Source organism: Aphis gossypii, chromosome X (genome assembly GCF_020184175.1).
Source record: "Aphis gossypii isolate Hap1 chromosome X, ASM2018417v2, whole genome shotgun sequence".
NCBI lineage: Eukaryota > Metazoa > Arthropoda > Insecta > Hemiptera > Aphididae > Aphis > Aphis gossypii.
In genome coordinates, this window is record NC_065533.1 from 5,612,236 (window position 1) to 5,684,324 (window position 72,089).

General features: G+C 25.7%; 2 protein-coding genes and 2 long non-coding RNA genes across 8 annotated transcripts; 3 read left to right on the top strand and 1 right to left on the bottom strand.

Moving 5' to 3' along the window:
• Positions 1-15,058: 15,058 nt before the first annotated feature.
• LOC114129519 (innexin inx2-like) lies at positions 15,059-16,617 on the top strand. Its single transcript, XM_027994280.2, has one exon. It carries the CDS (start codon positions 15,238-15,240, stop codon positions 16,324-16,326), a length of 1,089 nt encoding a protein of 362 aa, XP_027850081.1. The 5' UTR covers positions 15,059-15,237; the 3' UTR covers positions 16,327-16,617.
• Positions 16,618-39,185: 22,568 nt separating this feature from the next.
• Positions 39,186-47,346, bottom strand: LOC114129520 (dynamin-1-like protein). Of its 2 annotated transcripts, XM_050207478.1 has the most exons (4): positions 47,054-47,346; positions 46,872-46,973; positions 41,005-42,429; positions 39,186-40,516 (listed from the first exon to the last, which is right to left on the bottom strand). In XM_050207478.1, the coding sequence occupies exons 3-4, from the start codon at positions 42,391-42,393 to the stop codon at positions 39,911-39,913; spliced, it is 1,995 nt and encodes a 664-aa protein (XP_050063435.1). In that variant the 5' UTR covers positions 42,394-42,429; positions 46,872-46,973; positions 47,054-47,346; the 3' UTR covers positions 39,186-39,910. The 2 variants fall into 2 exon arrangements, with proteins under 2 accessions (XP_050063435.1, XP_050063434.1); XM_050207477.1 differs by having other exon boundaries at positions 46,872-47,346.
• An 11,570-nt stretch (positions 47,347-58,916) lies between these two features.
• On the top strand, positions 58,917-64,218 carry LOC114126454 (uncharacterized). Of its 3 annotated transcripts, none has more exons than XR_003592590.2 (5): positions 58,917-59,052; positions 59,632-59,732; positions 61,179-61,375; positions 61,422-61,525; positions 61,759-64,218. It is a non-coding gene; the product is annotated as an uncharacterized LOC114126454 (long non-coding RNA). The 3 variants fall into 3 exon arrangements; XR_003592588.2 differs by having other exon boundaries at positions 61,447-61,525; XR_003592589.2 differs by lacking the exon at positions 61,422-61,525 and having other exon boundaries at positions 58,918-59,052.
• Positions 64,219-66,735: 2,517 nt separating this feature from the next.
• Positions 66,736-68,433, top strand: LOC126551645 (uncharacterized). 2 transcript variants are annotated; one of them, XR_007605549.1, is made up of 4 exons: positions 66,736-67,169; positions 67,359-67,490; positions 67,616-67,661; positions 67,730-68,433. It is a non-coding gene; the product is annotated as an uncharacterized LOC126551645 (long non-coding RNA). The 2 variants fall into 2 exon arrangements; XR_007605548.1 differs by having other exon boundaries at positions 66,740-67,169; positions 67,359-67,486.
• The last annotated feature ends 3,656 nt before the right edge of the window (positions 68,434-72,089 follow it).

The window sequence follows — 72,089 nt, forward strand, 5'->3', positions numbered from 1 at the left end:
ATGGATAGCTATATTATACGCCTTTGCAACGCTGCAGTTTGTGCGACATTGTGAATCGCACATAAAAATACTGGTTTCTCGTTTAAATTGTATAGGTTCAATAATAATAATATACGAGTATAATATCGTCACGACGGCGCAGCGGCCATCATAGAAGCTATTATTATGTGCGGTGAATTTTGTCGCACAAATCGGACAGTAACGACGTGTTTAATTTTGTATTTATTATATATCGTAATAATATTATATACAGGTTAATGTCTATAAGCGTAATAATATGAAAATTAGATTTAGATTGTGCTACGATTCCTATTATATAATTTATGTTTCCTCTTGATCCTAAAAAAATATATTATGTTATTATTTTATCATTTTAATTTGTTGTATGATGTATTATAGTTCTTTAATTTTTTCATCGCACTCCTGTGCTAACTTACTATGAACCGGCACTGATTATCAGATAGGAAATCCACCTGTGTGGTTACAAAACTACTGTCCAAATTTCATACTCATAGCTTCAGCGGTAACGGCTCTGCGTTGATTATTACTAAAATACACTTTCCTTCATATATAATACATCTATATATATATATATATATATAGATAATAAATATGTATAATATGAATAATCGTCATAATGTTTAACGAAATCTTATCTCACAAAATCCAAGTAGCTACATCACTATATTACATCTACACTTTTAATTTCCTAGTACTTATTCAAATTTTAATAGACAATTAATGTGGAGTATATTTGTAAAAACAAAGGTACTCTGTGTTAACTCGACCTATAGGTTACCTACACATTTTTAATATTTAACAACCACATGGAATATGGATATGTAATCTATTATTAAAAATGTTTTATTTATTTTAAAAAGTACTGGTACATGTACCTATATAGAGTGGAGCATCGATAAACGAAATAAAATCCCAAGAGAAAAATATTACAGTGTAGTATGGGTCTTTGATACCTAATAATTAATATTATAATATAAGGTAATATAAACATCCATCTTATCCGTAGTGTGCTTACATACACAATATTTATTTTATTTTTTATTTTTTAATCTTTCGTACAGTGTTGGAACCTACCTATAAAGTAAAAATGCTAAAAGTACCTAACTCCTAATAATTATATTTATTATAATTGATAAAAATAACAAAACTACTACCTACCTACCAAACCATATATTTAGGTGTTTATATTTTTTTTATACACATTTATATTTCGTTTAATCAATTTTATTTATTGAGCTCTAATACTCAAACAATTAGCAAGGTTATAGACTAGTAATTTATAGATATATCTGAAAACCCGATTCAATAAAGGAATTTCTTTAACTATTCAAAAAAATATTTAAAATACCTACGAGCTCAGTACACGTGATCGATTAACTTTGGGCGTTGTCTCGTGTAATCAAACACATTTAATAAATAGAAATTAGTAATTATAAATGCACTATCTCGTTATACTTTTTACTTTTATTTGTGAACTTGAAATTAATTGATTTATATACATGAAACTAGAGACCGTATACGAAATGCAAATAAAATATGATCAAATATCCAAATCAAATATTAACCGTACCTATATCAGTAAATTGAAATTGCAGTCATAGAATTGTTTTTAGAAACGATATATCAATGAGTTAGAGACCAAAATTATATTCTCTAAGTCTTAATTAATATAATATAATGCATACGACGTTTTATATTATTAAAAGCAGGCATAGTATTCTCTAAAAACACATGAGATATGTGCAATATTGTATTATTGAAATTTAATTATTTATTTTAGTATTACTTTTTAACCACTTTTAATTTTATAATTATATCTTGAGATGAATATGTTTCTTTCTAAAACAATCATTTACCACCAGAAATCACCATTTAAGTGTTGGTATTAAAACATTTTTTCTACCATAAAATATATACACAAATAAAAAATACATTATATACGATATTATTGTAATACCAATACGTTTATCACTCTTCCCAGATTCTACATAATAAAAACTATGTGATACAAAGCTGATGCGGTCTATGATTACGTGTGTACAACACATTAAAACTAACATTAAAACTGTATGATTTTATCTACCAGCTCCTCTTATTATGAATGAATATTCGAGACGAAAAATGAACACCACCGTGGCCGTTGTAAATACGTCACTATTACAAGGCAACATCTGTTTATAACTCGGACGGTGCAGATAATATATTATTATAAAATATGTAATATTTATTATACAGCGTGATTATAAAGATAACATTATTCGATTTTACCGTGACAACTATTCCGTTAGTATAAACATTCATAAATAATTAACTATATAAATTACCACATTAATAACTATAACTCTTCAATTAGTTGGTTACTTGTGACGACTAAAGGCACGAATAACAACATTTTTGTATATTTGACAAGTATAATTTGATATTTTATACTTAATTCAAGTGTGTTAATGTTGAATATTATTAATTATAAATAGATAAAATACACACAATAATTGTGTATAATAATAATAATTATTATATTGTTATAAATATGGGATATTTTACTATTTATTAGTACTATTTTTTAGTAGTACGTTACTATAGTCATAACGGCTTATACATACACAGTGGCGTACCCCCCCCCCCCTTGGCTTTAAAAAAAATTGTTATAATGTATATAAATTTATAGTTTTGTTAACTGTTATACTCATATATGAAATGTATTATTCAATTAGCTTACAACTCGGTACATTTTACAGCTCCTAAACAATATATTTTAGAGGTGAGAAAAAAAAAGGTCATTAAACCCCCCCCCTTCGGGTAATTCCTTGCTACGCCGCTGTACATGCGTCCATTTTAACTATATATTCGGCTTGGAATATTATTCTGAGAATTTCAATACATAAAACCAAATTTCAAAACAGTTATAGATTAGTATTATGAGTAGTTCAAATAAGCATACGTATGATCCATCATTACAACAATAGTAACGATAAGAAGTAATCTCCAATACCTATAATTTTTAATGAAAATTCATTTAGGTAAGTCTAAATATATTCAAACTTGAAGTAAGCTGTCTGTCTAATGAAACTAAGAATTATAATAAACCAGATTTGTTATTGGGGAAAAAAGATAAATAATTATATACATACCATATAGCTTTAGAATAGGCCATCAGTTTATAACTTAATGTATTTAGTATTCTTTACAATATTCAACAACAGTTATTACATATTATAATATGATAGATTATTTTTTTGTTCGGCACTGTATAAATTAAGATCAATAAGTTCATGAAGATAGTAAGTATTTACAATCTACATATTACATACTATTATATTGTACATATTATATTATAAATTATTCCGTCTCCGTTAGGACAATACACATTGTCCGCAATAGAGACGTGTTCGAGTTCCAATACCCCTATAAAATAAAGATACCATCATTGTCGGTTTAAAAGAAGATTTTGATGGGCATCATATTTTATCTTATACGCAGCCCTCGGCGGCATACAGTTGACATTTCTGGGAAAGCATTACGAAATACTAATTTACTCGATCCGATATTCGCCATCTGCCTGCCACGACTGAGCCCCATCAACAACGTTGTTATCGCATTTTGATCACTCGCGACCGTAATATTATTTTAAAAACGTTATTTTTCAATACCTATATAATGTATATTATATTATAATATTAATATAATATGTTATAATGTATATTAAATTTATAACACAGGTGGCCAAACTAATGCTCGCGTCATAGACTTATGTAGCTTACATCTAATCGTAAGATACAAAACATTTTTACAAAATAAAAAAAATTTTAATATGAATTGATGTGTGTTAAAAAGTTGAGGTAATATTTTATTAAATTACAATTTATAGAAAAAAAAAAATATAGTGTTCTAATGTCATATTTAAATATGTATTTTTTTTATTATTTATTATTGTCTTATTTGTTACGTGTTCATTTTTATTTTTAAGTTTTTAGAAATTAGGATTAATTGTTGTGAAAGCAGCCCTTAACAATTTAATTAATGTTGTTCGATGTTTAGATTTAATCGTTTTCACGGTCAGTATAATGGCTTTCCACTTGCAAGAATTTGTTATTCCGAAAATCAATATAAATTTTTAAGCACAAAGAGTACTTTTTGGATATTTAATAACGGGCACAACAGGGCACAGGTTTCCAAAACCCCAACAGAGAATGACAACTGTATTTGAACTCCTTCAGTCCTTCATCTTCCAATAATTCTATAAGAGTTAAATTTCTAAAGCTGCTACAATTTTGTAATAAAATGATTATCTATAGTTTAAAACATCTATGTTAACACTATATGGTTTTATATTACGGAAATATATTACTTCTTAACTAGTAACTAGGTATAGGTATCAATAGTTTGTTCAAGTCTTTTAGACTCTATATGACTTAAAATGAATAATTACATTATTACATGTCGAATTTAGCGCATATTTGTATGATATTCCTTAAAAAAGTTCGTTTTTTAAAAAGAGTATATCGTGGAAATGCTAGGTATATGATGTCAATAGAATTTAAAAACAAAAACGAAATAATGATAAGTACTCATAAAAATTTTATTTTCAGAACTCTTGTAATATTTATAATTTTAAATTAATCATCATTTGTCAACTAGTTAAATAAAATTGAAGTACTTATGTCCAAAATAAATAAATACAAAATAATATAGTGACAATCAAAATTATAATTAGTAAAATAAGTATTACAATTTATTTAATATTATCATGGGCCATGGTACAATACCGTATATATTCAATAATTTATGTAACATTGTAAGTAGTTTTTAACATCAATATCAAATTTAATATATAAATAATAAATATATAATATTGTAATATTGTATGGTATTTTATAAACTTTTAAAATTTGAGTAAATCACTATAACGATAGTGTTAAATACTCAAAAATCATTGTGCATGAAAAACAATATAATACGTAGAGATACACCGTTAGACTTTTTGTCTAAGAATATTTTATATGTAAACATTGTTTTTCATTAAATATTTTTTTTTTATTAGAAATACGATAAAATAAAATCATTTTTGGCCAAAACATTGTATATATTAAATTATTAATCATAAACATTCTAAATTATAAGTTAATATTGACGGAACATAATAATATAGAGTCTTATGTTTGTAGTATAAAATAGCTTTAAGTTATTTAAAATATTTAAAAATTGCTAGATTAACAAAAAAATAATACAATGTATATAAAGTTGTACTATTTAATTAGTTCAAAATAAACAGCGAAATACAGAGTTTATATTATAGGATGCTACAATCTAATAATGTTTATAGCTATGTGTATATAAAATTAATATTATGGAAAAACAGAGTATGCATTCAATGCTTAATGAGTATTTACATTATGACTAATGCTATATTCTTAATGTTATACTCTAAAATCCAAATAAGTATATCTAATTATTATATAGCTATAAAGTATAAATTCCAATTTAGTATACATTTACATTCTACATATTTTCGATTAGTCCAAAACCTTTTATAGATAACAACTTATCGTTGGTAAAACATACGCTTGTCTTAGTCCAAAGATCGTTTTATAATGTTATTTCAAATCATTAAATATAATGATTAATGATTAATTTTATGAACAAATAATTTGATAATGTACAGGGAGATATGTTTTTTTAGTAAATGTAATATTGTTACAACGTTTTAAATTTGTATTATATTAATAGTTGAAACGATAGAGAAAAATACAAAGTTCACCATAAAATCAAATGATTGCTATGAATTTTAACTTGTAGTACATCCTATAATACATTTTATATTTTTTTAATTATAAAAAAAAGAGACTCTAATCAGTTAAGCATTATGTTTAAAGAACGATTGTAAACAGTATGTATATGCAATCAATATTGATTGTAATATTTTATACCTATGTAAGTTACATGAATGTTACGGTATACTTAAGTAGGTACGCTTAAAAACAGAATATTATGTATAATTATTATAGCTATAAAATATGCATCCAGATATTATACGCATATATACGTATTGTTGTTTGAGCTATAAACCATTTATAAATAATGACTTAAATAAAATTAGTAGTAATATCAAAATTAATAATTCGAAACTATTCAAATTTTATATAATTATAAATGTATCGTATGCATTTTCTTTTATGTTAGTTTTTACATCAGTAATAATATGTTCAATAATTTGTTTAGTTAATACGAAAACAATAGGTATCAGTAACATAAGCTCTGTTTCATCTTTTGTTAATACAATAACATTTTCAACTATAGAAGTTTTTAGGTTGGTTTATTTTTATTTTGTTCTAAGGAGTAAGGACACATACCTGTTTTATTTTATATAGCAATTAAGAAGTTTAATTAAAAAACAGCATATTTTTACTTGAGAATTAATTATTATTAATTAAAATTGAAATTTTTCTTTAGGATACCTACTTACAAATATCATAAAATTATAATTTTTAACTAGGTTAGTTTTTTAACTCCACTGGGTACCTATTAAATTTATAATACAGCCGATATAGTAGGTAAATATTATTTGTCAATAAGGATAAAAAAACCAGAGATAGCATGTTAACTTCACTAATATTGTTCGTCTTATGTTGTACTACATTGTCTATATTTACAGCTTATTAGAAGCTAAAACACATTTTTTGAATAAAATTATAATTATTTACACATACCTTATATAAATGTTCTGTAATTATATTTACATATAAAATAACTGGCATAGTGAGTCAATATTTTGTAAGCATATTACTATAATATTATATACTATTACTCGCATTTAATTGTTCAAATTAAAAAACCATGTTATAAATTATAATAATTTATAATTTAATTTATATATAAAAATTAATAAAATGTATACAAAAATCAATAACATCAGACCAGTAGAATTTTCTTTACCTATTTTTAATACCAATGAATATTGCATCCGGTGAGATTAGCAAATATTGAAATTTATCAGTAGAACTATGGACTTTACAATCAAACCACATTATATCATTATATCAACAATATAATCAGTTGGTATGTGGACATTAATATACGACATACGTACATGCAGTAGGTATGACTCATTTTTAAATAGCCATTTAGTTATTGAACAAAAGTTTTTTTCCTTGGAATCATATTAGTTGTCACAAAATGAATAACTTGATATAAAATATTGAGATAAAATAATTTAAAACTTATATTAGTTATATCTTTGTTGAATTATTATGAATTTATAAATTATAAGCTCATTTTTGTTATTGTGGTTCAGTTTTTTTTTCGTTTTTTCGTCATTTTTTCTTACGTTTTCCTACATATTAAGAAAACCTCATTCTAATAAAAATGTACCATAAAAAAAAACAAACATTACGTTATTGTAAAACCATAAATTATTACAAGTATATCATAAAATTTGAAAACAAAATATGATCTTAGGTTTCTTATATGAGTATAATATGGTTTCACTTATTGGATCATTAAAAATCATTTAAAGCCGAAACAATTTCTAATCATACATATAACATGCAATGCATTTATATTAATTATTAACGCATAGAAATAAATAGGATACCTTTGCAAAATTATGTATTATAATATATAGGTATTAAATATAAAAAATATAAATGTAATATACATATATATATATTTAATATGTATGTATCAAATTAGTACAAATGCATATAATATCTATTAATATATCAAAGAATGCAAATGCACAGACATACAGTGGCATGTTATATCTCAAAAATGAAGTCAATTGATATACATATATCTAATAACGATAAATATCCGATTTTGGGTGAAGGTATAGCTAGATACTTTTAATAAATATATAAATTATACATATATATATTAATATATCAAATTATACGAAATAAGTATTTTAAATATTATAATAATATAATATACCTAACTTAATTAAAAACTGGACATTTTTTACACATATGAATTTATTAATCGATTTTTTTCACAAGTCAAATTAAGTCAAACACTTGTAGGGTTTTTATAGACTGGTAAAATTCCTTTACATGCCCTTGGTTTATTGTAGTCGTATCTTCTGCAGCGGTAGCAATATTTTTTTGATCCACGACCTTCAAATTTACTTATAGATAATAATTCACAATAATAAGCGAATAGCTTATATTATCATGAAATTTAAAACTAAAACCTATTTGGGATAAATCAGCTATTTTAAACGAACAATTTGCTTTAGACATGATTACATATTGATTTAACATTTGACCAATATTATATTTATAAATTGTATTATTGACATAGAGTGATACCCTGGGTAAATATCAATATATATTAAATATATTAGCAACATTATTTATTTATCAATGTTTTTTAAATATGTATAATGTGTACATACATTATTTGCGTTACTTGTACTTAAATCTTAAAAAGTAATTAACAATTCGACTAACAATTTTGTTAAATTCAGCTATAATAATGATTAAGAACCGTATTTATCGACAGAGATAAAAACTGATAATTAGGTATTTTAATAATCGTATTCATCGTAAACATCGTTAAAAATAAAATGGGACGTATACAGTTAACATATATATTTTTACGATATTTAAAAATGAAAAGATATCCAAATTAGAAGCACTCAGACTATCACTTAAATATAATTAATTCTTTGTATAGCTACACTTATTTTAATTATACATAATAATACTTAGCAAAGAATACCAATATTAACTAAGCTAATGATGCATGTACTACTGCAGGCTGCAGCTGAAAATTGAAAAAAATCATAAAATAATATTTGTAAAAACATTTAATTGGTTGATTTATTTAGTTATAAGAAAGAAAAAACATATTGTTAAATTATTTCGACGACATTCACCATTACAGTCATAATGGTTATTTATATGACAATTATTTTCGTAAAAAAAAAATATTAGTTTTTATGTACAGATTTTTAGTACTATAAACAATTAATGTAAGAATAATTTTAATGCTTATCATTAAAATGTCAAGCAAGCAGTAGCGTGTAGTCGGAGCAAGCGAGGTAAGACGTGATGCATGCCCATTCAAAAAGGAAGAAAAATGAATATATTTTATTCATTATATCAATTAGTAATACAAGTTTTTAATTGTAGGTATAATATTTAGGTATACTCATCAGTATACTAATTTTATCTACTTCAATATCTATAGTATAATTTTATAGCAATTGGTATGAAAATGAATAAATTAAGGTCATATAGGTATGTAAATATATAATATATTGACAGAAGCGCTTTGGATTTCGATTACCTGTCTCATACAGTAGGTATTTTTGAGTGCGGTGGAGAGGGGTGACTACAATTTTACGCAGCATTTGGAAGCACTACATCGAACGTTTTTAAATACTTTTACTGAAACCAAACTTTTGATAATTAGTTTTTTTTATTTTTATTAATCACAATATAATAATCCTAGTATTATTTTATAATATTTTATAAATAAAAACAAAAACATAATTAGATTTTTATGATAAAGTTACCAATGAATTTATAAAAAAAGATAGACGATTAGGTAAAGAAATACTATACATTATAAATAAAATATTTTTTTATTTACCTAAATAATAAATAATTTACCTTTATAAGAAAAGGCTTTTTTTGGGGGGGGGGGGGCTTACCCCGAAACTTCCAATAATACCGCATACCGCTGTAAGCAAGAAATTAAACTAAAATAATAATCAGGATAAAAGGGCGCGAAACGAAATAATTATTTTAGTATTCTTAGATTAAAAAGCGAGAATTTTTAATATAAAGTTCATCAAAAGTTCTTAAAATCAATTAAATTTTAAATTTTGACAAAATTCAAAAATGTAAAAATACTATTTTTCTTTTTCATATCAAAGGTTTGAAAGTTTAATATTAGATTTCTCATAAATTTTCATCACAAGAAAAAAAGATTATAAAAAAAGGTAACGTAAAAACACATTAAATTGTATTTATGATGATTAATTAAATACTAATTAATTCGGATATGCAAACGTACAATAACAAATCATCCTTAAATTATTTTTGTTCTAGATTTTCTAATTAATTTTTGTAATTTAATAATTTGTTTTTTTTTTAGTTGATTTAAAAATTATCTAATTTTCTTAAGTAAAAATTAAAAACGTTTTTGAAATTGTTGGTCTGTTTATATACATTAATACTACTAAACAAAGTTATAAATAAAAATAATAGTAATAAGTTATACTGTATATAGTATATTATACATAGGTGAAATTTGATCGGTTCGTTAGCAGGTCAGTGGGGCGACGGTGGGGGCGACATGGAAGGGGCAATTGGGGCGGTCACTTCTACGCAACCACTACCGTACAGCGGACCTCGCCCACCGTAAAAAAATTACCTACTCATCTTTTGCTCTTTTTACCCTTTAAAATGCGAATTTCGAAAAATCCTCTCTTAGTGTGCCTATACGTTGTAATAAGCACATTTACTGATAAATTTCAAATAAATCGGTTCAGTAGTTTTGGTTGCACGTTGATTCCACCCTTCATTTATATATAAGGATTAAGATTTTATTATATATTATACAGATTATACGCTATAAACTATACGCTATATTATGTATTAAAAGATATAAAATACTTTTTATATGATCCACGTGCTAATTAAGTAAGTATAAAATTAGATTAGGTAACTTTGTTTAAACTGAGTAATTTCATTTTTTTACCATATAAACTTTATACTTGAAGAATTAAGTTTATTATTTGTTAACTATACATTTTCAACTTAACGATTTTGTGTTCGTTTAACTTAACTTAACCTAATATTACTAAGACCTACTACATACACGCTCGACTGTTGACACTTATTATACAAAAGTACAACTTTGGACTACCAGGTTTTTTTCTATTCTATTCATTTTTATGATTAGTTTTTATTTTTATAATTAAATGATGTTAATACGATATTATATTAAATGATATAGCGTGTACACTTTAAGAATTCACATTAAATACCTAGTTATAACAATAAGAAATACTAATCTGGTTTTAAGAACATTCTTGCATTAGTCATAAAGTATTTAGTAATAAATGATCACATTATTACCTACATTCTGTCTGTGTATAATATACATTTAATGATAAATGATAATAGTGTCTAGATCACTTTTTAATAGCAGAGAACTATTAAAAAAAATTAACGATACCAATGAACGAAAAACGAAAAAATTCGACAACCATTTTAAAATCGTAATTGTATTAATTTTTTTTTAATGTTTCAAGTATCTATTACCATGTTGGCTAACTTTTATTACTACTTTATATTAACCTACATTAGAAACAAAAAATTAAAATATCGCTTAAAAATATAATAATAGTCAATGAAAAAATTAAATAATATTTAAAAATACAATAACGTCTAACATTAGTTTTTAATAACGATTATATAAATACCCGAAATACCCGAAATGTAAAAATGATATAGATATTACATTTCTTAAGATTTAAGTCCTGGTCTTAACACTGTTATCGGATGCGGTCTACCTGCGACCGGCCGATTTTTACACAGTCCCAAGTTTATCTATAATAGATATAATTTAAAATTTTTCTTCAGTAAACACTGAAATAGTATCTTTACAGCCTTTTACTTGGTGACTTTCGATAACAATACTTCAACATTTTGTAAAGTATGGGCTCAAATATTCAGTAGGTACATCACTTATTGCGAGACATAACAATTTATATGCTGCAGTCGTACATTCAATACGTTGGCAAAGCTTTTTATTTAATTATAAGTAGTGGCGGATTATTGAATCAACCACAAATTATTATAAGTTATGTATAATTTAACGTAATACATAATCATGATACAATGATACATATTGCAGGTATCTCATGGAATCACGGCGGCGAAGAATAAATAAATTGGATTTATTTAATGCGTTTTTGAGAGATATGAAAGATTTTGTTATTTGAATTGTTGCTATAACTACTCCGAATGGACATTAAACAACCCAATATTCATCATTCTTAACAACAATTTTTTTGACAAACAAATTTTTAATTCTTAATTTTTTTTTAATTTATTTAAAATAAATTTTAGTAAATATACTATATGATATATAAATTTTAATTTATTTATTTGCGGAAGATCACATACTATATTTGTAAATTGCTAGTAGACCGCATACCTACTATATAACAACCCTTGTTAAGACTGTATGTCGTATGTAGCAATTACCATATAAATTATTATCATAGTTATTCAATGACTCATTTTTTGGTAATATATTTTATAATCATGAACCACAAATAACAAATAAACCAATACTTTTAACCATACCAATACTAATACAATTCTAAGTATAAAAATATTAATTATGCAACAATATCCCTGAAGGTAATTTACAAATGAATAAAAAATATGTCGTCCGCAATTTATAAAAATACCTATACTTGCAGTCATAAATTACATGGTAGATTTAAAATATAGGAATTTATAGCACAAAAAACATTGACAAAAAGCAATGGATCAAAAAAAAACTCGATAAAAAAGTCATAAATTTATAAAAAAATGCTTTAGACACTGATTTATTTTTGAGCTAAAACTTCTATATAATGTATAATTATTTGTTTTAAAATGTATGATCATTATTAAATACAACTTACAGAAATGTAAAAAAATAATAATAATTAATCAAAACAAACAATTTATAAAACAAATCAGTTTTTAGTCAACAAAATTCAATATTATATTACATACCTAATTAGTTTGGTATCTATAACAATATCATAAATAAAAATAATTTCAACTTAAATTAGAAGTCAATTAGGATATTACATTATAATTTGTCATCAACCAGGTTTTAATTCAAATTGTATAATGTACCTATCTACAATAATATATAGGTGCATACAAATAATCAGCAATGTTATACTCGTATTACTCGCTTGTACTTCATATCAAACAATTAATAAGTGAAAATAGTAATAATATTATAATATTAGATATTATAAGTATTTATTAAGATTTAGGCAATACATGAAGATACACCACGATATTATATTTTATCTACATTGAACACAAGTCAAGTTCACTCAATAATTAAATAATAAAAATTATTATCATATAAAATAATAAAAATAATTTGGAAAATATAAGAAATGAACATAAAATGAGATTGAAAATGGGAATAAATGTCAGCGAAACAGAATAGGTACAACCATTTTAAATAAAATAATCATCTCAGGCCGAACATCGTTTGAGAACCACTAATTTTCATTTCAACATATTTTTTAAGACAGTTGTGTGCCAACGTTTGCGTATTGCCCTTTAACCCTGCGGTTGTGTCAAATTATAATATACCTCAGAATATTAATAATTAATAGATCTACATAATATTAAGTGTATCCAATAGCACAAATTGTTTGCTAGATGTCTCGCACTATACAATAAACTAAATAATATTGATTTATAATGTTCCGATATTAGTTATTCTATTTCAATTATAATATGTATATGTTAATAATATGTAATATGTATACTATAATATTATGATGTATTATTTTTAATTTAATAGATAAAGCTATTTGTATATGTATATATTATGCATTTTAATAATGACTTATTATTTAAAATTTTTATCATTACAACTATAATTTGTTCGAATTAAACCAGTTTTTATTAAATTGTTAAAATATTCATTTATCAGTTATTAAATTATGACAATTATATTGAATTTTCAACCTGAATTTGTTAGTGAAAATTATTTTGATTATTTTTTTTATATTCTGTATTATAATTATATTTTCAGTATGTAAACATGTTGATGCGCGAATGTACCTTGTACCATTGAGTATAGATAGTGTAGATAGTATCTATACTCAATGCTTGTACGCTTATTTATTAAAGGTAAACACTAAATAGACAATACTCAAGTGATATAGTATAGTATTTATAATATTTAGGACAGGTCGATGATGAACAATCGATATCCGGTGAAACTTATTTGAGCACAATGTATAGGAAAACACCGGGTAAACATATATTTTCTATATTTAAATTTGGACTCACCTAAAATAATTTAACTATTGATCAAATTATTAGTAAAACTTACCATCAATATAAATTTATCATAATAAAAATAAAAATACTAATAGTGTATTGAATATATAGATTTTAGTAGATACAATTAGTTTAAAAAATTTAAACAATAAAGTTGTTTGCAAGTCATGTGGTACTATAACTAGGTACTAAATATGGGTATCCATTATCTAAGTTTGTAATGTTTTTGAAACGTATCGATATATAAGTGTATTAATGGAGATAGTTATAAACTTAGAGAATATCGAACTTTAATATATGGTGGTACAAATTTTAGGTGTACAAATAAAATTTGTTCATGAGTGTATTGCGTAGGTGGTCAATAAATCAAATAAATTTTTTAAAATAATAAAGGTAATAATGGTATCTATTGTAGTATATTACTTACAGAGGCGATAATTTTTTTTTTGTTATTAATGACGAAAATCTATTTACTTTAATTTTAACTACCTATCAAAGTTGAGTATAGAAAAATTTACATTTTATCGAAATGAACATAAAAAAACCATGCCCTGCCCTACGGCTTATAGATTACCCAGTTGTTTAAATTTATAGGTATTATTATATTTATATTTATTTTATTTATAATAATATATTAATATTTCTCATAAATCATAATAACTATATTCGATAATCACAATAGGATTTTTAATGATTTATTCTATCGGTCGACGGTCATTAATGTTTTCATATAGGTACCTACTCTCATTTACAAATGCTTATCATATTATATTTCTGAAGTATACATAATGTAATCTATTGTTGAAAGATAAATAATAACTATAAACATAATTTCAATATTGTTCCTTTCTCAATGTAACCTTTGATCAGGTCGCTGGCCCCTTCTCCCGAAACATCTCCCAACACTTGCGGTGTCCTGTTGATAAGGTGTATTGCTCTTCAATGACGCAATCGCTGTACTACCTGCTCATCACTAGTTTGAGCAACAACACGGGACGATGTAGACACATCATTAACATTTAACAACCACCATTTCGTATGTGCGCGTATATATTATCTATATTACCTATATATTTACTCGACACCGTGCTAGCAGTGTTTTCGATTGTTTTCTCATAATATCTCCGAGAATCGACTCAATTAAATATTTCGGCTGTCGACAACCATCACTATGTTGAACGTTTTTGGTGCCGTGAAAGATCTGCTAAAGCTGGATGCCGTGTGCATTGACAACAACGTGTTCCGGCTGCACTACAAAGCAACTGTTATCATGCTAGTCGGATTCTCTTTGATCGTCACCGCCCGGCAATATGTCGGTGAACCGATTAACTGCCTGGTAGACGGTGTGCCAAATAAAATAATGGAATCGTATTGTTGGATACACTCAACGTTCACTGTGGTCAAAAAGGTCAGCGGTCGTGTCGGAAAAGACGTCGTTCAACCCGGCGTCGCGCCTTTTCGGCAAGGCGAAGACATAGTCAAGTACCACAGGTACTACCAATGGGTGTGTTTCGTTCTATTCTTTCAGGCTGTGTGCTTCTACGTTCCCAGGTACTTGTGGAAATTTCTGGAGGGCGGCCGTATACGGGCATTGGTCAAAGGTCTCAACAACGTTATGATCACCGAAGAGCAAAAGGCCAACGCTATAAAATTGCTAGCAGACTACTTTGTCGTAAATTTACACTCGCACAACTTTTATGCCATTCAGTTTTTTTTCTGTGAATGTCTGAACTTTGTTAACGTCGTCGTCCAGATACTGTTCCTCCACTACTTCTTTGAAGGCGAGTTTGCGAGTTACGGTCTCGACGTTTTTCGGTTCACCACCATGGAACCCAGCGAACGAGAAGATCCCATGTCTCGGATTTTCCCCAAAGTCGCCAAGTGCACGTTTGAGAAATACGGATTTTCCGGTACCATACAGACGTTTGATGGGTTATGCTTGTTGCCACTGAACATGGTTAACGAGAAAATCTACGCGTTCCTATGGTTTTGGTTCTTGTTGGTTGCCGTATTCAGTGGTATCATCTTGGTATACCGTGCAATTTTAATAATGTCGATCAAGTTCCGCCTGATGATGTTAAAAATGAAATCTCGTCTGTCTCCTCGGGACGAATTAATCATAATAATCGAAAATTTCCAGATGGGCGATTGGTTTATTTTACATCAGATAAGTAAGAATTGTGAACCCAGAGTATTCAAGGAACTTGTATCAAATTTGGCTACCATACAATTTAACGGCAGAGAGAACGTTGAAATTTAATTTGGTAAAATTTAAAATGCATACCTAAAATATACTAAACTTAATTTATTATCATATTAAATTTTAATAAGCTATTAGTTCGAGAAAACGTAATTCACACAATATTATAGGTAATTAGAAATAATTTAAATGATACCAATATACCTAAATGTATTATACGAGTACACATGGCTAATCTTAAAATTGTTTTATATTATTGTACATTGATAAGAAAATAAAATAAAAACTATTTCGAAAACATTATCTATATTGTACACACTACCTACTTATGCTTAAAATTAATTATTTGATATTCCATATTATTTGTAACGTAATATCCATTGTGTACTAGTTTAAAAATAATTATTATAATATGTGTGTGTATTTTCTGTTTAATAAAATAAAACAGTTTGTTTTTATGAATTACCTATTTTGTATTATTATTTATTTAAATATGACGTTTCAGATATTATTGATGATAGTAACTAGGATTTATAAATTTGTTAATAACATAGTGGAACATATTAATAATGTACGTTTTTAAATCTCTTACAAGAAAAAGAATCAATTAAATTTTATATTATCGTCGGTCTAAACATTTATTTCTACGAAAACTAGAATAACTGATAACTATAGGTAAACGTCCAAAATATTTATGTAATAAATATATTAATATTATACACTTGGTTTAAAATTAATACCTAATTATAATCATTATTTACACATTGAATGCATTACAAAATGTATTAAGAAATGTCCACACCATAGCTACGCCGATATAATAATTATAGATATACCTATTTTATTATTATTATTACTATTATTATTGTCTCTTTGAAAAGATAATGGGAGTATATTATATATTATTATGTATAATAAGTAAAATGTATTACGTTATAATAGTAGGCTATATAGTATCTTCCGTTTTTCTAACGGAAATAAAATATTTGTTTGTGAAGTACAAGTATAATACAGATAAACTAAATATATAGAAACAGTGAGTCAATTAAATTCTTAGAAATATAGTTGATTGTATAGTATATCGTTTAAAAACGTGTATACTGAATAAAGTATGAACAAGAAAAATTGTGATTTTTTGTTTAATTGAAGTAAAATGTTGTTTTACTCAAATGTTCAATCACGATTGTTCAAAAAACACACAAACAGTGTTTACTTTAAATAAACAAAGTTTTATTTAAAAAAAAAATAATTGATTAATTTATTTTTTATTTTAACTATTTAGTATAATATTATATTTTAGTATACAATAATAAGATATGGACAAGTGAATATACTGGGGAGTATATCGATTGCGCCGAAATGATCTTTTTACCTGTGAAAAATCTATCGATTCCGCCGGCTATCGACTCCGCCGAAGTTTTCTTTTTATTGATTCCGCCGGTTAATATTTGTAAATTATTTATTTAAAAAAAAAACAAAATATAAAAGGCTTAAATTAATATACAATTAATTTTCAATTCACTCGTAAAAACACTCGTACTAAATAATTTTTGCTTTTTTGGCGTTTTTAAAATAAATTTTAGAACATTTTATTATTATTTACTATTACCTATTTATTTTATTTGTACTAAATTATATTATTTTTGCTATTTTGGTTTTTTTTAAATAAATTGTAGAATATTATATTATTATTTACTATTATTTATTTTATCTGTACTATATTATTTTTGCTTTTTCGGCGTTAACTAAATAAATTGTATAATATTATTTTACTATTTTAATACGTTTTACTTACAAAAATGTTTGAATTATTTTTTGAAATGTTTATATTTAAACTTTAAAAAAATTGATAAACTATGGATTTAAAAATATATAGTCAGAGGAATCAACATAAACAAATTTCCAGCAAAATTAATAGTCGGCGGAATCAATAAATAAAAAACTTCGGCGGAATCGATAGCCGGCGGAATCAATAAATTAAAAAGCTCGGCGGAGTCGATAGCCGGCGGAATTGATATTAAAACGGCGGAATCGATAAAACCCCAATATACTGTTGTGCTATACAGAAGGTGTATAATGGGTCATTACACGATGTGATGATTCTGAATTAAATTATATCATTATTAATATTACATTGTATACGAAGAATGATGTTCCGCCAAAAGTCCGTCAGCATTTATTACTAAATATATTTTATTGAATATATTTTAGAATAAAATAATATGTTAGTAAGTATAACTAATTACAATTTATTAAATTATTATATTAGTATTTTATACCTAGGTATTTATATCTTTTGTTTATATGACAATTGTTATTAACTTTTGAGTCAATGCCAATTTATCATAGGTGCTCACACAATTAATTTGTAATATAAATAAGTAATTAATCAGACATTAATCTAAATGTTTTTAAAAAGTCATTCTGTACCTATTTAAAATATATTAACATATTATGTAAAAGTTCCCACGAGAAGTATTTTTGAAATATAAAAAAAAATTAAAAAAATAACTAACTAAAATCATTGTTCTTTGTTTAATATTTAAGTATATAATTTCAAAAATGCTAACTAAATATTTATTAAAAATGATTCACTATATATTTTTCATATTATTTGGTTCGGCAGTATGAACACTTACAAAAAATTTTTTATAATATTTTCAATCATTAGCTATAAAAATGAAATATTTTATAAGTAACCAAGTATTAAAATTTGTAAATTTTTGTGATTTTGACGAAATTTGAACTTTAAATGCTTATAAAAAAACTACCTAAAATTTTTAATAATTTAAAATAGTTTTAATAACAACTTTTAACAAACCTAGTGAAAATGTATTTACCGACATTAATACTAGTATAGATAAAATACGAAAACAAAAATCAAAATAATTTATTTTTACAAAACTAATACCACGTATAAAAAATGCTAATACAAACATTTGGTGAATATTTTAAGTATGTACAGTTATTTTTTTTTTGTATTCCTTAATTTTTTTCTCTTTACTCAATTATTATGAAAGTACAGTCAAATTCGCTTATTACGATGCCGTATATAACATTATTCTGGGTAAAACGATTTTTATTTGGTTGGTTTTACATGTAGTTATGTCTAGTATTTTTATATGTATATTCGTATATTTTTATCCTAATATTCGTACATCGGTTATACCTACTAGTTGTAGCGATAATCCGGATACAGCGATGTTAATTTAAAACGAACATTGGTTTTTATAATCGCCTATAGCAATAACTAAGAATATGTACACGCATATTTTGTAGTACATTTGATTTCGTTCGAAGCAATAATAATTCTTAATCTTATCTGTAACAAATATGTCATATTATGTGTCTTGTACGGCCGTATTGTAGGTAGGTATTTACGGCATACGTTTTTTACTTATCATTTGTATTACTATAATCCGTCTATTTCGGAAATTCATTTTTATATTGATCATGTGCATATAATTTTGTTTCGTTAAACAGTGATATAAATACGCAAAAAGTATCAATACCTAGCATTAAACAATATTTATAATTTTGTTAAAAAATCTTATTCAAATTATAAACTGCAAATCACAATAATAGATTATTTTTAAAACAAATCGTTAACATATACCTTTTTTTTTTCCGTGTTGAATCGACGACCGGGAGGGAACCGCTTTCGCATTACTTCCTCCAAACATATACCTACTATATACAATAGGTATGTACTTTTATTAAAAATTATAAATACCTTGAATGTTAAAATATTTAAATCTTAAATAAAATTATACCTACAGTAAAAAAGGGTAAAACACGATTCCGTACGTTTTGAACCCAAGAGTTTGCCAGATTTCCATATGGTGTTGGTCTATTTTTGACTTAGGCCGGGGCTAGACACGTCGTTTTCCGCCGCGTTTCGTACGCTGCGTATTCCGTGCCGTTTTCCGTCGAATTGAAAGTTTATACATCGGAGTAGCTAATATAGTTATACACGACACGGACGTATTACGCGCCACGTAGTAATCCGCGGTGGAAAACGCCGTGCTTAGCCCCGGCCTTTATTAGAGCGTTTTACATACGTTTCGCTTATACTTAACTATAAGTAAGGGTTCAAACAAACGATTATATTTTGCCGGCCGGTCACCCTGTTCCTCAAAGTACAGTATGCCGGAGCCGGCGTCCGACGTACTGGATGGACTTGCTGATTCCAGCGAAAAACGGCACTGTCAACTTACCACAATCACAAACTATATATATATAAAAAATCGGACTGTAAATTCGGTCGTCTGTTTAGTAACATTTATATATACTTGACGTACAACAGTGATGTATACCTACCTATCAGATAAGTTTTTGTTGTATATCATAAGTATATATAAGTATTTCTCGAGTATTATATATAATTATTATTTTACAATTCTACAATTTTTTTTATATTTTAAACGAATCGATTATAAATATTAAATAACGACGTATAAAATATTTGTCAAAAATTTGTAACAAATATCAAGGTATTAAATTATAATTATTTTTTTACATTTTTAAAATTTTAAAATTGTTTATATATTTTTTATAATTTAAACAAATTGACAATATATATTAAATGGCAGCATTCCACAGACAATCGTACGTAATCGTGTTGTTTTTGAGGTGTTTTTGATAATCTATTGTTTGATCAAAATCGTACGGAATCGTGTTCCTAAAAAAGTAAAACGTACAGAATCGTGCTCCACCGGTAAAAGATTGGTTTAAAGAATCAATTTTTCGAAAATATCAAATTACTTTTTATAATCCAGGTATATTATAAATTTAAAATTTAACAAAACCTGATCACATTAAAATATTGCTTTAAATTTGTTTTATAAAATGAAAAATTATTGAATAATGTGTAACCCGTTAAGTTGGGCGTATCTATGCAGAGGCGTCTTTACTATTGGTGTTCGGGAGTCAGCAATCCGCCTAGTGTGTAATCAGATTTTAATACGCCCGCTTTAGAACGATGCAATATGCAAATATACAATACACAACAACAACAATTTTTGCTGTATACGCGCGAATAAATTAATAGAACATAGAAATAAATTTTAAATGTTCTTTATGTAGTAGGTACAGGTGTACAACGTTAGTATAATATGCAGTTTTAAAAGTTTTGTAATACAGCAGTATAAATAAAAACTGATATCAAATTTCAAATTTATGGCTATTATTTTAAAGAAATATTTAATTTAATATTTTTCCCTATTTATAGATAGATAGTTAAATAAATTTAAAAGCTGTAAATTAAAATATATATTAATATATTTTAATAAATAATGTATACAAATTAAAAAATAAGATAAATTTAATATTAATAAGATACTTTTATTTATTGGTTTATATTATATTTTATTTTAAACATTTTATTACACCATTTCTAGATTATAGTTCATCTGTAAACAATACCAATGATGGATATGATATACTTAACGGCGTGTGGTAGTATTGGATATTGGAAAGTAGGTAAGCGCCAAAAAAACCTAACCTTTACTTATAAAGTTAAATTATTAATTATTTAGGTAAATACAAAAAAAGGGTTTTTTATAATGTATAGTATTTATTTACCAATTTATAAATAAAATCGTCTATTTTTTTTTTATAAATTCATTGGTAACTTTATTATAGAAATCTAAACCTTTTTTGTTTTTATTAATAAAATATTACAAAACAATATAAGGATTATTATATTTTGATGAACTAAAAAAAAAAACCAATCAACGATAGTTTGATATTAAAAAAAGTAGGTATTTAAAGCCCTTGATGTAGCGCTTCCAATTGCTGCGTAAAAATGTGGTCACCCCGCCCTACCCGCACCCGGAAATATAACTACTATACTATAGTCCAGCGGTTACCAACCCGTTATAGGCCGTGGCCCACAAGTACTGTATTACCAGTATATTTTTGTTACATACTGTTACATACTTACATATTTGGTACTTAATATTATTTCTGGTTGTAATAATATTAAATCAATATTAACGACAGTGTACAATAAGTGTACAATTAGCGGTATCGAACGTTTGAATGTAGTTTTATCTCATATAATATGTATTTAGGTGTGCTATTAGTAAGTATCAAAGATTTTTTTACAAAATTGGTGATCTGCACAAATAAAAAGGTTGGGAACCGCTGTACTATATACTAATAGGAACCAGGTAATCGAAATCCGAAGCGCTTCTGTCAATATATTGCCATATACGCCCATACTTATATGGCTTTAATTTATTCATTTTTTTACCAATTATTATAAAATTATAATATAGATAATGAAGTAGGTAAAATTTATACTTTATACCAGAGTTTCTCAACCGGTGTGCCACGGTACATAGGTGCGTGGCGTGAGACCTTTATAGGTGTGCCGCGAAATTTCACGATTATTAATAAACGTTTACGTAAAATTTACATAAAATTGGTTAAAATATAATAATAATATTTTTTTTCTATTCTAAGTAAATACACCATTTTAAACTGTTTGCTAGTAATATACTGATATACAACTACTTTGGTATTAATAATAATTAACATGATGAAACTCCCGATCCCCCCTCCCCCCCCCGTATGTACGCCACTGCCTATATATTTATATATATATATATATATATAATAATATATTTAATATATAAATAAAAAATATGTAAAATATTTAAAAATGTTTAGTAAAAATATTTTTAGTTTGTACTATAATATGTACCTACGATGTATATATTTGAACGCGCGAATACTCCCTTGCAGACTTTGCTCTGGTCATAAGGTTATATTGGAGTGGAATCTATACATGTTTGTATAATATTAAATAAATGAAAATAAAACCTTGGTATGTTATCTTTAGTATATACATTTTAATTATTTTATAGGTACCTTGATAAATAATAATATAATTAAAATTCAAAATAATTATACGTCAGTTGATTACTTCACCGATGTTTTAATGAGGTTTTCCAAACATAATATAGGTACAATACACATATAGATACCTAATAAATTTAATTTGTTGGTAGGTATGTATTTCTAAAAAAAATTAATTATGCTAATTGTATTGTGCGTATAATTATAGGTAGCTGAGTAGCCCGGCGCGCGTGCAGATTCAGGTAAACGATACTTCGGCATGAACTAATCGGCGAAATTACAATAGGTATTATTATAAATAATTTGTATAGATATAAATATTAGGTATATATTATATTAAATTGGTACAAGTGACCATTTTGGTGCTAAAAAATTAAATTGAAATTTCAAATACAATATTAAATTTAGATTATTGAAAAAACCAAATGAATAAAATAAAATATGTGTTTATCATATTAAACATAAAGTATTCTTAATAAAATATATCACAGAATTTCGTTGTCATATTCTTCAGATATTAACATTATCTATAATAGCGTGTGGTTTGCAGGCGTAGCGCTGTGCATGCGGATTAATATCACGCAGCGTGATGAACCATTAGTTCCCGGATGGATGACCACCCGGGAATTATAGTAGGTAGTAAAAACCTTGCCACACAGCATACACGTGTCTTTACCAACAGTACCCTCCTTCATAATAAAAGAAAAATCTATACATACAACACTATAGCGGATGTCGTAGTACATATATGTCACATCTGGCTTAAATTGTTATTGAAATTTACAATAATGGTCCAAATTTTTATTAAATAGGTACCAACTCATTTTCAAACATACACGTCGGTTCAAAATCGTCTGGTGTTATCTTTATCTGGTGTTATATTATCGAGCGAATATTGACGTTTTTTCCTACTGACGACATGCTGTTTTTTTTTTTTTTAATATAAGATTTTTCAAACTAGGTATACTTAATAATGGCATATGCTTATTTAGAAGTATACTGTATGTTAGTACTATTATACTACAATTTACAGTGTCTACAATACATGTATACTTTGTTGTTATAGCAGAATTAGTATACTTCAAGTCAATAGAAAATATTTTAATTTCTGGTATATAACATTTTATTAAAATACAATCTAACATTTACAGTTATAAAAAAGAAGACAAGAAATTAAAAAATGACAAACAAATCATGGAACATATAAATTATTAATTGAAATATTACCTATTTAATCAAAATTGGATGGTTACAACTTATAAATTTATCGTAATTAAAATAAATAATTATATAAGTTTAGTATCAACTTCGCCAACTAAAAACATTATTAACCGACATTTTATGTCGATATTTTCATAAACTCGCTTATATTAATGAATAGGTACCTACCTACTTCATTATCATTATTAAAAATTTTTAAGATGAAATATCGATTGCCGCAATGACAGTGTTCAGATAATACACTATGCATATAAATATAATATGGTACAAAAATAATCATTAATATTTTGATATAATATAAAAATCATGATCCACTAATTATTATTTATAATAATTTAAACAATGTCGATATCTATTTTTTATTACTTATTATCTGATCTCAAAGTGTCATCAATTCGAATACCTACTTTATTAATTATTATATACCTAGGTACATTCTACATTGATAAGTAAATAAAATACCTAGCTACATGATAATTTTTAAACTGCTGCAATAAAATTTAAATTAAATAATTTCATTTTCGTAATGATAATTATATTATTTTCATAAAAATATATTTTGTTGTGTACCTACCTAAATAAATTAAGATAAGATTAAATTAAATATTATAGTTTATGATTTTTTTCTTCTATCTAATGCAATTTAATAATTTGTTTACATTAATTGTGATGAATCAACTCCAATATTTGATATTATTGATAAATTAAAAATCAAATACATATAACATACCAACAAATGATTATAATAATTATGCGAAACCAATAAAAATTAAATATTAACATAAATAACACGAAAAAAAAAATTAAAAATAATAGGTATAATTTTTAGTAAATACCTACAGCATTTTCAGAAAAATTATTTTAACCTATTATGCTGTATTAATTATACTAAAATAAATTACTATAATGTTAATACAAATATATCATAAGACTAAAATATACTTACTTGGTAATGACGACCGTAATCGCTCAAAATTGTTATTTCTAATGCACTAATGTATCATTGAATTCAAATTTAATACTAACATATTATATTAGCGACTTACTCTTTTATGAAATACCTACACTTGGGCATTTGGCACATATTGTACAGCGGATTACTCTCTTTTTTATATTTTTTTCATTCAATTTAGTCATTTTTCAAATCTAATTTTTTAATCATTCAATTTTTGAATTATTCTAGCTGGAGGTGATATTTCATTTTAACATCAAATAATAATATTACATATTATTTTCACAATAAATTGATTTTATTAAAAAATGTTTTTATCTGTATGATAGTAGGTATCCTACATGATAATATTATATCCTACTTACGAAGGACTAAAATATTAATTTATATTTACTTAAGACGTGGGAAACCTCATATCATAAAATATATAAATTTTAGGTAAATACTTAATAACGTTTTCATGGCTATACAATTTTAATGTGAGTATAATATTCGAATAAGCAATTATACCTACGTTGTGTTCAATCACTTCTAAAGAAATAATTTAAATAGATTTTTTTTTTTTGTGCTAAATTAGACTATTTAAATACGGAAACTTACTTACCTGTTATAGAAAATACTTTTATATTGTAATGTACCTACTACAAAGGGAATACAACTACAAAAATAAAAATTCCACATTACCGTACATTAAATACTAATAAATAACATATTATAATTAGGTAAATACAAACTTATTTTGTTGTGTGATTAAGCATCATCTATCGTGAGAAATTGACGACGCAGAACAATATCAATTAATTACAATGCAAACAGGATGTTAAAATTAAATAAATGACATAGGTCATAGCTGTTGATAAGTAAAGCAAAATGTGTATTATGGTGGAAAAAATAATAAACCGAATAGAATGGCGTATATATAATGATATATATATATGTATAATATATACAATGTGCATAATTGTCTTGGGCGTTTTGAGAATGTACCTTTTATCGACTACCTACCTACACGTCTACATTGGAATCGGCTATTGTTGTCACCGAGGACTACAGCTGTGTTATAGCTCGAATCGAACAGTACGTAAATATTTTTAAACACGTACAATATACAGAGTGATTTCTTAAGCATGCTCATTTTCCACTCTGTATTTTATTCAAATTCTGGTTATTGTAATTAAAGACGAAATTTTCGTATACTTAGATTTTCCACAACATTTTAAGAAGTATTCTAGTTATACGATAAATGTTGTAAAAACTCTAAATATTCGAAAATATCGTCTTTAATTATAATAATCAGAATTCGAATATAATATTATAGAGTAGCAAATATAATAATATATAATATGCTTTATTAAATTTAAAAAAATCAAAATTTGAATATAACTATAATTTAAACATACAAATGAAGTGATTCTGCTTAAAAAATTACCCTGTATACATGCAGCCGATATAATTTCGTCTGCAGTTTAAACTGTATAATATAATAACACATTAAGTCCACATCCACACAAACAAGCATTATCATTACTTAACTGCGTACGCGAGATGTAAAACAACGCGGTCTAGTGATGAATTTTTGTACTAGTGCAGGGTTTTATTAAAATTTTAAAATAAAATATTTTTAAGCAGCCTAATCTATGTATTTAACATAGACTACTCTATGGTATTTAATTCGCTTCTTAACTACCCATAAACTAAGGTACAACCGGTCAGACAATATTACGGCTCTCCTTTAAGTGGATTTAAGGCAACTTATGAGAATAACATTGCAACCTGGTTTATCGATTAACAAATGACTAAAAGTTGAAACATCTAAAACACGAGATGTAAATGACGTGCTCGTTATTCGTTATTTAGTATAACTAAGTAATAAAATGAGTAAACTAATTCATCACCAGATAGCGTAGATGACGATTAGAGGAGTAATGCGTAACGCGTAACAGGATGGGATGAATCAAAGTTATTCTCATAGGTTGCGCCAGGTCCACTTAAAGAAGAGCCGCGTAACATTGACTGACCGTACCTCCCATACCCGCCCACCTAACAGTGTCCAGTCCTATATATCTTAGTTCATGCAATTACTTAAACAATTTTTTTCTTGTAAAATTAAATCTGATAATAGAAAGTTCAAACTTCAAAGGTTCTTAATAAATTATATTCAAAAATTAAAATAAATTATGAGTAACTTAATAATTAAGTATGACTTTCAAAGCATAATTTCACATTTTGAATTTCCTAATAATAAAGGTTTAAAGTTGTATGAAAGCAATCATGTTCTGAATGCACAGGAGATTAGACCTATTGAAGGATTTAGTTTTATAACTGGTTTGTTATCAGACAGACAAGTGTTTCTTTAGACCCATATAAAGTACAGCTCGAGGTGAAATGAATAATATTTATAATTTATATTTAATATTTATGTATAACACACACATATTATGTACCTATGTATTATTTCCTACAATAACTATTTAGATAGTACTAGCACCATAAAAAATGCTGTGTGTCAATGTCCAGCTGGGGCTGGATCCAAATGTAAACATATAGATGATCTTATTAAATATATTAATTCTGAAGAAGGAACTTCAACAACTGATGAGCCACAGCAATGAGGACGACCCGCAAAGTATTATGAAACCTTGTATAAAAAAGGCAAAAAAATATCAGATCTTTTCCCTCAAAAACAGTTAAGTAATGACATTCCTATTCCAAGCCATAATGATTTCATTAAAAACCACAATATACTTTCATTGCCATGTAGTTTAAGTTATAATTTGTGTTCAGAGCAACTTTCTGAAGTTGATAAGACAATTCTCTAATATCTTAAATAATATCATAGATAACATTGAGCAAAGCTTAAAATATGAAAGTAACAATGGTTTTTTGTCCAATATTATCATTAAGCAAGTTAAATCTGATTTACCAAAATTCTATTCTGCATTTCCACTAACATTAACTGAGCATACTTACTTCTATGAGAATATTTATATTAATGAAGCAATGATAAAATTAATTTTTAACCGAACACTACATCAGTCCCTTAATTTATCTTGGAATCAAAACCGAAAAATACGCATATCAGCAAGTTTAAAAGCACACAAAATAAAACACTGAGGAATAAGTCAGAGAAATGTCAAAAGAAATTAACAATATCTTTATTAAATGAAACTATAATAGTAGGAAAAGGAGCCAGTAATATACAATACGGATTACAAACTGAAGACAAGGCATTTAATGCGTTCTATGATATGTACAACATTTATGTTATTAAAAGTGGGTTGGTTCTCCATATTTGTAGACCATGGATTAGTGCCAGCCCTGATGGTTTAATATTAATAAATGGAAAATATCTTCAGTTTTAGAAATTAAATGTCCCAGCTCATGCAATCAGAAATCTATAGTTGACCAACAGACAAGAAAATCAAACTTAAGTTATATAGAAATTAAAAATGGTGAAGTTGGGTTAAAATATAGTCATAAATATTATACACAATTATAAATATTACTGTACTGCATAGGTTTAAATGATTGCCACTTATTTATCGTTAATGAAATTAAGCCTTTGTTATTAATAATTAAAAGAGATCTAACTTTTTTAGAAAATATTATTCCAAAATTGGATAAATTTTACTTTTCTTTTTATTTACAAATTTATGTAACCAACCAAATAAATTATAGCATTTAATTAATAATAAGTAATAATAATAATCTGCATAATGTATAGGTAATACATGTTATGTTTATAATATTTTATCAAAATTAATTCTACTGTTATATAATTGATGAACTTAAATTTAGCAATACACAACAAATGAATAATAAATTGTCAATGTATTGTAAAAGATCAGTTGTTATTTTATTCAAAACATTAAAAGATTTTAATCTTGCAAAAAGTCGTTCTATTTGTATTCTGACACTAGCAACATTATATTATGTTTTCATTACTTCTTCTTCAGAAAATCTACCATTATGAAGCATTGGGGGCATAACTAGTATACTATTTTGAACTTTAACACCTGGTTTTATTCCTAGAAAACCTTTATCGGCAAGTACTTGGTCCCCTGGTTCAAGTTTATTTAAAAATCCTGAATCATTAGTGATAAAACTGTCACTAAACCTACCTTTGTATGCTTTAATTTTGTATGTATTTAAAAATATTATATAGTATATATTAATAAAATGATAATAATTGTACAATTCAAGACTAAAATGTATAATTTAATTAAGTAATACGTGTATGTGAATAGGTCATCAAATTTATAGTCTAAAATTATATTCTCGTTTTATTTTTATTTTTTAATACCTAGTTAAAATAAAATATAGTTTAAATTGTTTTCAAAATAGTCAATTTATAAATCTAATTTTTAGAAAACTTTTTGTTGTAAAAATATTTATTTAGCGAAGTTAAATTATTTTATGCAATTTACACTATACACATACATTTTATAATATATTAACATACACGTATAAATTAAATTATACATTTTTGTTTTGAATTATACAATTATTATCATTTTATAAGTTTTATTAATATGTCTATTGCCTATACTATATACTCGTATTATATAGGACTATATATTTTATATTTTTAAGAGAGGAGATAAACAATATCCGACGAAATAGATATGTTGATATTTATAGTAACCGGCAGAATCAATAATCAGCAGAATCAATACAAATCCTTTTCCTAAACTGGAATTTTTGGCAGAATCAATAATTCACTCCTATCTTTTGAGTGTTCGATGAACATTTCCAGGAAGTGAGATAGAGATTGTTCGATTAAAAGGCTACTGTGATAGTTTAAGTTAGAATGAAATATAAAGAGTAGTATAATTTGACTAATTTTGTAGGTCGTCAAAGAGATTTTTTATTGTAAAATACCATGAAGAGGACATAAAAAAATCAACCTTTTCAATCATAAGCAGATGGATTGATAAACCTGAAGCGTTTTAATATTAAAAGGCTTTGGAGAACTCCATAGCTGACTGATGTATATCCAGGCTGATCTAATTATTGACTTGTGTACCTATGGTAAGTTTATTGGATAATGTTAGGATTTCTATAGTGGTCTTAAGAAGTGTATAGTCTTGATTTACCTGTTTTACAATTAAATTGTATGTGTTTTTGTGTTGTTGGTTTAAGATTAGACGATTTTATCTGTTTACTCATTCTTTTAAAACATCAACAATTAATATATATTTTTATTTTAGAATCAAAATAATTTTAACAACACTAATTATTAAGTCTTTAATAATTATACTTACACAGGTTTATATTCTTTTATTTTAGAATCTAAATTAATTTAAATACCAAGTTTTATTTGTCATAGAAATGTTATATTATTTTGAGTTTTGATTTTTGATCCTGGAATTTCTTATAATTTGTTGGATATAGTTCTTTTCCTATTCGTATTTGAAACATTCTGTTAATTTTAATATTGTACTTAGTTTCCACATATAGGTAATGTAAGGAGTTTTTATTTGATCATAAAATGGCCACCACAATGTGTAGGTTTAGTTTTACTTGCATGTGTAAGACGTAAGTACATGTTCAATTCTTAGTATATTAATACAAATTGGTATTCTCTGGTGTTTTAGTTGATATAATAGGTAATATTTTTAGGATTATACTTTTTAGCATTTTGCATTGTTGTTCAACCTTTAATATTGATAATGATAAGGGCAATGTTTATCTCTTTCAAATAGAATATGCCACATAGTACGTTTTTTATTTTGTTTTTTAAATGCAAAGCTAAAATATTTTTAGTCAATATTATATATTTTTAGTTTAAGATGATATAACTTTTTTAATTAATTTGAAAAATATAGGTACAACTAAAAATGATTAAATAATTTGGCCATTAATAAATACCTAATCAATTATTGTTAACTTAAGTAAATTATATTGATAAAGGTAACTATTATTAATTAAATTTAAATTTTAAATCGATATTTAATAGTATAACATCATAACTATACTAGTAACTACATCAATTCTTGTTTTTTAATATAATTATTTAGTATACTTAATCCTATGATAACAAACATGGAAGAAATAAGAAAAGACATTCAAAAACTAAATTTATAAACATACCTAATATGAAATAGTTATTAAACATGACTGTTTAGTGAAATATACTAATATACGAGTATATCTTATAGCTCTAGTGTTATATTTATATATATATATATATAACATTGAACATTACAACACATAATGAAATTGATCTATTTAGACAAAATTTCGAAGAATCATCAAACTCTTCTACTCAAAATTTATAATATTATACTGTATGATATGCAATCATGCAACAATAATTTAAATGCTACACGTTAATATATATTATTTGTGTTTACGGTCTACCAGAAAGTGTAATAGGTTTATATCATTTTATCTACAGACTAAACGGTTGTATACTTAATACTTGTCTACATAATATTTTTCTACCAAATTAAACCTTATTATTATGCCATTATACTATACTTACTAATATAATATACCTACATAATATTAACATATACCTTAAAGGTACTAAAACTTAAAATTGTTTACCATTAAACTTTAACAAACAATATATAACAAGTAAATAAGTAGATTTATAACTTATAAGTTTGATGCACAAATATTCTGAATACAATATTATTATTTCCCTTAGTTAACACTTAATTATTCAATCTATTCTGATGACAGCACAATGGAATGGAACTAATACTATTTTAAAAATATTTTATAAATAACCAATAAATTTGTATACATTAATTATTATATATTTATTAGAACGTACATGCAAATTACAAGGATTTTCAAGATAAAACTTCTTTAAAATTATTATATTGTTCATTAGTTTGTTCACATTTAGAATATCAGTCTTTGTATCTTATAAATTCATGAATCAATCCTATCTTATAGTACCTACCTTAAGATTAAGTTATCTACAGTTGGTTGAAATTTTAAAATTTTAATTCAACTCTTTTTTTAATTTCAATTTACGAATAACTTATGTGGAATCTTCTATTAGTTGTATTAGTACAGTACCTAGTTAAAGTACTAAGGTATCTATTTTCATGTTTTTTAACAGAGGCCTGAGCACAAAAAACAAAACATTTATGAAAAAAAAAAAAAATAGAAAAATTCAAATGTCTATTTATATTGTCTTATATCTATATATAACAGGGGTGGCCAAACTTTTTTTAGTCACGATCTACTAAAAATATACTTCCCATTTGAGGATTGACTTCCATAGAAAATTGTTTTTTATTATTGAATAACTATAATTATTAAGTAACATATAGGGTGTGTGCTCCTAAAAATAAATTCTAACGTGATCGACTTTGAAATTGACTGTGATTGACTGTTTGGCTACCCCTGCTGTATAACATCGGTTCTTAAACTATGGTAAGAAAAAGGCCCAACGGAAATAAGAGGTATCAGGTACTCACATTCAGATGCTCTTACACACAGGGTAAGATGGTCATCTCGAGGAATAATACTTAGCTGGTTATTTGAACTAAATTCTGAAGTTCATTTGTTTCTAGGAAAGACTTATTTTGAACTCTTTGATAAATTGATAAATATAAAGTGTAGACAACATGGCTTAGTGTTTATATCACTTATCAGACATTTTCTATCGTCTCAATATATTAAATTTAAGTTTACTGCAGCTCTGCAAGGTAAATCAATAAACCGATTTACGATGAATGATAAAATTAAGAAAATTATTAAATTAATTGAAATGATAATTAATAAGTAATAATTTTTCAAATAAAAGAAGTCTTTTCCTAATTTAGAACAATTTATAATGACAGACTGACAGAGCATGAACATCAAGTGAAAGTTTGGAATCTCGTCAAAAACATAAAGGCATAATTGCCGAATACTTAAAATAACGTCTGAAGAATATCTTAAAGAAAACTATTAATTTTTGTGGATAAGAAAACCTTTTATTTTAGATTTTGATACACTTCTTAGTAACCTATAACTTACATAACTAACAATAAAATAGAATTTTTCATTGAATTATCATGCGATGAAAACTTGAAAATAGAATTTAATAAATTATAGTTGGATGATTTTTGGATAATAATATGAAAACGAATATCTATCACTGTTTAGAAAAGTAGTATTATTTTTAACATAATTCACAAGTTCACAACTAATTAGTTTGTGAAATTGGGTTTCCTTCGATGCTGTTAATTATAACCAAGTATCGAAATAAATTAAATATTGACCCAAATTTATAATTAAAATTGAATATACCTAGTCTACTTAACACTAAATCACATATTTCATCACTGATGTCAGGCTTATTAATACATGATTTACTTTGAAAAATTGTAATTAATAAAATTTGTTTATTCATACATACCTATTTAATTTAATTTTAAAAAAACGAATACATTTTTGTTAATTAATACAAAATAATTATATTGTAGTATTTTACTGACATTATTTGTAAATCAATGTATATTGACATTTTGGATAGTTCTATTAGTAGTCATTATAGTGGTATGCAACTGATTAATAATACCATTGATAATAGAATAGTTAAATAGTTTATTCTATAATAATAATACACATGAGTGGTACGTGAAAAAAAAGTTTGGGAACCGCTGATCTATAAAATATAATTAACAAAAAAAGAGCCAAAACACCCAAAAATGAAAAAAATTTAAAAATGTTACTATACCTATCAAAACAAACAAAATTGATAGTTAAATAAAAATAATGTTGCGTAAATATTCCCGATAATAGAAACAATTACGACTTATGAGGAATTTTTAATTTTAAACTTTATATCCTCTTTATAACCTAAAATTCGCTATAAGAAATTATCCTCAAGGTAAAAAAAAATTGATTCAATTTACTATTTCAATAAAAATGTGAAGATAGATGTCATAAAAATACACATATATATAAATAATACCTTTATAAAACCAATACAGTCATTGCTCCGCTCAGAATCTAAAAATTATATTTTTTATCAATATTATTTAAAAAAAATTAATTATCAACATAAATTTTTAATTTCATGATGTTAATAATATTCATAAAATGTTATGATCATTTTGAAAGGAATGATAATTATTTATATACATTATATACATACTATAACTATAACAATTAATAATAAAATAATAATAATAATAATAATATGTGTAATATACTTACACTAATCATTATATTTATAACAATTATAATAAAATAACTACCTACTTCAAAATTCAATTTTTATAACATATTGAAAATTGGAAAAAATATTTCTCCTTCAGAAAATAAAAATTATGTTGATATTCAAAAAAGTAAAAGAAAAAAAAATATTTTCACAAATATTCATATTTTTGAGATAGTGTGTGTTTGTTTTTAAATTAATTACGCATATTGTTAATTATTACTTATATTTTAATATTTTAATTAAACAGACCTCACTACAACTAATTTATTATAGTATTTGTACATCCTAAAATATTGTTGAGTAATAATTAAAATAAAATACTTATTTTGAAATTTAATTACAATAGGTATGCAATATATTTTATTTATCTTATTTCTTGATTATTCTTAAATCTTTTAATTTTTATTTTTGAAAATGTAACTAGGTAATTTTACACTCAGCAAAAATTTGGTCAACATATTGCTCAAATCCAAATTGATTCACATTCACTGCATACAGCTCACAAGTAATTTTCAAAATTAATTTCTAGCTTTTTTTAAAATTCTAGTAGGGACCACTGGTCAATAAATTATTATAGTAGTATAGTCTATAATAATATGGCCTATAGCCTATAATACCAAATTTAATATGGTATACTGCATAATGGGAACATTCACATAGCGTGAAGGTAATGTATGTTATGTACAATATTATAAATAAGGTATATAGGTACCTACTTGAAAAAAAAAATTTAATAAATTTAATTAGGGATTTAATTGCACTAATTTTATTTGAAAATTTCTGATGGAAGTATAAATAATATTCTATTATAAGTAATTCCTACTAATTTACAAAACTATAAAGGAATATAATATATTAAAAGTTCTAAAATATACTTACATACCTATGTTAGTATATGAAATAGATAAAATAAATTTAAAATATGACTATTTGTGTTATTGACTATAATATGTCTATATATAACCATAAATAATTTCATAACTAAATATTAAAATAAATAAAATTTAAAAATAAAACATAATATAATTCTCTTAAAAATGTAGAGGTTTACCTAAGTATTTAGTATACCTAGTTGATTTTTATCATTTGCAATAGTGAGGTACGTATTTCAGTAAATATCACAGTAAAAATATATAAACAGGTTTAAATGCCTGTTTGGCACAAAAATATAGTATAACAATGATAATACAATAAAATAACAAGTGCCTGTCTGACAATATACTAATAAAATTAAATACAGTGATTAATGAAACAGTGTGCCTAAATGGCTTTGTGACAATAAAATGAAATAATAAATACGCCTGTATGGCTACCAAAATGCAATAATAATAATATTATATAATGTAATAAATCAAGACCCGTCGGTCATACACACACAAATATTTGGTCGACCAATACTCACATAACAGTTGAGACACACATCTGGTTTTACACCTATGCAATCGCACCAGGGCATGTAGGTACATCAAAATAAGTTACAATAAAACAAATTGACCCTGCGTACGTGCCAATGTGTGTCGAAAACTGTTCACGAAGACTTCACAACAATGAAACACTGAATGCAGCCGGGACAGGATCTCTAGTATACACTACTGTCCCCACGAGCAACGAAGTACATCAAAACACTACATAAATCGCTGGTAATTTTGACCACCCTAAACTGGGGAAAACAAATTAAACAATGGCAATAAAATTGCAGTGAACGATAATTACCAGACGATTAAATCACAAATTCACAACAACGTGATTTTGGACGACTGCAAACAGCACATGAAAAAGATGTAGAACGAAAACAATGTTGACTGGACAGCGACAAAAAGTGGAGTAATTTGAATTCATAACTGACATGCAAAAGAAAACTAGATGAACGGTCTTTCGGTGTCACCACACTAAACAATAAAACTGGAAAAACTAAGAGCTTTGTGACACTGAAAGCATGACTAAACGAGAAGTAACATTGAACTTTTGAACATTAAGGAATCTTTGAAAACATGAACTGATAATGATTCCGCAGCTGGCCGGCCGGTCGCCGGTCGCACACGAATGCCTGATAAGCGTCCGCCGACGAAGACTGGAACTACTGTGGAACGCACCGTTGCGTGCACATGAAAATGATAACGTATAACAAAATAAAATGAAGCGAAACATGCTAAGCTGAACACCAACAATTATTAAATTCTATACCAGACACCATTAATTGTGGGGTTCGTCCAATTCTTAAAAAAAATTACGTGTATATTATATTATATAGGTAATAGGTATATGTATATTTAACGATATAATAATATTCTCGGTAAATGTTTGTAGTGACCGGGATGTGAAGTGCTTAGAAAAATATGATCTAAAAAATAAAATGTACACTGTACATATCTTCCTCGGAATCCTTAACAGTATGTCACTATGTCAGTATAATAATATTCTACTTCAGAATAAGAAACAATAAATAAAGTATATACATGGTCACACTTAAAAAAATATTGTTTTTTTTTTTTCAAAAAACGTAAACCAAGGGAAAATTTTCACTAGCTGATAGAAATTTAACAGTAAAAGATTGTGTAGATATGTGAATTACATTTTCTGACTGATTATATTATAATAAAAGAAAAAGTTTTTAAGGGAGCTGATGGGAAGGATATCAGTATAAATTGTATAGGCCTACATTAGTAGCTGGAGCAGTTCCTACACTCTTCCCAAATTTACTGGAATGTTTGAGTGATAAAACAAAGAAAAGAAAGCCACCTACAATGAGGATTGCTTCAACAAAGGTTGTATAATTATATTTTATTAAATATGTAGATATAGTGTCACCCTGTGAGTGGCAATCGATAATTCTTTTTCCTAAACAATATTCTTTAAATTTGATTTTTTCATATTAATTATTACGTTCCTGATAAATGATAAACCATATATTTTTAAAGTGCTTTAACAATCATCGAAAACTATAAAAATATGACCCTATCAGAGCATAATAATATTCAAACATCATATTTCAATAATATTGTTTAGAAAAAAATGTATTGCAACTTGAAAGTAATAATTGGTTTGGTTAAATTCAGGAAACGCCTAATGAGAGTGAAACAAATTATTTAATGCCAGAGTAATTTATTAGTTCACCACATCCAGGTTTGATAAATGATTATGTTAAATTGTATCACTGAAAAGAAACATATTATAGGTAATGTTCACTTGGATGCAAATAATATACTTCCAGGAAGTATGACGTGATGTTCGTGTTTGCATACAAGTGAAAAAAAAAAAACTATTTACCCATATCAATGGCCTGAAAAATGATAAATGTGTTAGGTTTTCAACGTCTATACCACAGCTTTTTATAATAATAATAATTAATACAACTATTTAATACATAAAAATATAACTATAAATTAATTAATTAATTACAAATAAAACTATAAGAATACAAAAATAATAAATATTCATAATATTAAGGTTTTCATAAGAGAAAAAACATTGCCTTTTGGAAAATGAACAATATGGCGTAACGACGTGGAAAGATTACCTACTGGAAAATATTGATAATATTAAAATTTGTCTTGAATATGCTATAATCTGGTCTAAAGTTGTGAATTAACTTTGAAAGAAAGAAGTATGAAATGTAAATGTTGTCATCAACACTTCAGTACCTATAATGATAAAAAAAAAAAACAAAGTTTCAAAAAAATGAAACCTTTGAACCAATGAAGCCAACAAAGATGTCTTTTAAATAAAGTATTAAACTTATCTCAATATATTATTTAAAAGCATTTTTGTACCCTTCATATATATTTTAAATTATGTAAATATAGGTAAAAAGTTTGAAAATTGAGATAAATATTTTAATGAATAATGCAAAACTTTGAAAATTGAAGAAATTGTGAAAGATCTTTCACCTAAACAAAAAGAAGCTGTTAGAACAATTTTTAAAGCTTCATCTGTTAAATCTCAAAAAGGAATGAGATATTCTAATGACTGGCCTCGCATAGGCACAAATCCACTTGGTACTCTGGAGGTGCACAAATTCCTCCAAAATTCACTTATCAATAACCCGTTTGGGGTTACACTCCTCTCACTCCCATAAGTCACAAATTCTCTAACACATCTTTAAAACAAGAATTATAATAATTGGAAAATTATTATTGAATAAAATTATATGTACATTATATAATAGAAACTTTTATTATACATTTTAATCTAACTAATGTGGATTATAGTTTAAAATGCCATTTTTTTTTCTGTAAATAAAATGTTAATCAATAATATTTATATTTTATAGTTCCATGAGTCAATTTTTTATTGAAAATATTTTCAAAACAATTTCATTATCTACTTTTATGTTATTTTCTATATGAATAACAGCTAAATCAGTAGAACTGTTCTGCCCTATAGTAGTCCTTGTCCTAGTTTTAATGTGACACATGGCTGAAAAAGTAACGCTCACACAAAATTCTTTTTATTATCAAATAACTATAATTATTAAAAAATACATAGGGCACATGGCCCTAAAAATAAATTCTAACATGATCTACTGTTTAGCCCCCCCTGATTTATAAAGCTGGTCCAGTTGGTTATTATCCTATACATACACTATTACAGTATACTATACTTATTACCAATGATTATAAATACTACGTAGTATGTATTAAAGAAAAAGCAATTACATTAAGTACATAACCAATTACAAAAGTTTGAGTTATTAAAAAAATTACACAAAAATACATTTTTTTAAAAAAAATTTTAATCATAATAGTAGGTAATACATCAAATTGAATAAGATAAACTTTTAGAGCTCTTGAAACATGAAATATTGAGAATGTATAATTGTATTTTTAAATGTATCATTAAAAAAACATACAAAATACATAATTATTTGTTATAAACAGATTCTCCTTATGATAGTTATCACTCAGTTTTAAAAACAAGTTCCAGGTAACTAACTTAAACCATTAAACTATTTTTGTAAATCATCAGCTTAGGTATAAATTATGAATAAATAATAATGAAATACAAAAATTATTAACTACATTATCCTTTATTCTTAAATAAGTAAACTAAGAACTCATTATAGTTTCCTTTGACTTAAATTTAAATTATATCAGAACAAAACTATTGAATATGTCAATATAAGATATTTGATCAAAAAAAACTTAATACTGTGCATTAGTTACTATTACTAATGAAATAACTTTAAATTTTTAAAATAATAAAAATAGAGATAATTTATTTTAAAGCAAACTACTAAATATGAGTTAAATAAATTTAATAGTGATGAACCAGTAAAAGTTGTTTTCTTTTAATCTTTTTTTAAAAATAATAATATAATTTAATATAAGTTAAGCTATTGAATATTTATCAATTAATTTAATAATTTTGCTTTTAAATATTTTGTTAAAACATATAAAACAATGTTAAAACAATTACTTTTGATATTAACTTTTTATTCAGAAACACTGTATATCTATCATATTTTTTAAAGCTATATTAACTGCATTCAACATATTTTCAACTCTTTGGCGTTCATCTATTACACCCTCTTCTTCAGTCATTACTTCTTCGAACGATCGATTTATTACATATGGTGTAAAAACTTTATCATCTAATTCCTGTTCAAAATTATCCAAAACTAATTTTACCATTTTATGGTGTATTCGTTTGGGCACAAAATCCCTAATTATCTCACGAATAAACTCGAAATAACATTGTGTTAAACATTTATGAATTTTAACTTGCTTAGATGTTTCGATGTTTTTATCTAAATCATTTAAACCGGATAACATTTGTTTAAATAGTTGTATTTTTTTCTCGCTTTCTTCTTTTTCGTTATCTTCTGAAATTACAAATTTGTGGTCATCTATACTTTTACCTGTGTTGTTCATAAATGCTGAAATATTTTCATCCTGCATTTCAGTAGATGATCGAACCAATTGGAATAAAAAATTTGGATTTGTCGTATTTAAACATGTTTGGTAGGTCTCAATAAACGACTTTATAAAAATTTTTAAATCATTTAATTTTTCATCCAACATTTTGTTAAGAACATTCCTTACCTGAAATCAAATGTTATGGTTATATTTTTATATATTTATTATTGAATAGATGAAAATAAATATTAGTTAAGTTATTAAAGTATGTAGGAAAATTGATATTTATTTATTTGACTTTTTTGTGTAGGTATCATTAATTATAGGTATAATTATTTGACTCATACACAAAAGTTAATACATTGTAAAATATATAACAATAAATACAATATAGTATATATAAATGAAAACTGTGAGTTTAGTAGAGAAAATAGAGTAGCTATGCGCAAACGCAACACAGTATTTATTTATATTTGTTTGTATGCTGTATGCCTATATTTTACATTTAATAGTCATTGTTGTTGTTGATTATTATTTTTTATCTTGACAATATATTTTAAGAAAAACAAATTAAAATTACTTGGTAAAAATGTGAACTATTAGCTTTTAGTCAAACTTAAAAAATTTACATCCTATATTTCAACAAAAAATTAGATTGTTAAAATCATACTTACATCAGAATTTATCCGTGGAAATCTTTTTAATGTTTCCAAAATATTTTCATCGATTGAATCAAATATCTTTAACATCTCAACACGTACAAAGTCAACACTTGACATTGATGGTTCAATAATGTTATTTAATTGTCTAAAAATCATATGTTCCAAAGCTTTTTCATTCACAAAAGAACTTTTTGTGATCCCAGAAGCGTTTAATAAAATAATTCCTATCTGTTCATCGGATAAATCATAAAGCGGATTAATTTGATTAATTTTATCTATGTATTCTTCATTGATAATTTCTGAAATTCGTGCACCACCAATAACTATTTTATCAGAAATATCTTTTCTATTTCCTAAAATTGTATCGCAATACGATTTTGATATATTTTTCAATAAAGTTAATATAAAAGACACCTTGCTGTCTGGTGTTTGCAATGTTGCTAATTCATTTTCCAATCTAAGTTTGGTATCTTGTAAATTTTTGTGCAAAACTGGGTACGTTTTTTTAATATGTTTAACAAGTATGTCTTGAAGTGTTTTTGCAAGGACTTTGTTACCGTGCTTTTTATATATGTCAGGATAATTTAACCTTAAAAACTCCTTTTCACTTTTTAAAGTTTCTTGCATCGATTTATTGTCATTAATGTCTTTTTGACTTCGGTTTACAACGCCAATAATACCAAGTTTTACTGGTATTTTATGACCACAGAGTAATTCAGTAGTATCTTGTATTGTACCCTTATCTATTAAATCTAATTTTGTAACTACTGCAATTGTTCTAATGCCATTAGGATCCATTTTCCTAGCTATTTTTAAACTTTCTGATGTAGTTGGATCAGTATTTGCTGTTACAACAGCTAAAATAATAGCATTTTCTTGTTCAACATATTTAAAAATTAACTCTTGGATTTGTTCATCAATGTCTTCTGGTTGATCTCCAACTGGGACTTTAGTTATGCCAGGGAGATCAACAAATGTAAGGTCGTAAGAAAGTGTAAAAACTTTTAAAACTATGGGTTCATGTGTTATTCCTTTATTGGAACCGGCCAAGACATCTGTTTGTTTTTCAATTTCGTGTCTTACTTCATCAAAATTGTCATAAATTGTTCCAGGTTTATGAAGAAAAGTTGCCCAACATTGAATATTTTTATTTTTTGTTGATTTTATCATATTTTCTTTGTCATGTTTTGAATACCTAATCATTTGTAAAATCAAAGGAGCACGAGTTACAATACCTGTACCTCGAGGTAAAAACGATCTTCCAACTAGACTCTCCAGGACAGAGCTTTTACCCGAACTCTGTGATCCAACGACAACTATCTGCGGTAAATCGATTTTATGTTCACCGATCACAGCAAAAACGTCTTGTAGTTTATTAATAATTTGTATTAAGGATTCCATTTTAGTTTTGTATAATTTTAATTAAGTTCACAACACCTATAATATATATAAAAAAAATATTATTAATAATTATTATGGTATTATATGTAAATATATCATTATTTTAATTGTTTATACTATTAATACCATTTTAGTATATTTTACAACACGCTACATTACTATAGAATAGATATAATTATTAAATTATAGTAAAATATATGGTGTATAATTTCAAAATTTATAATCTACATTTTATACATTATTTAGTTATAGTATTTCAGTGAACTGATAAACCAAAAATTTGTATATACTTATATAGAATAATTATAATTATTAAAATCAATACCTTCAGTGTTAAACTTTCAATTACAACTTAATTCATAACACTAATAAAACTATTGTAATAACTTATAAATGAACCTTTCCAAACACTACATTTAAAAAAAAATAAAACCAGACAAATGAAGTTTAATTGATTTATTTATTTAACAGAAACCTCAAAAAAATAAAATAAAAAGATTTAATATTTTAATGATAATAATACTATTACAATATTAATATTCATAAATAAATATTTAATTACTATTAATAATTAATTATCCATATCAGTCTTGTGAAAAATATGTACTTGAAATATTTTCTATCAAAAGTATTTAATTAACACATACATGTTAGAGTATTCAAAATACCTACTTATCAAATATTTTTTTTACGTTTCTATAAATTTGATATTGGAATATAATATATATATGTTTATCACAAATAGATACTTAATCTTTTTATAAATAGTTAATACATACATATTTTAATCATTGGTTCAATAATTTTAATTTCCACTTATAAAATAAATAAATTAGTTAATATTCTAATAGGTATGAAAATATTGATCATTGGAATACAAGTAATACAACAATTTAAAATACAAATAAAAAAGTATTTAGTCTCGTGTTGAAAAAGTAATTGAAATATATAAAATTAGTAGGTAATTGATACAATAATGAATAAAAATTAACCAAATGTATGAATAAAAATATTTAATATTCTACTAATATAAGAAATTTTAATTTTAAAGTATAGGTAACATTTATTCAACAAACTGTGATTAAAAATGATTTAAAATCAAAATGTACTATTTTTTTATTTACTTCTAGATTTAACTACCAAGTAGGTACTAGGCATATCCAGTGCTTAAGTATCTTTACAAATTTAAATTATATTATCTAATATTGATTCAAAATATATTATTTAATTTGCATCCCACATTTAAATATAATGATAATTTAATTTATGTTTTAAGGCTTTAACTATAAATAAATTAAAGTTTTAAAATATTTAAACCTTTATATATTTCTTTAAAATTCAACCCATACATACATTAAGATTTATGTACCTATTACATTTGGAATTAAAATAATATGTATACGTAATTTTAAGTACCTAATAAGAAACTGAAAAAAACCATTTTTATTCTAGTATACTAGACTAAAACTTACTACTAGCTTGATATTTTAGATTCTGAACGAAGTGATGAATGTATTGATTTTACAATGATGTGTGTTTTTTTTGTGTGTCTGTGGATAGTATAGCTTGTCGAAATAATGCTTCAATTTCAAATTTCGGGGGTGGTTTCTAATGGCAAAGTGAATATCTTTGGTGCATTAAAGAGGTCAAAAGTAATTATTTTCTAACAGTTCAAAAAAAAATAATCGAAAAAAAAAACAAAAAAAAAAGTGACAGAAAACCGGGAATTTTTACGCAATACCAGTTTTCGACAAAATTGATTTTTTTTATGGGGTTGTAAATCAAAAACTAATCACAATAAATACTTGACATTTTCACCAAATGTTCATATTAATGTTATTTATATACGGTTAAATTTTCAAAATATTTTTACTTTTTACTTAAAGACAACTGGAATTTTCGATTTTTCTGAAAATTTATTTTGAAGTGTCGATAAAAAAATTGTGGGTGTCCAAAAAAGCTTGAAAATTTAATACCAGGTTTTTTATAGTAGTTAGTAACAATTTTTTTTTATAAGCGTTTATAGTTCAAATGTTTACGAAATATGTGAAAATCGTGAAAATTTGCAAGTAATATTGTAATTAAAAAAAATCATAAAAATTTTGTGTTCATATTTAAGGTTAAAAAATCAATACTGAGTTTTTCTTCAAATAGCTATAGAAAAAACTTGAAACATCATTATAGGAAAAATTTTAAGTGCGTTTGAATTTTATATTATTACAAAATTGCGTAACGATGACGATTTATCCTCAAACGATTTTAAATATTTTTAATTATTCAAAAAGTATAAGTAATGGATACTTGAAATTTTCACCGATTATTAAGATTGGCATTTTCTTTACATGATTTAATTTTCAAAATATTTTGACTTTTTTTGAGCTATATTATAGACAACTGAGATTTTCAATTTTTCTGAAAAATTTTTTTTGAAGTGTGGATAAAATTTTTTTGGCCAAGCCAAAATACTTAAAAATTTAATACAAAATTTCTCATAAGTTATTCTTATAGTAATAAAAAAATTGTAAAAATACAAAGGTAAAATTTTTTTTTATTATCATTTGAAGTTCAAATATTGACAAAAATTCGTCAAAACCATGAATATTTGCATATTATTTTATAGGTATAGATAATTCATAAAAATGTTTAAGTAGCTAAAAAATTTGTTTAAACTATAGTACTATACTCTGTTGATTTGTTATGAATATCTATGTGTGTCGTGTGTAAAGTTTATTTAAAAATATTAGCATGCATGATTATGAGAACGTTGGAACCTACATAATAAATATTACTACATTAATTAAGCATATTGAAAACTAGTAAAAACAAATAGTACACGAACTATGTTTAATCATTACCCAACAGTATTTGCTTAAAAATTATTAAAAGATTTTAAAACTGTACCGAAAAATCAATTGGAAAATTATATTTAATTTTAAAACCATAAAACAAAAAAAAATATATAGGCATTGATAAACCGATAATCGAATAAATCATAATGTTTTTAATAATCAGTAAATATCAATAAAATAAAGAAGACGCAACATTTAAAATAACATATAAATAAAATTACTAAATACTCAACAACACACAATATCAATTAAAAACAATACTGTTTATTATATTTATTACAGTGTTAGGCATTTATTAATTTTTGTCAGTCAATTTAACTTCTTTTGAAAATATATTAAACCCAATTTAATTTTAAATTATACATAAATTAATAATAATTTTATTTATTTATTCATAATATTTAATTTTTATTTATTCACTCATTATACCTATTTAGATATATTTTATAAATTTTATTGATTCTAAAAGATGTATCATTATTGCATTGAGTTTTTTGAGGTCAAAATTACATTAACGATAGGTACTAGAATACTGGATATTGAATTATTTGAATGCAATTATTATCTAAAATAAATTTAATTTTGTTGACGTTGAATTGTTAAATTGTTAAGGAACATGAATACCTACCTAATAATGTGTATATTATAATTTATAATTGTTAATTAACTATTAATAACCTTTAAAAACCTCATAACATAATTAAAAAACAAAATCAAAATAGGTACGCCACTTATGAATAGAAAAACCTAGTTGCAAAATATTTAATTTCTGTATATTAATAATATAATTTAAAAATAATATATTCCATAATATGTGTATATTACCTATGTACCTAATATTATATAAATAATATTATTAATAGGGCTAGGATTTATATGCAATAAAAAATTGTAAAATATGCATTTTATTTACCTTGACATGCAAAAATATGGAAAAACAAATTTTTATTATTTCTAGAATATTGTTATTTATCATAATTCAAAATTTATTATTACATTAAAATGTTAAATATTAGTTTATAATTTATATTATCATCACATTTACAATAAATATTAGTTTATATTATATTATTATTACATGCTACTATGATGCGTTGTTTCAATAATTTTCAAATACGAACATCTGGCGGTTTGAACGTAAAATAGATTTATACTGACTAAAACTCCTTCCCGCATCACACAAGGTTACTAGTAAGGTATTGGTCCATATTTAAATAACGCGATTTGTCCTGGAGTTAAATAAATATCGATATCTTAGATATATATTTATACTCTATACTTACAATAATTCGATGGATAAACCAAAAACTATCGATTTTATGAAAAGAACACCATTTAAAATTAACAATAAATTATAAAAATTTGAAAATTTAAGATAAAAAAAAATCAAAATTCCAAAAGTCTATAAATATGCGATTATATGCATTGTGTTCAAAATATGCAAAAAAAGATTGGTTCTATTTAAACGAGAATAAACCAAATCGTGGACAAATCTGACAACTATTAAATTTGGACTTAAGGAAAAAAACATGCAAATGCATATAAATCCTAGCCCTAATTATTAATAATCTCTTCAATTATGGACGTAGCGTATAATAAACATTTATTAATTATAAATTTTATACTCACGAATAATATAGGTAAATAGTTGACAAGGCGACGATGTCGTCAGAACGAGTAAATAAGTACTTGATGTCTTGATACAAAAAATATACTCGCTGTATGAACAAACTTCACCAAAAAAATTCAATTAGTAATTTATAATATTATAAAATTACGTCCGATCCTCTTGGAGAGAACAAACGACCTACCATGCGGACCGCGATCTGAAGAATGAACAATGGACAATGGTGATGTGCACTCTGCAGTCGCCAGTTATGGGTGGATGGCCGATATGCTGTGTCTGCCGTCTGGACGTGTGTTGCTGTAGTGTAATAAATACCTCATTTTTGACTCCCACCAAAGGATCGCCGTCGGACGGCGGTCATCAGGGAAATCGTCGATAATCTCAAAATATCAACGAATCAAAAAATAGGGATTAGAGACCCATAAGATTTGCGTAATTTTGTGTATCATTTTAAATAATATAATATTACTATTATCACAAACAAACTTTATTATTTTCATTAAATTTTACGATAGTTAGGCCAAAACTGTAGGTCATACTTGTAAACATATTACAATATAAGCAATAAGCATTGAATGATTATAATATATTATATTATAATGAACATATTTAAATTACATAAAATAAAATTCTTCGCTATCATATTAATTGATAATTTTAAAAATATAGGTAAATTCTTACACAGCTATACGAGAATATATTAATTTAGTATAATATTTTTTTTTAGGTAGGTACCTACATAGAAATCAAAAGGTTTTGCAAATTTTTTTTATGTTGAAAATTAAAAAACTATTTTTTATAAATACGTGTTTATTAAAAACGAAAAGTATATGTTATAATTTCATAATTCTTCTCACATAATATTAAGCCGTCAACATGGATAGACATATGGTACATACAAAGTAGGTTGTTATTTTTTCTTTTCCAAAAGTGTTGTTTTTTAGGACTTTGTTCATATCAAGCCCTCAAAAAAAAAAAATCGTCTGCCCCAGACTGGTAATCCCGTACGCATTTAGATTTTAGGCATAAACGGAAACTAAAGTTGCAAATTCCAGTGCGGCGGTGAAACGATCGCGATGAATAGTCCGATGGCGAAATGTCCGGGTTCGCTAAATAAAAGTTCAGTGGCGAATGCTGAGTGCTGACTCCGGAGTGTAGCCGTATTGCTCATTTATCATAATTCATAATGCATTATGATTTATAGTTCTATTTAATTTATAATTGATATCTAAGCATAAAATATTAACACAGACATTTGTATTTATTTATAAATTTATAAAAATTAATACAATTGCCACGCACTCGTGTAAACGTAAATTAAATCATTGGCGAAGCGCAACATATTGAGCATGGTCCGAGTGGTTACTTGAATGGTAGTCTGTGTTACCGTAGCTGATGGACGGAGGAGCGAGTCTTGAATTAAACAATATTTCACACTTTCACAGCAATAAAAAGTATAGCATAATTTGCGCACACAGCTATCGCATTCTCTGTTAATAAATGTTACGATCAAAATAAACACAGACAAGTATAACAGATAATAATTTCAATATTTCATCTGTTTAAATTAAATTTTTGTCGTGTTTTTAAATACGTAATATATTATTGGTGACAAAATAATTTTTGTATTTATACTAATTATTATGTTTGTATTCTTAAGCATGAGACGCATGCTGAGCATGCCCGGAGAATTCGTCTCTGTAAAAAGTTTATGATGGATTTTTACTTTTTAAGAACAACGATTGATGTACGAACTATACGATGTATATGTATTGAATAATGATTAATGATTATCTATAATAATATTTGTATACATATTTTATATTATTTATAAACCATAGTAATACGAGCATTTTGAATATTTTAGTTTAAATATTCGTTGATAATTATTCATATAAGTATGTAACATTGTAACTATTATAAAATGGTTCAGAAATTCAACAATGTTTATTATTTTAAAACAGACATAACAATACTATATTATCTAGGCGTGTAGTCTTATGGTTTTTCCAGTGAATACTGAATGACGCGACGTCCGATAATGTGTTTGTGTTTGGATAAATTATATTATATTATACGAGTGTGTCGTATAATATTTATTTATAAATTTTATATTTTATTTACTGTATTATACGCATAATATGATAATTGATAAAACACTGACTATAACAAAATTCAATATACATGATATACTGTCGTCGGAAGACCTCAGTTATTTTCGATTATTTTAGATAAAAATGCTCATCGCCGATGAACGCGCTTCTATAATAATGCAATATTATATTATTATTAGACTGAACGTACATATAGCATAGACATCGATTTCAATGAATGTGTTAATATTATATATATATTTATAAGTTCTAGCCTTGGTATTTTTGTAATTTAGGCAATGGAAAACAGGACTAAATATTACAATATTTAAATTGATTATGATTTATGATCATTTTTTATGGTCAACAAGCTTGTCTGTTTTTCTAACAAGGGACATTTAAAACAGAGCTACAATTTTTGGTGAAAGAAAAAATGACATTAAATTTGAACGATCATAGTAATAATAATTAATTAATTAGTTGTCGGCTTGTCTGTATTTTAATCATTTGTGGATCATTTTAGTAGCTTTTTTATAAATTTCATCTGGGGGGGGGCGTCAAAAATAAAATGTGCAATACAAGTGCTTATGCCGTGTTTTCTTGAAAACTATCAATACCTACTTCTTTTTAAATTTTATATTTGTTTCATTGTTTCAATTACCACAACACATAGATCTTACTATTGATTATGAATATTAAAATTTATAAATTTACAATCAATGGTTATAACTTATTATACATTCTGTTTTTATAGTTTGACTCTCCCAATTTTATCCTACGTTTTAAGCTATTTTTTTATTTTTCATAATATTATCCATTTATATACAATCTATTACAAATAGAAAAATAAGTGAATGACGTGGTAATCGATTTTAAGACTTGAATGACGAATAAAAAAAGCCTTCTAGTGAGGGCACTGACAGTTATTTGAATAAATTTAAAATATTATTACCTAGTAGAATTTTGGTATTAGGTTAGTAGGTAAACCATCGCCTTTTTATTTATTTTATCTGGAATTTTATTCTAATGAAATTCATAATAGTTATTAACTATTATAATATTATAATCAATATACAAATATAATATAATATTATATTATAAATTATAGTTAAAAACGATTGAAATAAACTATAATGTATTATGATTTTATCAATTGTGTCCCTTTCGAATTTCGACGGACTCGAAATAATTATATACAACCTTTCGTATTAGTGTCGTATTGAAAATATTATTTTTTTCAACCAAAAGTTTAGTTATCGATATCAGTTGAAGTGTTGAAAAATAACCTCTTATCGTCTAGTGGACATTAAAAGCTCTATAGGCAGCCAGACAGGCAGTCAACGGTCATAAAGTTATTTTCAAAACTACAAATCAGATTGATAAACATAAACGTATTTACGTATCAATACGCTTTGTCTAATGACCATACCTATATAATATTATATGTTACCGTCAATGATGTAAATTAGTTAATAACGTAAATGCCTAGCCAATATTATAAATTCCTAACATTAGTAGTCGATATTGTCAATGCCTATAGGCATTAACAGACAACATAGGCAAGGTTGTAAAATTCAAATACTTTGTTAACACATTTAGAACTATGACTAGGAACTTACTTAAATGTCTAATAAGTACTGATAGGCAATGTTGATAATTATGTTTAACGAAATATTTTAATTAGGTCATAAATGTATAAAATACAAGATAAATTATACATAATTAATAATTATTTATTTTCATAATTTGTTGGGCCGTGACACTTTGAAATTTGAATTACATAAAACATTATTTTTTTTACATGCACATCTATTTTTTTTTGCGTTTGGTTTTGCAAATACATCTTGTATAGCCTGTTTTTGTTTTTTTTTTATGGCCTATGATTATTAATTTGATCTTTGTTCGAATCTAAGATATTACTGACTTCTGATTTCTTATTAAATTCTAAAAATTAATATACATAATTGCAATATTAATAATAATTGTTTTTAATAATAATAATATTTAGAGCACGGATTCTTATGCACTAAAAAGTATTGAAATATGCCATATAATATGCAGTAAAAATCATAAAAATATGCAACAAATATGCAAGAAATTTATTTTTTATTTATATAAAATGCATTATATATCTATGTATATCAAACATTAGCTGCAGGTTGGTGGTTTACTGCCGTGCTGTTCGGATGAGGAGGCAATAGGGATATGAGTACGTTACTAAAAATGATATTTGTGGTTCTTGTGTAAATGTCGAAATCATAGTAATCTATAGATTGTAGAGAGTATCTACACTATCGTTCACGACCGGAATAGCTCCTTTTGATAAGTAGGTAATAGGTACATATTAAATAATAATAATTTATTATAACTTACATTTTTTTACAATGAGACCTATAGAGATTTAGATTCAAAATGAACTAGCTACACGTTTGGAAACCGATTAAGGGATCACATATAAATATTTTTAAAAATATAACACTTCATAAAATACCAAGATTCTACTAGGTAATAATATTTTTAATTTATTCAAATAACTGTCAGTGCCCTCACTGGAAGGCTTTTTAAATTCGTCATTCAAGTCTTAAAATCGATTACCACGTCATTCACTGATTTTTCTATTTGTAATAGATTGTAGATAAATGGATAATATTATGAAAAATAAAAAAATAGGTTAAAACGTAAGATAAATTTGGGAGAGTCAAACTGTAAAAACAGAATGTATAATAAGTTATAACCATTGATTGTAAATATTATTCATAAATCATAATATTCATAATCAATAGTAAGATCTATGTGTTATGACTTATGGTAAATTACTGTGATCGTTCAAATTTTATGTCATTTTTTCTTTCACCAAAAATTGTAACTCTGCTTTTAATTTCCCTTGTTAGAAAAATAGACAAGCTTGTTGAACATAATAAATTATCATAAATCATAAGCCATTTAAATATTGTAATATTTAATCCCTTTGTCCACTGCCTTAATTACAAAAAGACCAAGACTAGAACTTTTATATATATATATTATATATAACAATATCGATAAAATATTAAAATAAATCAGAAACATACTTTTAGATGTTTATAAAAGTATAACGATTCGTCACAATATTAGCATTATAATTTATAACATTCATTGAAATCGATGTATATAGCTATATGAACATTGTACGTTTAATCTAATAATAAATAAAATATTGCATTATTATAGAAGTGCGTCCATCGACGGCGCGCATAACATTTTTATCTAAAAAATCGAAAATAACTGAAGTCTTCCGACGACAATTTTTTCATGTACATCGAATTTTGTTATACAGTGTTATACCTATCATATTATATTATGTATAATATGATAATAAAATATAAAATTTATAAATAAATATTATACGACACACTCGTGACTCGTATAGTATAATTTAATTTATCCAAACACAAACACATTATCGGACGTCGCGTCATTCAGTATTCACTGGAAAAACCATACGACTACACGCCTAGATTCACCAGTTATATATATTATAGTATATAATATAATATAGTATTGTTATGTCTGTTATAAAATAATAAATAATATTGTTGAATTTCTGAACCATTTTATGATAGTTAAAATGTTACATACTTAAATGAATAATTATCAACGAATATTTAAACTAAAATATTCAAAATGTTCGTATTACTATGGTTTATAAATAATATAGAATATGTATACAAATATTATTATAAATAATCATTAATCATTATTCAATACATATACATTGTATAGTTCGTACATCAGCCGTTGTTCCTAAAAAGAAAAAACCCATCATAAACTTTTTACAGAGACGAATGCGCCTCATGCTTAAGAATACAAACATAATTAGTATAAGTAAAAAATTATTTTAATCTAAAAGAAAATATTTTATCTAAAATCCTTGGAAATCTACATATTATATTATTTAATTATTATGACGTAATATGTGCGTTAAATAATAAGCAGGCTCAGTAATAATAACTTAATAATATCATAATGACCACTCCTATAATAAACCATTCAACGCTATATTATTATTACTTTTTAGTAACAGACTCACGCAAAGCATGCATTGATTATTGATAGTATAATATTATGTTTTTATAAACATTTTAATATTATTCATTATTCATTATATTTTTTTATTACAGTGGTGTATTGCTAAAAATGTTTATGGGTATACTTGCTTCTAGATTTCAAGTGTCAATGATATAACTAAAATTAAATAAAAAAAAAATTTTTCTCGCTTCGCTAGAATAAAATAACAACCAAATTATCTAATTAGTAATTATCAGATTACAAATATACAAGTATTTTTCAACAACTAACTGAATAAAAAGCATAAACACATTAAACCACAAAATGCCTTTTTATTTTAAATATACTTTTAAAATTAAATATATTATGGCCTTTCAAACCAAAATAGTCATATTATGCACTAAAAATGTTGAGTAGCTATTTTATCCCAAATATTGAGAATTGTATTTTGTTACTCACATATCATAAAATTAATCATAGAGACTACAAAGTAGGCAAACTAATTGAATGTTTGATTTTCTTATGACAAATTTGTTCATTTTAATTTAAAATATAAATTTCACAAGATTCGTGAATAGTGCTCACACTCAGTTGTAGCTTTCATACAGGTTTATCACATTAACCAACGAAGAACTAAAAACAATTAGTCGGTAGTTAATTAAAACAGTAAGTTACTAAATGCAAGTAAACTTACTCGTAACTGATTAGTGATTGCTGTTTATAATGATTGTAGACGATAGTTTTTCTAAACAATTTTAATGAACATTGTTATAAAATACATGAACGATTCAGAATTAAAGTACGGAGAATATTATATATAATATATATTTATATTATGTCATACCCAGATAGCCACACACTCATATTATACAAACATAACGAGTCAAAAATAAACATATTAATATACCAATTTATATCGGTATCTACAATCTAATACTGGTAATTATTGGTTCTCAAAATGTGTTTTGATAATCAGCTAATAATATTATAATATTTAAAAAATAATAATATAAAATAATATACTATCTGAGAAATGAAAATTACAAATATACAGAACATTTTGTTTTTATCGCCGAAAATTCTAATAGGTATATGGGGCATACGGCCGTATACCCGTGTATCGCTGTTTATTTAGAGAGTATATATGCTAAAAAAAAAACTTGAGAAGTGAGTATACGCCCCCGTATACCCCCCAATATACCACTATATACTTAACCGCCTTCATTGGACTTGGTTCTGTCTGCTCTGAGTATAACAACATTATGTAAATACATAACTACCACATATACGTTACACACTCATGATTCATTGTGTATTTCATTTTTTTTTTTATCACCCAAACTGTGTTGTTGTCGAATAATATAAAAGGTTTTATTTGTTGCAGCCGTTATAGGACTACAAACAGTTACATTTATAATAATTCTATAATGTAATAAGTTATATTATTGAAAAAAACTGCTTTGCTAATCATATCAGAACGATAAAAAACACAAACATATCCAGAAATAACGTTATTTTTTATAACCACTCTCGCAGACACGAGTAACAGTACACGCTAATTCACACGATATGTTTGTTGCGGGCCACACGCGAGCAACCATCGACTATTATAGTGATGATGTAAGCTGATGAAGTGAAGTAAATTATAGTTGACAGAAGGTGCCCGCTGATAACGCGTTTTAGGATTCACATTTCATACGCACGTGCGATGATCCTTTGGTTTTAAGTCGGAGCTGTACAAGGCCGCCCGCAGAAATTTTTCTCGGGGGGGGCCAGCGAAAAAACAATACACTTATCATAAATTCTGTTTTTTATTTTTTTTATATTTAAACAAATTATCCTAAAGAGCGGGGGGGCCGTGGCCCCCCCTGGCCCCCCCCTGCGGGCGGCCTTGGAGCTGTACACTACGTCGTATTGGCCGCGTTTTCACCCGCTGCGGAAAACGCAATCCGACTTGCGTTTTGGCGGGCGAAGTAATAAAAAACGCGGCGTATTACGTCCGTCGTGTAACTGTAGGTGTAGCTATCCCGAAATAAGCCAATGCATTTTCAATTCGACGGACAACGTCGCGGAATACGCTGTATACCTCTGTAACTCCAGCCTTATGGCGTCCGGATGACATAAGAATATGATCTACCCACGCACGTCAGTCAGTTGGAGTTACCTAGCGTTTCCGAGAAAATGCCGCCATTCATAATAATACGATGGTTTTAGGCCCGTTTCACGTGGGCACGTATCATACTGAGGATTATTTATATCATGGGATATACGAGTGTGTCGTATAATATTTATTTATAAATATTGTATATATCTCATTAATTACTGTATTATAATATATAGTACGGTTTAAGTTAAACAACACTGTATAGTGTATAACAATATTATTCAATATACACGATAAACCGTCGTCGGAAGACCGCCAGTTATTTTCGTTTTTATAGATATAAATGTTATTCGAACTGTCGATGGACTCGCTTCTATAGTATCTAATGCAATATTATAATATTTATTATTAGACTGAACGTACACATATTATACTATATTATATTATATACATCGATTTCAGTGAATATTATAAATTATAATGATAAATGATAATATTGTGACGAATCGTTATACTTTTATAAACATCTAAAATTATGCTTCTGATCTATTTTAATATTTTATCGATATTTTTATTTTATAACACGTGTAAGTTCTAATTTTTGTCTTTTCGTAATTTAGACAACGGACAAGACCAAATTACAATACCTATTTAATTGGATTATGATTTATGATCATTTGTTTATCTACCTATTTTTCTAACAAGTAACATTAAATATTATAGGAGTTACAATTTTGGTGAAAAAAATATGACATAACATTTTAATGTTCTCACTTCTCAGTAGTAATAATAATCGTAATCAGTTGTCGGCTTGTCTATATTTTAATTATGTGTGGAGCTTTTTAGTAGCTTCTTTATAAATTGCAAGTGTGCTTATGCCGTGCTTTCTGGCAAACTATTGATACTTGTATTGAATATTGATATTTGTTTCATTGTTTAAATAAAACATAGTGTTCATGAATACTTAATACTTATAATCAATTGTTATACCTTATACACATGCTGTTTATACAGTTTGACTCTACCAATGTCATCCTACATTTTTATATTTTTCATAATATTAGGTAGGTATCTACAATCTGTTACAAATAGAATAATAACTAATAAGTGAATGACGTGGTGCTATTATAACGTATTGAATGACGAATTTGAAAAGCCTTCGTATGAAGGCACTTCGACAGTTATTTGTATAAATTTAAAATATTATAACCTAGTACAATTTTGGTATTGAGTTATTAGGTAGGTACACCACCGCATTTTTATTTATTTTGTCTGGATTTTTAACCTAATTAAATTCATAATAGTTATTAATTATTGTATTATAACCAATATATTATATTATAATCAAATACGATTTAAATAAACTATGTATAATAATTTATCAATTGTGTCCCTTTTGAGTTTCGACGGACTCGAAATAATATTATACAATAATATACAACCTTCCGTATTAGAGCCGTATTGATAATATTATTGTTTTTGTCAACCCTGCACCAAAAATTTAATTTTTGATGCCAGTTGAAATGTCGAAAAATAACTTTTTATAGTCTATTACTCTATTGGACATTAAAGGCTTTATAGGCAGGCAGTGAGCGGTCTTAATAGTATATTACGGCTCGTGCCGCACTCATCGTCTGCGACTGAAATAGCTCACTTCCCGCCCTTGCCACACATACTATTTTTTTGTCGCTATTTAGACAATTAGCGTTTTTCACTTTCCGCCCGTCACTATTGGTGATTTCCACTTTATCGCCCTTACAGATAATTATAACATTATGTTTAATATATACTTCATAATATATTTTATTTAAGATAAAAATTTGGTAAGTTAGATCGAAGTAGATTACGTTAACTAATTTTATGAAAATAAAATACTATTTATACTATTTAAAATAGTATTTTTTTTGTACAATTTTTTCTGTAAATAAACTTTAAAAATTTCCTGACTTCCAAAGTAGAGAATGATCTATACCTATTAGAAAAATGTATACCTATTATTTGTATAATATTTACCTCACATCTGTAATTAGTTAAAATAGTGTATAAAACATTAAAACTTATAAGTTTAAAAATAGGATTGAAAATAATTATTTTATGTTATCAAAGTGGGTATTTAACAGAGTAATAAGAACCTTCCTTGTTTATTGTTTATTGGTTCACTGTTCGACTAGCCATTCACGCTTGACGTTCCTTTCAATTTTATAATTTATTCATTTCTGCATTACTTTTTATATAATAAGTTTTTTTTTTAATTAACTCAAAACTTTTGCCCCCCCCCCTTTCAAAACCTGAAATGACGCCACTGAGTAAAACTAAACGTTGCTTCGGACTTAAACCTCGAATTTGAATTCGTTCGTCACTGATCGGAAAAGTGACGTATCCCACTTTTGAATTGAAAGCTATGAATTAGGGGTTAATAAACAACAATGGCTTTAATAAATACACTAGCACTTTTAATAAGTAAAAGTGTAAAACACAAAGATTAACATAAGGATAACGGAATATCGGCGTCATACGTTGGTGGCATGCGTCGAGCACCTAGGGTCCCCTTTACAATGGACATTTTTGTTTATAAATCGTTGCTCTTGGTTAATAAATAAACATTTTAATTTTACATACCTAGTCTTACATAATATTTAAGAAAATTTCTGTCTAGTTAACTAGATAATATACTATAATATAAGTATACAAAATCAATTAAAAAAATTACGAGCAATGAGCTCGAAAATTAATAGTGGCGCTGAAAAACGGCGATTAAAAGAAAAAAAATACTTAAAAAATCAGGAACTAATCTAAAGGAAAAAAAATAGGTTATTGTATATCTAATATTTTCCAATATTTTTTAATTTTATTTTATATTAAAAGAATCTTAATAATAAAATCTAAATAAATACTGCCGGCCTGTCCTAAACAATTCTGCATATTATTAGACAATTTATAAAATTGTTTTATACTGCAAGAAGTGTAAGGTTAGGATTAATGTTAGTTAATAAAATGTTATAACATTATTGTTGAGTACCATAAATTAATTGTAGTTTATTTGTATAAATTATTAATTAGATAGGTACTAACTACTAAGGTTACTAACTATATGTCTATATATTATATTATATTAATATTTATCATTAAGACTGTTTAATACATTTATTTTAATCGACAAAGTGTTTAGTATCTTATTATTTTATCAAAAAATAAAATCTCGTTGACCATTATATTTTTAATTTTGTTACATTGTGGCAGCTGATGGTTTATTGCCTTTTTACTTTTTAGTAGATAGTATGAGATTGATGATTTACTTATACGTATACTATATACTGACATTTAAGCAAATATCACAGCGATTATGAATGAAAATAAATCATTATTATTTATTTACAATTCCTTCGTATTTCCCTGTGTAAAAATGAAATATTTTGCCCTTCGATGGTGGGAGTAACGTCAAACGCGACGGCTCGTTTTTACGGCCGAGCCGCGCTCCAGTATATCTTATCTATCTCAGTGAGCCATAGTTATCATCATTATCTATATAGGTACTTTGAGTTATCATGTTATTGTGATACAACTATAGAAGCACATCGAGCTCATCAAGGTTTATAAATGTTAATGTCGAAAAGTTGTCGAGTACCTAATTTTACGAACATTATATTTAATTTAATTTTTATTAGTTCAGTATGCCGAGCTGTGTGTTATGCGGTCGCACTAAAAATTTAAAAAGTGTCTGTAAACCATCTTAATTCATGCTGTAGGTAAACATAACATTTCATAAGTAATTATTATCTGTGTAAGACAATTAATTTTTATTAATAATTATTAATTCTTATTATTTTTTTAGAATCCACTTAATAAAAGTATTCAAGAGAAATATTGTGACACAATGTTTAGTTCTGCACAATGTTGTAACAGTTTTTCAGTGGAACGTTTTCAGCACTCAAAATTGAAGTATGGCATAATAAAGTACACACATTTAAGTAACACTAAGACTTAATTATTAATAACAAACAACAATTAGATTTAATACAGAAATGCTCTATTTATATTTTGTTTATAACTCTTCACAATCACCTGTGACTTTCCTATTTAAGTTATATTCTGTTCCACGATAGAGTACGACTAAAACGTGTTCATTTTAGCGCATCTTTCATTCAACCGCCTACCAACAGCAGCATATAGTGGGGTAAATAGTGCCGCATACCGTCTTCTGCATGTACGTGGCGGTCGCACTCTCTCGTGGAACGAAGTATAGCCAGTCATCTTGTTATGATCAGAACTCCAGCACCAGTTACCAGTACTAGATTAGATGCATTCTAACCTATGAATTATGATAGTTATTTCCTATAATGTTGATAAAATATCTGTCCAAATGCAGCTTTATTTGTTCTGAGTATTTTGATTTGTCATTGTTTTTTCTTTTTTTTTTAATTAGGTAGTAAAATATTAAACAAATAATAGGTAGGTATTTCTATTTTTGTTGATAGATTTTTTATTTCTGTATTATTTACATTGACATATTTGTCCTAGATATTCCTAAGCACTATCAAAATGTGTGGTATATCAATGTTGATGAGGATCTTGAACCTGAACAAAACTCTGGAAACACAAAATCTAATAATGAAAATAAGGTAATTTTTAACTACTTAGTATTGAGTTAAATTTTTGAATTTGAATAAGGCATTAAAGTATAAAAATATCGCATACAAAAATTGTATTATTTGGTACTAATATTATTATAAAAATGTATTATTCCAAAATAGGTAGCTGCTAATTTTGTTATTTAGATACTGCTTATGGTAAGTTATGTTTTTCTTAATTGTTTTATTTCATTCAGTGAATAAATTAGCCATTATACAATACATAGTTTAAAATACATATAACCACATTATATTTTGAGTAAAATTTCACATTTGAATATCTCTGAATAATATATGTATACTCTTATATTAATACAAATGTATATTACTTAAGTAATACTTATCATATTACTTTTTCAGTTCCTAGTATGTTTGATATAGGTAGATAAGTAATTGTATTTGTATAATTTGTAATTATACACAGTGGAACCTTATTTGTCCAGATGTTGGACTAGAGCGTTGATGTATAATCAAAAAAATGGTTAAATCAAGTAACAAACCTTTAAAACATTTATACACATTATATAATTATTTTTTCAATAATTATGACATTCATGTTTATGTAATAAATTAATAACTATTACTTATTAGTACAACATACGTACATTATTCTTTAAATTAACTATACATTTAATATATTACTATATTATACATTCATATATTTGAAAATAATTTTTTAAAAAGTCACTTGATTTTTTTTTTTGTTTGATCATATCCCATGATATTTCTTTGCAAATTTTGAATAAATCAGACAATTAAAATTTTATTGCAAGGCACGAGTAGTGGTTAATGATACCATTGCCACTTGGCATGTTAATAAATTAAACATTTTTTTCACTTATTCTTGTACTATTATTATATCAATATTTAAATTATTATTATTATGAAAACAATAAATAATTTTTTTTTGTAGACCTTTTTTATTTTGCTTGTCAACCTAGATGTCGATTATCAGTGGCTTGAAAAGTTTAGCAATCCCTGCTTAACAGTATAGGTTACAATGCATTTTTGTATATTTACCTACAATGTTTATTTTGGGTATTTAAAACCTAAAACCAATGATTTCAAACATCTTTAACTAGTAACACTAATTGTATGTCTGTTTTTTCATATTGATCGTTGTTTATAGTTGTTGAGCTAATTCAAAGGAAAAATAAAGTTTACTTTTAAACGTGAGAATGATACATATTCTGTTCTGACTTCAATGTAGAATATTGTTAGCTATAGTTATGAAGTAGGTAACTCTTAACTGACTTCAGTGTCGTACATAAGATAAATCTTCATTTTCAAAGTATTCCAGTAATTTATTCAATTCTTCAACTAAAACATATTATATTTCATAATTAGTATTTAGTAGGTATCTTGTGATTTCCTACCTAATGAAATGGCTGTAAACACATTAATCTTTATTGATGTAAACATATTTTTTGATTGCAGATTTGTGTATAAAAAATGGCAAGAACTTATAGACCCATGTACTTTTCTAAAAAAGCTGAAAAAGTGTTTAATAATGGTTGAGACTTGAGGGGACGAGGCCACGAGGGTACTACAGTTTCTTACAAACCAATTAAAATCAAATATTAAACAAACATGGTCCATTCAATTTCATTTGATGAAAAACCGCTGTGGAAAAGGTAAATAAATAAATTTTACATCAGATTTGTACTTATTTCTGATCAGATTTTAAAATAAAATGTATGTACAGCCGTTGCCAGATAAATTGAGACGGCGGCGCCGCTTTTCAGTAGGTGTATCCAAAACTAGTCCCGATGTGTAAAATCTAGGTATGTATAAATTATAATAATTTATCTATGTATAAAAATAAATATATATATATATTAATATATTTTTGGTAGTAACATTGAAATACGGAGAACCCCTGGTTTTTCGTTATTATGCCGCCGCTGTCTCAATTTATCTAGCAATGACTGTATATACAATTTAATGATGATTTTTATATTAAATTTAAAAAAAATGAATCATTAGAAAAGTGATACTAATTTTGTTTGCTCTTTAGATTACAAATTTGGATCTGATATGTTTGATTTATGGACTACCGAAGAAATACCACAGATTTTAATGCATATAATGCACCAGAGCCTAAAATTTGCTACTGCACACCTAATTCCATACTCCAAAATATTTTTAAATAATAAACATAGACTTAGTAGTACACATGCCACATATAACTTCATACCATAATTCTATTTGGTATTTATTAATAATTAGTTAAATTAAATTAAATCTAAGACAATCTTTCATTAAAGTCCTTGATACCTATATAACTAAAAATTTAAAAAATCAAATCAAAATAACTTCAGTTAAAATACAAATTTTAGTAATGCACATTTTTAAAGTTTCTATTGCACATATAATATTAGCAACTGCACACACTTTTAGGCCCTGTAACGCACATTTATCATCTGATTACAAATTTGATGAGCATACCGAGTTATTTATCACAGATTTTTGGTATTTACTTATAATTAATTAAAAAATCATATTCAAAAAATTTAATTTTAAGGTTTGAATGATACTGTGATAAAAACTCATTGGCTTAAAATTGTATTTAGTGCACGTTACTGATACTTACATTTAAAATATTTTCTCATAATATATAATATATATATTATATATTTATAAACGTGCATACTTATATCTGTTATAATATTTATTATAACTTAAATTATTTATCCCGAAAAATGTATTTTTGTAATAGTCATGTTTTTTCTATTTATAATATATTAATTAATAATTATACTTAATAATTTGAATTGTATGACGAGAGAAATTAAAATCGTATTTAATAAAATATAAAAAATATAGGTTTAGTAACTTAAGTTTTTTTTATATTATTACAATTACATTACCAGTTACTCTATTGTGGGCTACGAGATATTAAGATTAGGTTAAATACATTATAAATAAATAATAAGTATAAATAATATGCCACAGAAGTTGCATATGCTAGTAGTGACCATGACACTTGTTAGTACAGTAGATGCACATATCATTTCATTGCAATTAGAATGCATTTATAATGTAGTATTGTTTATCAAATGCGGATACTCATTTGCAATACAAGTACAAGGATACCTGGTTCATGCGGGTTAATGTAACAAAACTTCACACCATATTTAAGGGAGCCCAAAGAGCAGCAACAGCAAAAAATTTACCATAGCTGCGGAGACCTAAGCACCTTCACTACACTCACCCACTTTTGTATCAGTTACATATATTTGAATATTTCATTTATATAATACACACATTATTTGTTCTAAAGTTGTAACTTTAAATAACACTCTGGACTTGAACTCTGATAATGGCACGCAACAACTCAAAGTATACATGAAATTAAACTATTTTCACAATATTTTTTTACAAATATATCATTTTTTTATATGTATTTATAAGCTACAGAAGTATAAAAATATTATGTACACTAATATTATGATGATTACTACATAGTGTATGAGATTTGTTGTTGATAAAAATTAGTTCAACCCAAACCCAACACAATATTCCATCCTAATCGTAATACAATAATATAAATAATCTTTAGAAATATAAACTATCAATCTCCAGTCATAAAATTAATGTTATTTATATACAATGATTTATCATTGAAATTAAATACAATTATTATAGTGATTAGGTGCACATATTATGTAGCAGAGTAACTTCCCTAGTTTTTTTTTTATTTACTCAAAGTATATCCAAAAATTGAATGCTGTAGTGTTATACCACAGAATAGAATAATATACCTTATATAATATTATATTAAGTGTTAAAATCATTTAAGAAGTTTTCAAATGTTATGGATTGTTATTTTTGTGTTGGATTTTTAAACTTTTTTAAAAGCTTAAAATGTTATTAAAACAATGATATTATTTTTGTAAGAAATATGCAGCTATAATGTATTGTAAATATTATTCGTTAAAGGTATAATATACGCATACTAGCTCACCGATACTTTTCAAAATCATAATATATTCTTAACCTAATAAAATTAAAGTAACTTGGTATTTTTTAATGTTACCTCGTAGTTAAATTAATAGAATAAATTGAAAAAATAAAATATAAGAATAAATAGTATATACCTACTTTAATATGTAGACATGTAAGTAAATTATATAATGTATAGTGTACATATTTGATCTCACTAGTAACTACTTCAGTGTAAGTATAAAGAACATATTTTATACTATGTATAATATTATAAATTACTAATAAATTTCAAAATAAAATAATTTTAATAGAATTAAATATAATAACAAAGAAAACATTGAAGAGGGAAAAAAGGTGGCTGTACAAAAACAAAAATAATGTAAACATTTAAGGCAACTTTTTTGTCACAAAGTAGATATACCACCTTTTACCAAAGCTCCCTAATTTACTATTCAAGCCGTTTTTATACTGTGAATTATTGCATATTATTATGTGATTGTTTTAATAAATATTAATATTATAAAATCAATTTATAACTACAGAAGTTAATAATTTCACTAATTAGGTAATTTGGTTTAACATAATACATATACCATTATGTAAAATGTACATATTGATAGAAAGATAATACTTTTCATTTAAATAAATTAATATATTAATGAATACCTAATTATGTAAAAATATAGATTTATTATAGGTACACCGTACACATATATTAATTATTATTCAATACATAATAATATTAAGTATGAATTAGTTAGCCAAAAAAGCCAATTCGTACATACTTATTGTTTGTAGTGTTTATACATAAATCTTAAATCACATTGGAAGTACCTACATGGATCAAATTGTTTAAACGTATTTGCGGTACATCAGAACCTAAACATTGTACAATGTATAATATAAGTATAGATATCAGGTATGTATAGAACGTATGATTTGAGTTTTGCATTAATATCATAATTCATAGGTAGATAAGTAGGTATTAAATTTGAAGATGCAAAGTATGATGTATAGACGTATAGTATGAAAAGTAAAAAAGAAATGTTACTAGATAGAAACGATAGAATTAGAATTATATTTTACGAATAAATTATGCTATACTTGTGAATTATGATCTATCGCATAAAGTAGGTAACGTATTAACTAGGTATTAATGCAGTGGCAGAACCGAGAGCGGCCATCGTCCCCTAATCACAATAAATAGGTAGGTATACACGATATTATGTAAAATAATATATTGATTGCTTCGATTATTTTTGTAGATCATTACAGCTTGAGTATTATACAATTAAAAAATAAAACAACATTATATTATTATAATATTGTATAGTGACTAGTGGGTTTTAGCTATTTTCGTTATTACGTTCTATCATCGATCGTCATCAATGATAAACAATTTTCAAAATGCACATAATATTAGACATATTATAGCATTTATAGCTATATGATTGGTACCGTGTCGATTGTCGTCGACAATAAATATTTCCTAAGAATAATATTATATAGTTTCGCTAAAAATAGACGAAAACCTTTCCCTTATCGCCGCGTCAAAAATACGTCCAGTCAAATATGACGTGTCGACACAGGCGATCTGCGCGCAGCAACATACTTTTTTAAGAAAAATAATATAGAAAAAAACACAAAAAGACAATTATACCCTGTAAACGTAGGAAAATACTGTTGCAGTTTAACAATAACCATTTGGTATTAATTATATTATGAATAAGTAACTACTAATAATTTCTGTACAAAAAATAATAATATCCCATCAAAAATATGTATGTAAATGAGAGCCAAGTTCAATATTATAACAAATACATTGGTTGTTGACTTTAACGACAAAAGAAGTGAGATCTAAATGAGTGTCAAGTTCAATGGTCAGTCCTGAAATTTGTTTATAACAATATAAAATATTTTATAACAACTTAAAATATTATTTTTTCTTATAACTTAGGATAATATGTTGAAACCTAAGCCTAAGGTCTAACTTGGCTACTAAGTGTATTATAGCCTTCGTAAGTTCTAAAGCTGTGAGTTCTTATTTTATTCTTCCAAAATAGGGCTCTTTCATTACTGTTTTAGTAGGTAGGTACTTAATAATAATTTGTATATGAAAATTAGCCAAGTTGTTATAAAATATTTTATGTTATAAACAAATTTCAGGACTGACCATTGAACTTAACACCCATTAGATCTCACTTTTTGTCATTTAAGTCAACAACCAAAGCATATATCATAATATTGAACTTGGCTCTCATTTCATACTTATGTTTTTGATGGCCGATGGGATTACTTTTATATATTTTATTACAATTATTTAGGTAGTTTAGTTGTAACTTTGTAAGTAGTAAGTACAAAGACAATTTTGTGTCCTTCTCCTTCCCCCATGAGTAATATTTCTAGATCCGCCAGCAGGTAGGTATTCTATTTAGTAAATAATGTAGTTATTCATAGTGTATTTATATTACGTCATATTACTTATATCAATTTTATAAATGATAAGTTTCGTTTATAAATTTGTATATGATTTATGTATCCGTAGTAAAAACGTATATAGGTTAGTAAATTAAAAAAAAATCTTGGTTAGTTTCTTTGTATTTAGGTAGATGTCTATGTTTCTAAATTATTAATTAATGATTACTATTGAGAAAAAAAAATAAACCAATTTTAGTATGATAAAAAATATAAATTTATTTTCAAAAATAACTTGAAATTACGTACCTAAACAATTTTTATTTTAATGTTGCTTACAGTTTTTAAATAATGAGTGTTCTTCGATAAAATAATTATATGGCATGTATTACGTATGTATGTATGTTAAATACTTATTTACTGAGTATCTAAGTATCAGCGTATAGTTAATTTGTTTAGGTTTTAAGTAAGAATTTGAGGTACCTACTAACATCGATTCTCATCAACTATCTAGTAGAGAAATTTTTATAATTATGTTTTTTAAACATTTATAAGGATTTTTTCAACAAGAACATTTTAGTAATTCTAAGAAGTAAGAAGACTTGAAGACTATTATATATTAGCAGTCGGCAGATGTTTTGACAAAGCTTTATTAGTTAGGATATAAACATAAAGATAACAGTACTGAGTTAATTTTAAAATCATCTGATGTTGACTACTGCTATGAATTTTACTAAAGCAACGAATAGTAATTACTAATATTATTTTAACTATTGCTTAATGAGAAATCAACACCAAGTTTTTCCTAGCTCGAAATCAACACACAGTTGTCTGTTGAACTGTTTAGGTATAACATTAACACATGCAATTAGTGTAGATTCAATTACGAATTTCTGGCCGTGATATAATATTGTAATCGTACATTATCGACGATCGACTATTATTAAAAATCTAACAATTTCTTTTAAATATTAAATGTATTTTAACTATTAAAATTTTAAGTTATTTAATTTTCAAAACACTCTAGGAACAGAGAGTTTTATAACTAGGAAGAAGTAGATGATAGTAAGTAGACAAATAAGTTGTTCTTACTTCTTATGCATACATGAAAATATTTAAAAATAAATACATGTACAATTAATTTTTATAAGTATTTGAGGTTTAATAGGTACTTGACAAAATCTGTCAAAATCACGAAAATGTGCGTATTGTTTTGTAGTTGAAAATTATTTATAAAATGAGTTATTTTTATAGATATGGCTTTAAAGATTGAATACAAACTTCTTCATCAGACATCAGTAGTCCATATCGAAGCTACAAAATAAATAAGCATAATTCAACCTACTATACTACGAATAGCAAAATAAATAACTTAAATGGAAGTAGGTATTAAAAAATATAACATAAATTATACTTAGTGCTTTTATAGGCCGTCTCAGAATCGTTTTTAGTATGCAATAATAATATATTAATATATTCCATTGAATTCAAATTTAACACATCCATTACAGTGACCCACTGGAGGCTGGACACCTACCGTACAGTAGAGCGTTGTCCGTAAGTCTAACTCTTTTTTTTTTTTTTAATTTTTAAATGTTTATAATTGTATTTTATTTTATTCAAAGTCGGTTTAGTAGGCTCGTGTGTGCCGTATGAAAAAATATTGTTTCGGCATAATGTGTAACAGGAACGTATGCAACGATCGTGAATGCCGTTGTACGGTAGTCGTCGTCGTCGCCACCGACGCCACTCAGTACGGTTGTAGACGACGCCGAATGTGACCCTGATACTACGGACGCGTTATAGTTTGTCAGTGACTGCTTATTCTGTCTGTATTTTATTTTCCCGAACACGAAACGGATTTTATAACCGCGACCCGTTAAAATATGAATAATATTCCCATAAAGTAATATTCAAGTGAGGAACAAAATTAAATTATTTATAGGCTACAGGTTTTTGTATTGATTATGATTACGAGAAAAACTACCGTGGTAAATAATAAAATAAATTATAAGAACTTGTGAATTATGTATAAACATAATCTATACATAACTATTCACTTTTGGCGGTAAATTTAATTTTATTAGATGGAATTCAAATAACACCGGTGTTCACACAACAATAAAGAGTAAAGACATAGCAGTGGACGGTTTCACCTAATAAAATTAACAAATAGGTAGTTAATAATAATAAAAACATGTTATTTTTAACCATTTAAAATTATCTACAAAAAAAAAAATTTGAAAATGTTACCTTAAAGTTTTTGAAATAATAAACGCCTTACCTTAAATGGCTTATATAGATCATCAGCTGGTATTTATGAACCACTGTATACAATTATTTTTCCTTATCGTACATATAAGTTATAATAACTTATGATTATTGCACGAACAGATCTTATAATTTTAAATGAAAAAAAATGTAATAGGTACTATCACTTATAAGTTTATTTGAATAAATTATTTCATAATATTTATATTATATTATATTCAAATTTAAATCAACAGTTATGTTATAATTTAAAATTTAAGTTATGTATTTATTGTATTGTGTAATGTCTGCTTGAATAATACGATAAAAAAATTACTATCAATATAATTTATTTTTTCTATCAGTTAGTCATAATTAGTCTAAGTTAGTTTAGTTATCAGTTTTTTAAAATATTAGGTAGGTAATAGTGTGTACTGTAGAACTGTGTGAATAAATTACTGGTATAATATACAGTAATTTAAAATACTATTAGTTAAAAATATTTTTGAAATGTTATTATGTAAAAAAAAATAAAAATTTATATTAATTTAGTCCCCATCCTCATTATGATGTATTTTGAATTAGGTATTTTCAAGTGTTTAGCAGTTTGAGGAAAAATCATTTTATTTGTATTTATCTGATTTGATATGTTAAATTTGAATCCAATGATAGGTATCATTGTATACAAAAAACGATTCTGAACGGAGATGATTTATCAGTCTAGGATATATTTTCCAATGGGCGGTATTAAACACTTTCTAAATCTTTAATATAAATAATTCAATAAATTATCATAGTTTATATTTTAGCAACGATAAACTATACTTAACTAAATTATTATAAAACCTAATATCCTTAATAGTTAGTATTTATTGATGTGAAAATAAAAATTGCAAATTAATTTTTTTAACACCAAATGCATTAATAACTTATCGTTTTCAAAAAATTTGGTTTTCAATCAACTAATTACACATAGGTTATAGGTATCCTATTAAGTCTTTTATTGTCGATCTTATCCATATCTCAGCATATATAAAACCTTTCTACAGTTACAAATTGTTGGGGTAAATTTAATATACATTTGTATTTACGTATGCTATATTGATATCAAGAGAAAATTCATATAATTGTGTATAGTTTTAGTCTTGTCTATTGTATAGTTGTGTTGTGTCATCAATGTAATTTTTGATATTAATTGCTGATAATCATACCAAAATAAATCATTATTTTTTAAGTAGTATTATTTATATTTATAAATAAATTATTATGTAAGTTAGGCTTAGCTAACAGAATGGCGTATACCTACTATAATTAATAGAGTCTATACTCTATTAATTATAGACTCCTGAATCCTGATATTTTATTACCTAAACCTATCTTAAAATGTGTGTACAAAATTAAAAAAAATTCATTGTGTTTACGAAATGATAATTTAGCTTAGGTTAATATTAGAATTTTTGTATGATTAATATTAATTGAATTACAACAATAAAAAACTAATGTCGATATTAAACTTAGCATTTTTTAAATCCAGTAAAAATAACTTAAAAAGGAATCTTGTATACAATTTTAAATTTTAATAAGAAAAAGGTGGTCAGTGATTACCGCTTTTCTGTACAGCAGGTGTTAAGTGGGACAGTGTAATCGATATTGTATACTTGAATTCGAAAATAATACGAGTATATCGCATTGTACTTATAAGAAAACTGAAAATTCGAAAAATTATACTTATCGAAGTCGCGGAGATGGTTTGTCAGCCTATATGTTATTACTTATTAATAAGTTCATTTCACGATAATACATTTTGTTTGATATTCCAAAAATGTATTTTAATATTACGGTAAATTGATTAAATTTTTTCCGATTTTTGATGTATAGACAGTAGCGGCTCGTGAGTTAATATTCTGGGGAGACTTAAAATTATTTAACATAAACTACGTATAACAACGAACAAGAAAAACCCTGTTATTGAAAATCTAATAATATTATAGTATTACATATTTAGTTAATATTTTTAAGTTTAATTTGATTTTTTTGTTCGTAAGTTAAAGTATTAAAACCACTAGTTAATAATATGTCTATTATATTGTCTTTTTGCATTTTTAAAATAATTAGAAATATAACAAATATCAAATAGAAGATAGTATAAAACCTGTAGTAAACGTGTTATAGTTATTAAATCATAAAAATGCATTAAATTATGACAGCGACTATAAGAACGGCGCGCGGTACGGCAATTATTGTCGTGAACCCAGTCTCAATAGAGTCTATAATACGCAGCTTATTCTCCCTGCCCCCTCCGGCCCTCCATCAACCGGCCGTATCATTTTACATGTTATGATTGAGACTGTCGGGCGGCAGTTTCACTGTAACGGCGACCGTCACCGTCATCGATAAAACTAAAATAGCATTTCTATTAAAATAACTATTTAAAGGTTTTAGACTTGGTTGCTTTCAATTTATAATAATAAACAAAGAAAACGATATAAATTATATAATATTATATTTTCAATTCGAATAAAAATATTTTTATGCATTATTATTTTAATTAATTATTATTTACAAGTAACTGGGTTTTTTTAAGGGGGAGACTCAGTCTCAAAGTCTCCCCTGACGAGCCGCCCCTGTGTATAGATATATAATATTATATTGTTGTTATTGACTTTTACGCCAATATCACCTTATCATAAATCAGTATAAATAGGTTCGAAGTAAAAATAGGTTATATCTTAAAATTAATTTAGGTACACACTACACAATTGAAAATTTTAATGCATATTAAAATTCATAATATATACGTAAACGCTTTAAGTTCTTACGAAAAATGTTTTTGAAATATAACAAAAATAATTAATTTCTTTAATCATCGTTTAAATATGTAATTTTGTCCAACTTTAAATTTATTATACATAAAAAAAAAATATATGTATATATTTTTAATATTTTTTAAACAAATACAAGAAAAATTTATGAAAAATCTTGTATTAAATCTCTAAGCGAATTCACCAAGTGACATTATTTTATCGACATTCAAAAAAATAATTCAATTTTTTTATAAATAATTCAGAAATAGTCAAAATATTATAAAAATTTTATCATGTAGGTATAGAAAATGATAATACAAACATTTTGTGAAAATTTAAAGTATCAATGGTTTTTTGTTTTTGAAATACAAGAATATAACAAAAATTGATTTAGGAAAATTTATATTTTCCTTCAAACTCTCTTTTCAAATTTTAAGTATCCATGTATTAAAAATTGTATAAACATTTAACTACAATATAATTTTAGTGAAAATAAAAATGTGTGCGTCGTGTGTGGATATACACTCAACTTTTTTTTTTATTTCTATATTAATATAAATTGTGTATATGATCAACATATTTATATTAAATTTTCAAAGACTTCTACCAGGTACCAAGTAAATATATTATGTAATATTATAGTAATAAACTAAAAAAACTAAAAAATGAAAATTTAAATTGTCTATAAATAATTCAAAAAGAGTCAAAATATTTTAAAAATTATCCATGTATAGAAAATGAAAATTTAAATACTTGGTGAAATATTCAATAAGTTTCTACGTTTATTTGTTTTTGAAAATTTATAACAAAATAAAGAAATTGATTTCGTCAAAAACTGGTTTAGAGTAAACATTTCTGTTTTTCCCAATTATTAAAAAAAAAGCACCGGAAAATTTTTACTTTTGATCTTGTTAAGTATCAACTAGATTCA

What these genes read in the sequence shown, in the direction of transcription:
- LOC114129519 (XM_027994280.2), top strand. Translation starts at nt 15,238, where the DNA reads ATGTTGAACGTTTTTGGTGCCGTGAAAGATCTGCTAAAGCTGGATGCC.
- LOC114129520 (XM_050207478.1), bottom strand. Translation starts at nt 42,393, where the DNA reads ATGGAATCCTTAATACAAATTATTAATAAACTACAAGACGTTTTTGCT. An exon ending in TTCCACGGATAAATTCTGAT is followed by an intron (nt 40,517 to 41,004) that starts GTAAGTATGATT and finishes ATTTGATTTCAG; the next exon opens with GTAAGGAATGTTCTTAACAA.